Source organism: Cryptomeria japonica, chromosome 3, assembly GCF_030272615.1.
Source record: "Cryptomeria japonica chromosome 3, Sugi_1.0, whole genome shotgun sequence".
Lineage (NCBI taxonomy): Eukaryota > Viridiplantae > Streptophyta > Pinopsida > Cupressales > Cupressaceae > Cryptomeria > Cryptomeria japonica.
Genome location: NC_081407.1, coordinates 193,217,997 through 193,290,085, shown reverse-complemented (window position 1 = coordinate 193,290,085; position 72,089 = coordinate 193,217,997). Strand labels below are relative to the sequence as shown.

At 34.6% G+C, this 72,089-nt stretch overlaps 1 protein-coding gene across 2 annotated transcripts; it reads left to right on the top strand.

Annotated features, from left to right (window-relative positions):
* The first annotated feature begins 37,156 nt into the window (after window positions 1–37,156).
* On the top strand, window positions 37,157–41,898 carry LOC131035057 (protein NSP-INTERACTING KINASE 2). 2 transcript variants are annotated; one of them, XM_057966677.2, is made up of 11 exons: window positions 37,157–38,041; window positions 38,195–38,327; window positions 38,467–38,538; window positions 38,873–39,016; window positions 39,105–39,176; window positions 39,273–39,332; window positions 39,464–39,558; window positions 39,644–39,781; window positions 39,909–40,250; window positions 40,465–40,856; window positions 41,008–41,898. In XM_057966677.2, the coding sequence occupies exons 1-11, from the start codon at window positions 37,921–37,923 to the stop codon at window positions 41,323–41,325; spliced, it is 1,887 nt and encodes a 628-aa protein (XP_057822660.2). In that variant the 5' UTR covers window positions 37,157–37,920; the 3' UTR covers window positions 41,326–41,898. The 2 variants fall into 2 exon arrangements, with proteins under 2 accessions (XP_057822660.2, XP_057822659.2); XM_057966676.2 differs by having other exon boundaries at window positions 39,632–39,781.
* The last annotated feature ends 30,191 nt before the right edge of the window (window positions 41,899–72,089 follow it).

The following is a 72,089-nucleotide window of genomic DNA, read 5'->3' as shown; positions in this document are numbered from 1 at the left end:
TACAAAGCGTGGAAATTATACTCAAGCATTCAAGCATTCAAGCATTCCTTCTAAGTCTCCATTCAAGGCTAAGTGTTGCATTCAAGACTAGGATTCAACCATTGAAGAGGAGATCATATACTACATGCTACAACATACAACATACAACATCTAAACCTTCGCACATAAGGATACAAACATCCTTAGAACAAGGTATTAGTACTTGTTTTACAGTCATTTACATTTACAGCTCTTGCTCATTTCTTGGTTAATTCCAAAACCGGGGTTTGACCTAAAGGCAAACCCCTAATCCCTAACCCCCCAATCATCTTCTCTTTTCTGTGTGTAGGTTGCAGGTACGCGGCTGAAATTGAAGATCTAGAATCCTTGTGCAGAGACGAACAGATCCCCCTTCGTTTCGCAGATTTTTCGGAGGACCGTGGCGCCGGGCGCCATCGTCCCGACGACTTTTGCTCAAATTTGCAGGACAGCGCCGTATCGACATTTTACTGCTAATTCCAGGTCTGCAGCTTCATCCTATAACCCGAACTCAGTTTATAAGCGAATCTTTATGACTTTCTATGCATTCCTAGCTTAATTTCCTTAACAACATTCTTTACAAAAGAGGGTAGCCTTGCTTTCCTAACCCTTGAAATTCATTTAGCATCCAATCTTACATTGTGTGGGATTGGATCTTATGAGTTTCAACCCCTCTTTTGAATGTAAAGTCTCTCCCCTAAGTGAAAAACCATCGAATCCTAGCGAACCTCCCTTCTCTCTCCTCGGAGTCGGAAGAGGGGAGAGCAACTAGGGTTCGATCGCGATTTTTCCGCTTTACAAGTATCTTGATGTTGGTTATCTTGTTCGAGTGTTTCTTGTGAATCATTGTTTGCTATATCTCTTGAGCTAATGGCATGAATAGTGTAGTCGTATGAGACCTTTGTGTAGTTAGTTGTATTGTCTTGGGTACCTGATGTGGTAGATTTCCCCTTGTCATGCTTAACAAAAGGATCCTTAAAAATCGTATGATTTGTGTTTGCTAAGGTTATTTTGGTATCAATTGTGATGTCCCCTTGGTCTATCATATATTGGACCAAGTTTTTCAATTTATAGCAACTTGCCATTTTGTGACCTTTAGTCCTATGATAATCGCAGAAATCATTATCATTCCACCATGTGGGTTTGAAAGGACCTGGTTCATACACACTTACCTCAGGTAAAGTGATCATGTTTGTCTGTATTAACTTTTTGAGCACTGACTCAATAGGTTCTCCTAGAGGTGTGTAATTTATTCTTGGAGCATTTACCCTAGGGTATCTTGTGTTCATGTTCTGTGTAGCGTTTACATTTGCTAAGGTTGCGTTATTCCCTATATGTGGATTAGATGACAGACTCATTCCCAAAGATAAAACAGGTTGAGTTTTGTTTATCATTCTGGCATCTACAATATCATCATTGGTCACATTTTTGTTTTTCGACCAAAACTTAGATTTGTCATTGTTGTTGGTATTGCCATACTTAATAAGACCTTGTTCTACTAGTCCCTTTTCACATTTGAGAGCTTTTTCCGTGATTTGTTTGAATGTGGTTAAACATTGCATTTGTATCAGATATTTAATCTTAGGAATCAAATTATGTGTGAACATATCCACTTGCTCTATTTCTGGGATAACTGTCTTACACCTCCTATAGAGATCCCTCCATCATTTTATGAAGGATGCAAATGTTTCATTCTCATATTATTTAGCGGCACACAAGTCCATCAAAGTAACTGAGGTGTCAATGTTGTGCGAGAAGTTTGCAATAAATTGTTCTACTAATTCTCCCCATGATGCGATGGTTGGTGGTAAATGTGAAAACCATTCTAAAGTCGGACCTCCCAGACTTTTAGGAAATAATCTCATTAGATAAGTATCTTTTGAGGCAACCTCTATACATGCCATAAAAAAATCTCTGATATGATCTCTAGGATCACCCTTCCCTCGATATCTATCAAATTTGGGCGTTTCAAAATGTTGTGGGAAAGGCAGCATGTATAATGTGTGATCGAATGGATAAGGACGTAAGTCTTGCATTGTGTAGCTCTTTTTATCGTTACCAGTTTGCATGGTCATCATTTATTGTTGTAAATTTTGTATTTTTTGTGTCAGAATATCTGTTTGTGTCAAAGGTGTACCTTGTGTTTGTGTATGTCCCACAAAAGGATTTGTGGTTGCATAACTAGGAGGTTGTTGGAAGGTACTGAGATTATAACCTTGTGTGTTGTGCGTTCCACTAGGTATTGTGAAATAGCTAATATGTGAACCCATGTTTGGTTGAGTTGTACTTGTTGTATTGGCAATACCTAGATTTGCATTTTGTTGACTATATGTGGATCCCATAGAATAGGAAACTGGAGGTTGGGTTGCACTTGTTTCTTGTGTTTGAATAGGTGTGGAGACACTTGATATTATCGATATGCTCTGTGATGGTATACTAGCATTGATTGCAGAAGATGACACACTTGTTTAAAAGTTTGCATTTGTGTTGACAGTTGTCTGGATAGGTACGTTTTGAGGAAAACTGGAGGTTGTTGCTTGTATTTGTGTCAAGGGTGGTGTTTGACTGTTATCTTGACCTAAAGTTTTTCCTGGTGGTAAAATATTTCTGACATCAAAATCCTCAACTAGTTTTGCCCCATTTTGTATTAACAAGGAAAGATACTTGTCCCTATCGCTATGTATAAGTGCATCTAGGATCATGAGGACATGTGGGTCTTGCTGAGCGGACTCAATTTATTCATTTGTCAAATGTTGTTGTAATTTGTTTATGGTGGATATTGTTTGTGTACTTGAGTGTTGACCTATTGACATGTCTAAATTCCAAGTAGGGTTTACAAACTGTGTGTTATTCGGGTGCATTATTCCTTTCGCTTTCTGCGACCTTGTGACGGGCATCTAAAATTTCTTATATGAGGGTGTTTCTATGCAAGATGATGACTTAACCCTAGAATGTAGATGTAAATGCAAGGTATGCAAGACTATACTAGACTCTCTATTGAGGATTTTGACGTGAGACCTTTTGAGCATTCCTAGATTTCTCTAATGCAAGTCTTTCCATTTGTTGACGAAGTTGTTCAACCTCAATCTCTCTATCAATTATACGGGAAATCATAGACTCAATGTTTATCTCATGTATGACTCCTATATATTGAGGTGCGCTTCTTCTTAAATCCTAATCTAAGTTAGCTAGGCCATCAATGATTTCTTGTTGACCGCCGTTTGGAACTAGATTAGGTTGCTCGAAGGGGAGCAAACCATCACCTGGGAGACCCATGAAGGCACATGCTATGAATGTATAACTGACAATGGACTTAGATGTATATGAGATCTAGGTGAAGATGTATATGATAATGTAGGACTATGTAACTAACATGGATGATAATGCAAAAGACTTAGGATGATGATGAGGACGTGATTGGGACTATGCAACAAATGTAGGATAAAAATGAGGATGTAAGTGGGACTTATGCAAAAGACATAGGACGATAATGAAGATGTAAGTGGGACTATGCAAAGGATGTAGGACGATAATGAGGATGTAATTAGGGCTATGCAAAAGACTATGTAAAAGACTGCCTAGGGTCACAAGTATGTAAGGACTTTTTGAGAATCGGTTTCAAAATGGACTTTATTTTCTATAACTTTGTGTGTAGGACAATGTTTTGTAGTTTTCCAAATCTGAGAACAATTGCTGGTAGGTATGTATAGCTGACTGACTCAATTTTCATACAATCTCAAAAAATTCAGAGATACGTGGGATAGGGCCTTAAATAGCCCAAGGGACTGACTCAATATTGGTCTAGCATAATGATACATAAAAAAGCACAGAATACAATCTTAGGTTGGATAGTGGACACCATTCAGTGAGGCCCTCGCAGCGAAATACCGAAACAAGATGGATAGATAGAGAGTCTGGCAGCACTGGCTCCACTCCACGACACACACTTCTCGGGCATGCCAGTCTCCCTTACCTCGAAGATCTAAAGATCTTATCACCGAGAGATTTCTGTCTCATAATGTAAGGTACATGAGGGGTATCTATGGGGTACGATCCACACTCTCGGAACCACTGAATGTAGGATTTTTGGCAACTAAATTGGTTTATAGTATTAGGTTTTGAGGGGTCCCGATCCAATGATGGATTCTTGGAGAAAGCCACTTAAGGCTTTAGTTGAGCTTATCAATGCAAGGAAGGCCCCCACATACATCGAATTCACTCAACACTCTAGCCGCTTGACCAGTATATTTATATAGCGGCTCGAAAAACCCGCTCGAGAGTACGCTGGGAGAGATGATATCCCCAACGCATCCCAATTCGAAGTACCTCTGTGGGGTGATGAAATCCCCAGTCAAAGATACCCTTCACTATGAAGAATAAAAGAAAATTTGGATGTCGTTGTCACCTTCCTTCTTTCTCCCAAGAGCCCGATGGCGGGTAGAAAGTCAGTTAGTGCAATAGTAGGTCCACCCTAGACACAATAAAAAGTTCCTTACCTTAAGAAAAAGAAAAATGATTTAATCTAATGCAGCCTGATTCATGTTCATTTTATAGCCCAAATTTAGTTGTTAGATATGCATGTGCATTTCTATTTTAAACACCAAATCCAAGTATGAAGGCATACATGTCAATTTTAACCATTTGTTGATTTTAAGCACCAAAAACCAAGTGTAAGATACATGCATGTCAATTTTAGCCCATGTTCATTTTAAGCACCAAAAACCAAGTGTAAGATTATCCATGCATGTCAATTTTAGCCTTGTTCATTTTAAGCACCAACAACAAAGTGTGAGATTATCCATGCATGTCAATTTTAACTGTTGTTGATTTTAAGCACTAAAATTGAAGTGTGAAGTGTGCATGCAAAAATTCTAATCTAATCCTCTCTGCGAATCCGCCACAGGCTGCAAACAGAAGATTAGTAGTAAAAAAACAAACTAATAGAAAACAAAAACTCAAAACTTGACAAAGGCCATTGCGTGATTTTACCTGTGTGATTGTGTGATACTTACAGACCAAATGCATAAATCTGACAGACTGAATGCGTAAACCTGACAAACCGAATGCGTTACAATATCTGGTTGATTACCTAGCACTAACAGGTCGATTGCGTGACAGAAGGCAGACAACAACAAAAGTTAAAAACTAAAAAAAATAACAGAACTAAACCCGATCAGGAACCTACAAAACCAATTGTGAAACCCTAGCCAAATCCCTCATCATCCATTCAATATTAATTAGATCATATTTAACTATATAAGAAAGAAATAGGCTATTATATCTATCTAAGGCCAGTTGCTCTTCCGAATTCTGTATCAATTTTTCTACCTGGAGAACCTTTTGGTAGTGTTTAGCTTCTCTTCTTTGTTGTTTCCTCCTTCTTGCACCATAAATCATGAACTGTACTTTTCTTGCCATAAATTGTATTAATTAAATCATAAAATAAAAGCAAGTTGATCCCGGATTAACCAAATTTGAGGCAGAATTAAACAAAACAAATAATAGACGGAAGAAAAAATTAAACAACAAAGCTTCCTGTGAATGTGTGATGCAGAAAAGGCGATTCCATGATTTGGACAGAGTGATTGTGTGACTCTATCTGAACGAATGCATGATCCCAAAGGGTCGAATGCGTGATCCTATCTATGCAATTTCATGACGATGTAAGATCGATTGTGTGACGAAAAAATCTTTTCTCAAAATTCGTGCAACCTGCAAAAAAAAAAATCCACACAATTTGCAAAAATCACATAGAAAAAATTAAGAAGGTTAAATTACTGTTAGTTCATGTCGGGTTCACCAAAATGTGTACATGTAAAATTCATCTTAAAAACAAGTAATCAATTAGAAGCAAGAGGGAAATCACGAATCCCTATCTAACCACAGAATTTAACAAATAAGACAATGGAATAACACAATCAAGCAAATAGGAATTAAAATAATCAAATCAAATCAAAACTCCCTATTCCGTGACTGCGTATTGCTTCCATTGCTCTTCTCTTCTTTGTGGTATGATGGCTCTCAGATATTGCTTTGGTAACCTGCAAGTGACACAAAGATTCGAAGTTCGTGATTATTGAAAATGGAGATTGGATGCTCAATTTATAGATTTTGGAGAAGATTGATTGAAAAGTGTAACAGATTGATCAAGAGGTGGAACTCAAGTGAGCTCACATGAAAATTGATAGTTGAACTGCTGATTGTAGGTGTGAAACTCAATAGATTGAATAGATTAGTTGAGTCAACTGATTGAGAAAAATCTGATTCAAGGAAGAAAAAGAATGATTGGTGGAAATAAAGAAGATGACACAAAGAGCTTAATTTAGAAAAACCTAACTGAAAGATGGAAATATTAGTTGAAGAGATAAATGATTTAATTAATTAATTGATTGAATTAATTAATTTAGCATGTGTTTGCACTTTGACTTAGATTTTGAATTTAATCTTTGCATGAGATTTTCATTCAAATAATTGAATTTATTAATTCAATTTAGCATTTGAATATATTTAGAACTTGACTTTGATTTTCAATTTGATTTTTGAAATCATGCACATGTATTTGAATTTGGAAGAAATTAGAGAAATATGAAATTAAATTAAATTAGTATTTGAAGAACTAGAAGAATTAATTAGTTAATTAAATAATTTAACGAAACTATTTAATTATTTTAGAAATAGAATTTAATTAAATAATAAAGATTATTTAATTTGAAGGATTAAATCATAATTAATTAAATAATAAATATTTAATTAATATTTAGAAGAGGGTTAATGATTGAATGATGATTAGAGATAGAAATTGAATAATTAGTAATTAAATAATAAAGATCATTTAAATTGGGGAATTAATCAGAATTAATTAAATAATAAATATTTAATTAATATTAGAAAATGATCAAATGATGATAGAATAGGAAAATAGAATAATTAGTAAGATTATGAGGAAATACGAATTTAGAAGAATAAGATTAATTAACTTAATTAAATAATTAAAGAATTATTTAATCAATTAGAGGAATAATTAGTACATGATCAATGAGACATTTTTAGGTGTCTATAGAAACCATTGAATGAAGTGGGTGTTTTTATGGTTTCTGAGTTTATGCTGGTCATATGGAATGTTTTTGGTCCATTGTTGGATTCTTGAAGTGATTTGAGGGGTGAGATTGAGAAAGCCCTTGTTTGTAGTCCTAAAAAGGAGGGTTTTGTGTTTGGGAGTGTAAATCTTCATGGCACTGTCTAAAACCTTGAAAATATGTTGATTTTCATCCTTTAGTAAGACTTTTTGTGTGTGTTTGAGGTTTGGTGATGAGTTTTTGTGGTAGTTTCTTTGTAAAAGTGGGCTAATTAGCCTGGTTTCATGCATAGCAGGGTGTTGGTTGGTACAGTTGGTCCAAAGTACCTATACCTGATTTTTGGATATGTTGTATAACTCCAAAATGGGTGTCTGAATATATAATTTTTTGGGCAATTTTTTTGGAATATTCTGAGTTAAGTTGCAAATACCCGTTTGGTAGGGCTAGTAGGAATAAGCCTTATAGAGCAGTCCAGGTGTAATGAAGTTAGAACCCTGAGTTTTATGAGTGAAAAACCTTTTTTCAAGTTAATGTGGGTGTGGTGAGACCCTTGGATGTGTTGGATAATCCTTTGGAGTTGGAATCCATAGTTGAGTGCATTGAACAAAGCCTAGTGAAGGTTGAGTATCAATCAAAGTGAGTAGATTCTTAACCTAGTTTGGAAAGAGGTTGATGTTATCCCTCTAGAGTTGGTTAGGACCAATATCCTCTACATCATATCCTCTTGGAGGTAGACGTATTTAATAAAATATCTCTTCCTCTTTCTCCTTAAAAGGATTTCCTTTACACTTGTTGCAAGATATCTCTTTTACAACTATCTTTTCCTTGCTTATAAGAGTTATAACTCTTTAGATTGTATTTATGTCCATTGTTTCCTAAATATCTCCTTTGTGTTGAAGGTGTATATCCTTGTTTCTATCTTCCTTAGGACATCAACATACCTCTATGTTGACATCTTTGGGGGAAGTGGGGGGGAGGAGCATACATAACGCCTTCTTTGTACTATATTTGTGATTTTGCATGTCTTATATAGGGTGTACATTCTTGAAACTAGGCCTAACTCTTAGACAAGATGTTTCATTCTTAAAACTAGACACACCATTTTTTATGTCTTATATGACGTATACATTCTCAAAACCAGACCTAACTCTTATACGAGATGTTCCCAAAACCAGGCATATTTATTTTTCAATTGCATGTCTTATACAAGTTGTTGCATTCTCAAAACCAGACCTAACTCTTAGACGAGATGCTTAACTCCTGAAACTAGATGATGACATATCTAGTAGGGTGAGTTTATTAGCATAATACAACTTGGTAGACCCTTTAGCTCTTCCTTTTTTGAGATGAGTGGAACTAGCATAACACAAATTGCTAGACTATTCTAACTCTTAGGTTCTCTACATGAATCACACAACATAACTGTAGCGTTGTAAATTGTACGCACTTGCTAGGGTGGTACAATTTCACACCTAGTTTAGCACCCGCCTTGGTGCATTTTACATTTTGCATTGCATTTCTCCTTTAGCACTTAATTAATCAAATTAATTAGGTCTAAGGTCCTATTTCATCGTCCTCTACATCATAAAGTTGGGCCCTTTCGTTAAAGTGTGCCCTTTTCATTTTATTCCTCCAATACATCACTCAATCAAAAACCCTAATTAAGTCCTATTTTGAACTTGGGGGCTTGGTTTCGGGGGTCAAAACATCTCGAAATCACCTGTAACTTCGGGATTCTCTCTAAAATCATCATATCCGATGGCCCTGAAAATTTGGTGAAAAGTTGTCGGGACCGTGGCGCTCGGAGTGCACATGGTCCTGGACATTTTTCCCAAAATTTTAGGAGCATAATCCAATCATAAAATAAAGCTTAACCCCAAGAAATTGGCGGGATATTCAATCTCTAGGTCGGCCAAAAGACGAAATTATGACCTAGGGTTTCATACATAAGAGCTCTCTTTCTTCATTTGAAAGGATCCGAATTTTGTTTTCAGGAACCTCATATGCAGCGAAAGAGCAGATCTTTGAAGACTTCAACAACATTCAACATCCCTCTATCAAGCATTTATCAATTTCATTCATCCATTTAGGGCTTGGAAGGCATTGAAGAACAATAGGATATTACCGACTGAAGATTGGCTTGTACCCCTCCCTTGAGGGTTGGGTATGATTTCATGTTGTTTTCATGTCTTCGCATAAGCTTCAATATATCATTTATTCATGCTTTAGATCACTTTGCATCTTGATTTAGAGCATTTACATTATCATTTACAAGCAATTAGGGTTTACTTTCTAGGTTGCTCTAGTTTGCTTACTTGCATTTTAGGATCTTGCACACACAATACATTTTACAATACAACTTGGCTATTCGTGGAGGTGGAAATCACCGAAGCAGGGGTCTGACTAAGGCAAAACCCTATATAGCCGCCCATATACCCTTTTCAGATATAAGTGCAGGTTTCGAGACTCGGACGACGCCGCAGGTTACAGATCCGGGAAAAGCAGGTCGAGACAACACTCCACTCCAAATTGCACAGCAAAAGACCTGGACAGGGGCGTGGGGCACCCTAGTCCTGCCAGGACAGGGGCACTGGGTGCCCTGGTCCCTGGGACAGAGGCGCTGGGCGCCCTGGTCCTCCTGACAGACAGCATTTCCGACAGTTTCCAGAGTGCAAGACAGCAGTTTCAGGTGTAGTTTCCGACACGGTATCAGGACAGTGGTGCCCGCACCCCCGTCCTGAACATTTTCAATCAGATTTTAACTCTAGGTACGCATCTGTATTCTTGTTTTGTCCTTGTGTTTACAGTTGTTCATTGTTTAATCTCAATTCTGTAATCTTGTTATTAGTTCATACATTCATTTTGGGATTAGGACTTGAACTTGCATCATTTTATCTTTTGATTTCAACAAAGGAATAGAAATCCTAATAGGTAGCCCGTGGCTCTCTCTTTCACAAAAAGAAGTAGCCAATTGTGTGATACCTCTAGGCTCTTTCGTATTCCGTAATGTGTGTCAAAAGGTAGGATTAGGGCATGTTAACCTAGTCTCGCTTTTTCCCCTACACATTTTGGTGAACCCGACGTGAAGCTATCATTGCTTCCTCTTGCATTGCATTTGTTAGATCTAGATCTAGATTTAGTGTGTTTTCATTTCATTAAAAAGAAAAGAAAAGAAAAAAAAAAAAGTGTGTTTCTTTGCATTGTGTGTTTAAATTTTATGCAACCTTTATTTCAAAATGTCAGATTTTTATTTGCAAAATGTTCATGCTTTTGATGATTATTATGAGTATAGCCAAGATGAATTAGATGAAGCTTTAGATGAGTTTTTGAACCCTAAAGAGGCCAAACCTTCATTTTACCAAAAACTCATAAACCTTGTTACTATGCCATTTAGATGTGATGAGAAAGATAAGTCGAATGGTTCCTCTCAAGGGTACATTCCTATCAACTCTTCCACTGAATCTAGTAACATGGTTGTGTTCAATAATCCCCTCTATGAGGAGATGTCTCCTTTTGAATCAAAAGATAAACCTTTTAATCGATATGATCATGCTGTGTTGGATGATGCTCTTGATGACTTTGTGGCTTTATCAAAATCTTTAAACAAGAACAAGACTTCTAAATTGGTTAACATGATAAACTTGAATGAGTATAACAAGCCTCTTTTTGAAGTCCAAGGTGCTTATCCTTCTCCCACCTTTCAAGTTCCTAAATCACCTCTTCTTACTATCCAAGGAGGGTATGATCATGATTCCTTTCATACTCCGAATAAACCAATCATCACTGTGCAAGGAAGAAAACCTATAAGTCCTTATAGTTATGCCAAGCAATTAACTAGAGAGAGTTATCACGCAGTTGCCCATACTTATCACACCAGAAATAATAGGCAGCCTAATCCTCCTCTTGTTATTCCAGTTTCTCTTCCTAATCCTCAACCAATTCTTCCACAAGCTCCCCGTATTTCGCAAGTTATGGGTAAGGAATATGATCTCATAGAACAACTTAAAGCTACCCCTGCTAAGATATCCCTCTGGGATTTGATTCAAACTTCTTCCGCTCATCATGAAATGTTACAAGATGCCTTGAAAGATTTGAATGTTCCTCCACCGAATACATCTAGTAATATAGCATCTTTGGTTAACTCTGTGATGAATCCTAAAGCTCAAATTGTGTTTACCCAAGATGAGTTGCCTACTAGTGAAATTCAACAACAATATGATCCCTTGATGATTGTGGTTATCATGAAAGACACTGCTATAAGACGAACACTAGTAGATAATGGCTCTGGCCTTAATGTGTGTAGCATTAATCTATTGCATAAAATGAATGTGGATACATCTCTCATTGAGCCTGACTCTCGTCCCATTCAAGGCTTTGACAATGTGGCTAAGACTTCATTAGGTATTATCACCTTACCTCTCACAGTAGGACCTGTTACTTTGCCTACTCCTATCCATGTTATGTCGGGAAATTTAGCATACAACTTGTTATTAGGGAGGCCTTGGATTCACAGTATGCAAGCTATCCCCTCTACATTGCATAGACAAGTTAAATTCATCTATAACAATAAGACATATACCTTGATAGGTGATACTAATTTCCAAGCTTGTTTACAAACATCTACTTCCAAAGGGGGTTCTTCTAAGCCGTCTTCGTCTAGTGATGACTCTTTGAACAAGATACCTATCGATGAATCCTCACTCTCTGATGATCAAAATTCTTTGGATGAGTCTGGAGCTCCTGAAGAAGATTCTTCTCAACTTGAATCTGCACATGAGAAGGATTTTGATCCTGAGAAGGTTCTCGCAGAAGACGATTGGGGATCTCTTGATTTCAATCCCACCTTTGTAGGTGAATATAAGGTTCCTTCTAGAGAGCTTAAGGTTGAAAAGAAGGAAGAAGCTAAAAATCAGTCAATCTTACCTGAACCTATGAGTAATAATTTTGTGGCCGCTTCTCAAACTTCTTCTCCTCACACCTCTAATTCTGAAGAGTTTGATTCTTCGTCTTATGAAAAACCACCTTCTCTGTTTGAAATGGCTGATCGTTATGGTCGTGGTTTTCGCATTTTTGCTAAGCATGGGTATCATGGAAATGGTTGTGGCACTCACGAACAAGGGATAAAGGTTCCTCTAGAGAATAACTTTCACAATTATGCCTTTGGACTTGGCTATAATCCCTGCAAGCGCACTAAAGCTTCTAAAAGACCATGTATTAGTGTTAATGCTATTTCTACATCTCTATCACTGCAACACCCTGAGTACATTGATGGGGATCCTTCATGTGACTGTGCTTTGGATATCTTCCCTACCGATGATGCTTTAGCTGAGTTCTTGGGAGCCTATGACACTCTTCCTCGTTATCATCACAATAGGGGACTCCCTTATTGTTTGAACACTGAAGCCTATTTTGGAAAAGAGATTGATAATGATGAGATTGTGAAAGAATTCCCTCAGTTAAAGGATACTCCTCAACAAAGTAATCTTCTCATAAGTGACACCACTGATGTTAAGATGGATCCTTGCAATAAAGAGAAAGTTATTAAAATTGGAAAATGTTTGGATGAAGAGGAACAAAAACAATATGAAAATTTATTGCATGAATTCCTCGAGATCTTTGCTTGGACATACTCTGACATGCCTGGTATAGATCCTAAGATTGTCACTCATAACATTGTCTTAGTTCCTGATGCTAAGCCCATGAAACAAAAGATTCGAAAAATGAATCCTAAGGTGGCTCTGCTTGTTAAGGCTGAGATTGAAAAATTATTGGAGGCTGGATTTATCCGCCCTATTGATTATTCCCCGTGGATTTCAAATATTGTCGCTATGGCTAAACCAGATAATAAAATAAGAATGTGTACTGATTTTCGAGATTTAAATAAGGCTTCTTTAAAAGATGATTTCCCTCTTCCAAACATTGACAAGATAGTGGATTCTATGGCAGGACATGCCTTGTTATCCTTCATGGATGGTTTTTCAGGATACAATCAAATTTTCATAAACCCTCAAGATCAATTCAAAACCGCTTTCACCACTCCTTGGGGTACGTTTTGTTGGATAATGATGCCTTTTGGACTTAAAAATGCCGGTGCAACTTATCAACGAGCGATGACCCTTATCTTTCATGATTACATGCATAAGATTTTAGAGGATTATGTTGATGATATTTTAGCCAAATCCATTCTTCACATAGATCATATTAAAATCCTTCGTCAAATCTTTGAAAGAATTCGTAAATATCACATGTGCTTGAATCCCCGAAAATGTGTTTTTGGTGTGGATAGTGGAAAACTATTAGGATTCATAGTTTCGCATCGTGGGGTTGAGGTGGACACTAAGAAAATAGATGCTATTGTCAACATGCCACCTCCTAGAAATGTGTCTCAACTTAAAAGCTTACAAGGAAAGATTCAAGCTATTCGTAGGTTCGTATCTCAACTCGCGGATCGTACCTTTCCTTTTACTCGACTTCTCAAAAAGAATATCACTTTTCAATGGAACGAAGATTGTCAGCAAGCATTTGAAGATTTAAAAGTGTATTTGGCTATTCCTCCTATTCTTCAACCTGTCGAACCTTCTAAACCCTTCCTTCTATATACAGCTGCTTCCTCTCATGCTCTCGCAGCATTGTTAGCACAGCATGATAAAGATGGTAAGGAATGTCCAGTTTATTACATAAGTCGTACCTTACTCGATTATGAAACCCGATATTCTGCGATAGAAAGACAATGCTTGGCCTTGGTGTTTGCGACTCAGAAATTGAGACATTATCTTTTAAATTCAGAAGTCCACGTCATGGTAAAGTTTGATCCTTTGAAGCATCTTTTCTCTAAAACTGATTTATCAGGACGCCTAGCTAAGTGGGTTATGATGTTAACTGAATTTGACCTTAAATTTGTTTCACAAAGAGCAATTAAAGGACAAGCGTTGACCGATCACTTAGTTGAGGCCCCTTCACCTTTCTCCTTCCCTAATTCTGAGTCTTTCCCCGATGACTTCATTTTTTCTATAGAGAAAGATGAAACTTGGGAGTTATACTTTGATGGCTCTAAGTGTCGTACGGGATCGGGGGCAGGTGTGGTTCTGATTTCTCCTACAAGGAAATCCATTCCCTTATCCTATCGTCTAAATTTCTTGTGTACCAATAACATTGCTGAGTATGAGGCTCTTATAGCGGGAATAAAAGCAGCCTTAGCTCTGAATATAAAACACATACATATCTATGGAGATTCGCAATGGATTATAAGACAAGTAACAGGACTGTATCAAGCAAAACAGGACAAATTACACAATATAAAGATCTTGCTATCTCTTTATTACAAAAATTCAATTCTTATACCATGGAACCTGTTCCTCGAAAAGATAATTGACATGTGGACGCAATGGCATGTGTGGCTTCTTTGGTATATTTAGAGGACCCTGTGGTTGATCTTAAATTCATTATTCACAACCTTATTTCTCCAGCTATTGTAGACGATTCTAGCTTGGTAACATGTTGTGACTTTATAGACTCAGATGAATGGTACTCGCATATCGTAAGATATCTGACTGATGGTACCTTTCCTGATTCCGCCAATAGGAACACTAGGGCTAGAATCCGTAAGCTGTCTGCTAGATATATCATTCTTTCTAATGTTCTTTATCGAAGGGGTTATGATGGTATTCTCCTTCGCTGTCTTAACAAATTGGAAATCCCCGTTGCTCTTGAAGAGGCACATTCAGGTGCCTGTGGGGGGCATTTTGGAGGCAAATCCTTGGTTCAGAGATTGCTTCGTATGGGATACTATTGGCAAACTATGCAGAAGGATTCTTTTTCATTTGTTAAGAAATGTCATCAATGTCAACAACACAATAATCTGATTCATGCTCCTGCCCAAGAACTTCGTTCTCAAGTAGCTTCTTGGCCCTTCTCCGCATGGGGTTTGGATCTCATTGGTAAAATCTCTCCTCCTTCATCTCAAGGACACACCTTCATTATAACCGCAACAGATTACTTTACGAAGTGGGTAGAAGCTATTCCCCTTCGCTCTACTACTGCTGAAGTGATTTGTCAATTTCTTCTAGAAAACATCATTTCTCGATTTGGGATACCTTCCACTATAATCTCAGATAATGGGACATCATTTAAGAACAAGGACGTGAAGAAATTCCTCGAGAAGTATCATATCAGACATTGATTTTCTACACCATACTATCCTCAATCAAATGGTCAAGCCGAATCATCCAATAAAATAATTGAACAAATTCTTCGCAAAACCATGAATAAGCATGGTAAGGATTGGAGTAATCAGCTAATCTATGCTCTTTGGGCCTACCAAACGAGTGTACGAATTGCTACAGGAACTACTCCTTATAATCTTGTTTATGGTGCTGATGCTATTATGCCTTTAGAGTTAGAGATTCCATCACTTAGGGTTTCTCTCAAAGGTATAGTAGATGATGACTCTTATAGAGAACAATGACTTCAACAGCTTGAGATGCTTGATGAACAGCGTATAAACGCTCTTGAGCATATTCAAGCGTATCACAAAACTCTACAATGAAGCTATAATGATAAGGTTATTCAATGTTCCTTCTCAGTAGGTGACTTAGTCCTCTATGAGAATCAGCGCAATGTGAATGTCTTACCTACAGAAAAGGGAAAATTTAGTCCTAATTGGCTTGGACCATATATCATTATTGAAGATTATGGATCAGGTGCTTACAAAATAGCAGATGTAGACGGTACGCCTCTTAAAGAACCTATCAATGCTATGCACTTGCGTAGATATTATGCTTAATTCTTCATTCCTTATTTATCTTCTTTTTAGTTCTTCAACATTGGGTAATATGTTAGTATCTCCTAATTAGAGCAAAATAGAACCCTAAACCCTAAACCCTAAACCCTAAACCCTAGATCTCGCCGCGCCCGCTGAAGGTCCTCTGATAGGACTCTCTCTCTCTCCCTCCATATGTCTACCTGTACTCGGAATGGGGAAAACAAGTCCTCATGCTGACCCGCATTCCCCTGAGGCCTATAAGCAATCTGTGAGGAACTAGGGATCTGTGCTATCGTGGAAATGTTTGTCACTGCCTGTTGAATCAGGGAACGCCACTCCTGCACATTAGCTGTAGCAGTAGAACAGATTTTTGTATTAGTACCATTCTATATCATCAAAACATTAATCAATCAATATAAACCTACTATACCTGGATCTCCCTCACGCTAGTAGGGATCATGATATGGTAGCATCTATGACTGGGAACTACTAGGATCCCCTCGCTCGAATAATCTGTGCATGATGGGTGTAGGCTGGCCCGTACTAGACACAGGTCTCCGTATCGCCTCATGTTCCCCCTTTTGGGGAATAAGAGGAGGATCCAGAGCTATGGTATCATCTCCTGAATGGTGGGGAGCTGCATCTGACCCCTCCTCATCATCTCTATCCTCCTCCTCCTCCTCCTCCTCGTCATCCTCATCCTCCTCCTCGTCCGCATCCCCACCTGCATCCTCCTCATCCTCATCTCTATCTGTGTCCTCCTCCTCCTCCTCCTCCTCGGCACTAGGCTGATCTCCTGTGGGTGGATCAGGATCTCCTATCTCCTCATGACCCTCTCCCTCCTCTAGCTCCTCCGACCTGGATCCCTGGTCCTCATCTCGGTCTCCATATCTCCATGGGCCTAGATGGCCTGTCGGGTGATCTGGCGGAAAGATAGGCCCTGGGTATGATCTCATAAACCATGAGATATACCTGCGCTGTGCTCCAGGCTCTGCAAAGTAATCAGTAACCACATCCTGATCAGATCCCTCTGTATCTATAGTCTCGATGTCATCTATCCTCGGTCTCGCTACTGCTCTAGGTCTGGGAAGGACTCGTGAGTGTCGAGTATAGATGGGTACATCGGCTGGAACACACTACTCTAGCTCGAACTGCCTCCGTACTCGATCGAAGTAGAAAGGGACTATGATATGTGAATATCATCCTCGCAGTAGGCGGTTCCTTTGTAAGCATGCTAACTATCTCTCCATCCCATCCCATCTGTGCATCTGTAGATAGGGTCTCCACACTGTCACCTCGGTTGTCAATCTATCAAATATCACTCTCCAATATAACAGATCTCCAAATCTCCACTCGCTGGTAAGTGGATAAGAAAACACCCTAGGTCGCTCGCTAGCCGTACTCATCGGAAAACCGACAGGCCTGGTGCATGTGAAGTGCTCAAATATCCACACCTGCAGAAGTGTGCATGTCATCAAGCTGCAACCCTGTCCAAACACATACTCCTCAAGGTCGTGATAGAGATGTGCAAGCATACTCCGACCCCAAGCATATACTCTCCTGTGTCTCTCCATAGCTTTGATGCACCATGTGAGACCCCCATGCATGTGCGTACATCGCCCATTCGGGCAGACAGCTAGTGCGATGATGGAAATCATAAGGCGTCTCACGAGGGGCACCTCTCCTGTAGGATGTAAGAGCCAGCTGACCATGATGCGACCTCTCGTCTCGCTCGGCATGACTCTCCCTATGCAATATACCTGCTCCCTCTGATGGTCCTCCATAGACCGATCGGTCGCGTATGTCACAGTAGCTCCTCTGATAGGAAGACGAAGTATGCGGTACACATCCTCAAGTGTAACCGTCAGCTCTCCTACTGGAAGATGGAATGTGCATGTGTCAAGATCCCATCGCTCCATCAGTGCCATCAGCATCGCAGGATGGAACCGAATGGCTAGCATGAGGATCGCATACCATAATCCCACGATCGACAATGTGTCTCTCTCTGCTTGAGTCAGCCGGGGAATTTGATCTCGCAAACTGCAAAGAATCTGTCCCGCCGTATGCTCTCTCATGTATGGGAGACCCTGCAACACAAAAATGTAACTATAATCAGTACTCAATCATCAAAATCACTCATGCAAACTGTCGAACATCGTATGCTAACCCTGATATCTCTCGCCAAGTCCTGATTGGGACCATGGTGCCCTGATTGGGACCATGGCGCCCCGTCAGGGACCATGGCACCCTGATTGGGACCATGGCGCCCTATCAGGGACCATGGCGCCCTGAAGGGACCATGGCGCCCTGAGGGGACCATGGCGCCCCATAGGGACCATGGCACCCTGGGTGGGGCCCGGGGTCAGACTTCAGGGCCCGCAAACGATCACAGAAAGTCAAATGCAGAAAATCAAAAGTCAAACGCTCAGTCAACTCACCTTGTCCAGTGGCTCGTCCTCGATCATGGCCTGGCGAAGGATCTCAATCCTCGTGGGACGCTCCGGTCGTCGTGAAGGCATGATGATGGCTATGTGGGCTCCGCTGTAATGAATAGTATTCAGAAATCAACAAAGTGACAAATACAAATGTCACTTTCAAGGTATATACTTTCATTCATTCACCTTTACTTTTGAAACCCTAATTTTCCTCTATCACTCATTTCATCATAACATGAGTTTGGGAGATGCGATTTTTGAGCCGTTTGTTGTGTAGGAATCGTATTTTCATTCCCTTACTCTCGGATGTTCCAAAAAGTGCTTTGATGAAGCCTATTCAATAAACATCCCTCATCAATACTCTCTTACACAATTTGTCGTAAGTAAACATGCTACCCTGTTTCACCTCCCTAATAAGCAAGTCGAAACAAGGGGGGGGGGCATATAGCTACTCACAAATTTCATCACTTTCCTTAGTAAGCATTAGGTGATTTTGTGATCTAACGTGTGTTTTGTAGGGTGCGGTTCCTAACTATGTACTGTAGATACCACTGAGGTCTTCGTCTGACAACTTATGGATATATCCTTTTTCAAATGATGTTTACTTTTCTGTACTTTAGCTTGCATATACACGTAGTACTCATATGACCACTAAAGTGGGGGCTAAATGTAGGGTCGTAAATTGTACGCACTTGCTAGGGTGGTACAATTTCACACCTAGTTTAGCACCCGCCTTGGTGCATTTTACATTTTGCATTGCATTTCTGCTTTAGCACTTAATTAATCAAATTAATTAGGTCTAAGGTCCTATTTCATCGTCCTCTACATCATAAAGTTGGGCCCTTTCGTTAAAGTGTGCCCTTTTCATTTTATTCCTCCAATACATCACTCAATCAAAAACCCTAATTAAGTCCTATTTTGAACTTGGGGGCTTGGTTTCGGGGGTCAAAACATCTCGAAATCACCTGTAACTTCGGGATTATCTCTAAAATCATCATATCCGATGGCCCTGAAAATTTGGTGAAAAGTTGTCGGGACCGTGGCGCCCGGAGTGCACATGGTCCCAGACATTTTTCTCGAAATTTTAGGAGCACAATCCAATCATAAAATAAAGCTTAACCCCAAGAAATTGGCGGGATATTCAATCTCTAGGTCGGCCAAAAGATGAAATTACGACCTAGGGTTTCATACATAAGAGCTCTCTTTCTTCATTTGAAAGGATCCGAATTTTGTTTTTAGGAACCTCATATGCAGTGAAAGAGCAGATCTTTGAAGACTTCAACAACATTCAACATCCCTCTATCAAGCATTTATCAATTTCATTCATCCATTTAGGGTTTGGAAGGCATTGAAGAACAATAGGAGATTACCGACTGAAGATTAGCTTGTACCCCTCCCTTGAGGGTTGGGTATGATTTCATGTTGTTTTCATGTCTTCGCATAAGCTTCAATATATCATTTATTCATGCTTTAGATCACTTTGCATCTTGATTTAGAGCATTTACATTATCATTTACAAGCAATTAGGGTTTACTTTCTAGGTTGCTCTAGTTTGCTTACTTGCATTTTAGGATCTTGCACACACACAAGATCTGCACACACAATACATTTTACAATACAACTTGGCTATTCGTGGAGGTGGAAATCACCGAAGCGGGGGTTTGACTAAGGCAAAGCCCTATATAGCCGCCTATATACCCTTTTCAGATATAAGTGCAGGTTTCAAGACTCGGACGACGCCGCAGGTTACAGATCCAGGAAAAGTAGGTCGAGACAGCACTCCACACCAAATTGCAAAGCAAAAGACCTGGACAGGGGCGTGGGGTGCCCTGGTCCTGCCAGGACAGGGGCGCTGGGCGCCCTGATCCCTGGGACAAAGGCGCTGGGCACCCTGGTCCTCCTGACAGACAGCATTTCCGACAGTTTCCAGAGTGCAAGACAGCAGTTTCAGGTGCAGTTTCCGGCACGGTATCAGGACAGTGGCGCCCACGCCCCCGTCCCGAACATTTTCAATCAGATTTTGACTCCGGGTATGCATCTGCATTCTTGTTTTGTCCTTGTGTTTACAGTTGTTCATTGTTTAATCTCAATTCTGTAATCTTGTTATTAGTTCATACATGCATTTTGGGATTAGGACTTGAACTTGCATCATTTTATCTTTCAATTTCAACAAAGGAATAGAAATCCTAATAGGTAGCCCGTGGCTCTCTCTTTCACAAAAAGAAGTAGCCAATTGTGTGATACCTCTAGGCTCTTTTGTATTCCGTAATGTGTGTCAAAAGGTAGGATTAGGGCATGTTAACCTAGTCTCGCTTTTTCCCCTACACAATAACATAACTTGTTGTCTTGTGAATATTCATGTTTCTATGGATCACCTAACATAACAAGTTATCTTTCTAGCCTATCGATTCCATGACCTCTCTTACTCTTCTTCTTCTCATGGATCACCTAGCATAACACAACTTGCTAGCCTATGGCATCCATGTTATCTCCTTTGTCTTCCCCATGAGCTCATAGATTTTCTATTTGTGGATCATGGTTCATCAGTTGATGCATTCTCTTTCTCTTTTCATGTGACCACTTATGTTCTTTTAATAACATTCTAAGAATGATATTAGCGGTTGAGACGTTTGATTGTCGAGGTCTCTTCAACTAGTTGACTAGGAGCTTTTTATTTTTAGTACTAATCCTCTATATTGTGTGTCTTTTGTCTTTGTTTTCCTTTTTGTCTTTGTCTTGTTTTGTGTGTCTTTGCATGTGATTGTGTGAGTTAATATCCTAAGATTTAGGGCTTGGTTCCTCAGAATTAGCAATGCCTTATCTCCTTGTGCTCTCACTCCTAGTTGCTTCTCTCTCTCTCTCTCTCTCTCTCTCTCTCTCTCTCTCTCTCTCTCTCTCTCTCTCTCTCTCTCTCACACACACACACACACACACACACACACACACACACATCTTTCTACTTTACCGTGAGTATTTGCATAAGCTCATACTCCCATTAAAGTGGGGGCTAAATGTAGCATAGTAAATTGTAACCAGTATAATTTACACCTCGTGTTTGTGCTCCTACTTTAGCAAGTCCTATTTTCATTCCCCCTAAGTCTGTTTTGGCCCCTTTTACTCCAACCTTGATGCCACCTGTTGACACCACCAAGTGGACCCCATCCTAGAGTTTCCTTCCCCCATTTCTTGATTTGTTGGTCTTATTTTTGGAGGAATAAGGCATGGGTGCCTTGGTCTTGGACCAGGGCACCCCAAAACGCTCTGGTCCCGCTTAAGTGGACCCAATTTGAGTGTGGGTAGGCTCTCTCCCTCCCTGGTGGATTTTGGTCTTTATGGATACACTTGATCATTAGAGGTTGACCTAATTGAGAATTTACCTAGTGAAGCCTATATAAAGACATCCTATTAATTCATTTCTACATCTCTCATATACCCTATCATTTGTGCACCTATCAATCATTCATCATCAAGCATTCTCAAGTATTCAAGCAAGCATTTTATCCTTCAAGCATTGTGGAGAAAAGTTACATCAATCTTTATGCAAGCATGTGTGTTTGATGAGGTCTTTCATGTTCATGTGTTTGCAATTTCATTACATCCAATATTTGAGATCATATCTAAAGACCATTACATCATCAATATTTATATTAATTAATGCAAATCTTAGGTATATCTCCTACCATTTACTTCAGTATTTACATTATTCAATTCAAGATTAATTCATAAATTGGGGTTTGACCTAAGGCAAACCACTATCCACAACCTTTTCCTCTTTTTATGTGTGCGGGGAATCAACTCAGGAGTTATACTTAGGGATTCCGATAGAGCTAATGATGATGAGCGGGTTCAGATTTTGACAAAGTGAAAGTCAGAGGACCAAGGCAAATCTCTACTATCTAGTCTTGGAAAACCAACCCAAAATTTTGGGAACATGTTCTAATTCTCATCTTCTGCCTAGACTCTTGTCAGTGGCTTTGTTGGATATTTGTAGCATTTTGTTGTTACTGTTTTGTCCCTTGTCTTGCCCAAATTTCACAATTCACATCCAAATTTCAACTTAAAAGAGTGAGACAACAAACCAATGAATCTAATTATAATTTCTCCCTTTTTCCTATTTAGATTATGGCTATATCTATTGGATTCACCCCTCTTTTAATGTATGGTTCCTTAAGTAAGATTAGTGGTTTTAATATCTTAATTGATGAAACCCAATTTTACACCAACACAGTACCTACTAAATAGCATATTGTAGATATGTTTACTAAGGCTCTAGTAAAGGATACTTTTGAGTATCTTTGGCAAAAGTTAAGGGTTATTGCCCCTCCTTATTCAATATATATGCATTCAAGTGGTGCATCTATCCATGGGAAGATTTAAATTTCATTTTTTATCTCTTAGATTGATGATTTTTCTTCTCTCAGGAGAACAATGTAGTGTGTGTTTGGAGATGGGGTGTTGCAATCATCAGAGTTTAATCCAGCCGAGGGAGATAGATCTATTGTTGTTAGTTTTTCACCCTTTGTCCTTGATGTCAAATTCAGAGAGAGATACTATGAGGGAGAGAAAGATATAAGTGTTGTTTACAATTGGTGGTACAAGTGTTTCCATCAATGACAAAGGGGGAGAATGTTGGAAACTTGAGTTGATAAGTTTTGTTGTCATTGATGTCACCCTATATAGTGTTGTCAATGATGTCACTATGAGTTGTGGATGGTCTAGAAGTGAGTGTTTTAATGTATTTGTGTAGTTTGATGGTGATATTGAGATGTTTCCAGAAGACTGGTGTAGTGAAAGTTTCAATATGCCAGAAACAATATTTATATACAAGATAGAGTTTTTAATGTACTAGTGGAAGAATGCTATGCATTCCTCCCATTTGTAAAGAATATGACCTATGGTTCTAGATATAATGTTTATGATATGTGTATATTGTACTATCAAGTTTTCAAGTCCTTTGTTGCTCTGATGATAAAGTTGGTTGTTATTATTTCTAACAATGAGGTGTCTATAAAAAATGGTCCAGAGAATGATTGAAAGTTCTTGGATATGTGGATTCAAGTGTTGTGGCTTGGAGGACATGTTCATTTGGTTTGTGTAGTATTCTAGTTCAATTTTATAGTGTTGGTTTGATTGGCAAGTGATGTTATGTTGTTCTATTATTAGTGCTATCATTTGTTTTAGTCTATGGTTGACTAAGGTGGTATATTTTATTTGGATCATTCTCTTTTGGCCCAGATATGCATTGGAGGTTGAGTTTTGATGTTGATATGGGTCTCACCATGGCATGTATAGATCTACATTATGTATTTTGCACTAGAGGTTATTTTTGGGTCAACTAGTTGGCATGCTTTATCTACACGTTTTGGTTGATCCTAACTTTTTAGGATGTGTTATCTTGTGCAACTCATTAGAATTATTTTAAAATGATGAGTTGTGATGTGTTTGGGTCCCCTCTATCTCCTTGAGAGGACCGCATTTAGTATTATTGATCAAGATGGCCTAATTTATGTAAATTTGTATATTTTGTTTGTGGCCAACCTAGTTGAGGATTTTAATGAATAATCTTGTATATATAGATGCATGGATGTATGAGTTGAGGTATGTAATGTGTGTGAATTGATGTAAAGTGGATGTGAATGATATGCAAGTAGATTTGGTGCACAAGTCAGTTTGTGAAGAGCTTTGATGATGATATCTTCAATGTGAGTGTTTTGAGATGGTGGTTGATGCCAGATGTGTCTTCCAAGATATTGGTTGCTTGGCACAATGGTTCAAGGATAATTTCATGATCAAGATATATTATTCATTTTATTTAATCTATTCCCTATACTTGCCTAAAGACAACATGTTCCTTTTGGCAACTTGTGTAGTCATTTGTATCTTGCCCTAAGACAATGAGTTTTAGTAATGCATGTCCTTTGTATCTTGCCTTAAGGTTGTGCACCTTAGTCTTTCAAATCCAATTAGGTGTAGTGAGCTCTTTGGCCTTGAGCCTAAAACATTGTAGTGAATTATTCATATTGTAAGTGTGATTCTCACTATGGTTTTTCCCTATTTAAGGTTTTCCATGTAAATGTGGCATTCATGTGTTTATTGTGTTGTGATTTCACATTTCATAATTTCAATAATAAGTTAATTATGGTTTGAAGTTTAAGAAATAAGAAGAAAACTATTTTAAGGCATGAATTGATTCACCCCCTTCTCAGTCCTGTGGTGCGTTCAACATGTCATTAATATCAAAGGAGTTAATAGATCAGTGAGAATTAAATATAATTGTATGTGATCTCATATGTCTAGTAGCTACAAAAAAATTAGTTTTTTCTAATAAGACATGTCTAAGAATTTGAGTTTCAGAAGAACTATGATGAGATATATTTGATAGCTCTCTTAAAGTTATCAGTATGTTTTGATTTTAAAAGTTCCTGATTGTCTATCACATGTGATGTTGTTTGGATGTATCTGTGTTATATTTATAAGATTTGTTGCTAAAAAATAATGTGTGCACTCAATTGTATTGTCATGGTGTTTGGATCCCATTCTGCCACAATTGAGTATTTTATCTTATAGTTTGGAAGCTAAGTAAGACTATACATGAAGTATCATGTTCCAAAGTTTTAGAGGTTGAGCTTTAGCAAGCAAAAAGTTAGAAGTGATAGAGTGTTCACTGTGTTAGTTGGTAGACTTTGACGATGTTCTTGATTGATGCACCAAAAGATTGTAACATGCGCTAGTTGGCGATAGTGTGTGGATGTTCATTGGGGCCAGTAGAGTGTATGTTGGATAAAAAATATCATTCCCCACTCTTGGAGTAACTTGTGGGATTTTGGATTGAGCCTATTGCACGTTTGGTTTAAGGTTTATTCTTGTAGCTAACTTGTGAATAGTATGATTATGTTCTAGGTTGACTTGTGAATGTAATTGTCGTGCCTGTGAAGTGTGATACCTCCAGCTGCAACATAAAACACTTAATAGATCATTACAAGCATGGTTAGCAAATAAGAAGCAAACAAAGATGAACCATGACAAAGTGACCTATCGCCGCCTAAGAGATGTGATTATGGATTTGCTCTCAGATCTGGATAAGCAATCCCAGTGTCTTGACTACACCTAGATGGAGGATTTGAAATGATGATAATATGCAAAGATGAGATTGATTATGCTAGATTGATCCAAGAGACTAATTAGGCTAATGATATGCATGATTAAGCTATGATGATGATGATGCAATTAAGCTAGAAAAGAGATTGATTAAGCTACATGATTCAACAATTATGCCAGAAAATGATCAAATTAAGCTAAATCTAAGATGCAATTGCCTATAACAATAATGCTCAAATGATATGCCTATAGTAATAATGCCTAAATTGATAATGAGATGGGATCCTTTGTGATCCAAAATGGGGGATATTTATAAGATTTCCAAGGCCAAGGGTGAGGTGGCAGGAATCAACGGTCAAGATTGAGTCTGAAGATATCAAGGGTGAAATTGTAGGAGGTTGGAGGAAGAGACACTTGTCATCTCTGTGGTGACAAGTGTTAGGGAGCTTTGCTCATGAAAGGGCAAGTTTCCAAGAAAGGAGACATGTGGCCAAAGTGCCATGTGTCTCAAGGGGAGAATATCCAACCCATAGGAGGTTAGGATAAGGAAGTTAGGACGTGCAAGATAGGATAGGGTTAGGTAAACCCAAGGTTAGATGGAATGGTTGAGGTTAGAGGGATGGTTAGGTTAGGTGGTTAGAAGTTAGGAGGCATGTGGGCAATTTGAATTTAAAAATTCAAATAATAGGAAAAGACTAATTAATTATCAACAACTCATAAATTGATTTGTTTTAATTAATTAGGGGATTAGAAGATGAATGATATCTTGCAAATGAAACTGATTAGGATCGGTTAAGAAGAGGCATCGACCAAGGGATATCTTGGTCGATCATGTCCAAAGGACATGACCGATCAAGGTATCTCTTGATCGGTACCCCTTCATTGGTATATATACACCGATGGAACATTGTGGGAGATGCATAGAAATTCATTAATGAGGAGAAAGCATGAGTACATTTATAATAATACTTTTCTCTTACTTAAGTGGATTTTATCTTCAAATCATAATTTAATGGATATTATATCTTAAATGCATGGATTTTCGAATTCGCAGATTAGCAATAGTGCTGTAAAAATCAATAGTCTTTATGTGATCCAATTACATCAAAAAACGTGCACAATTATTTATGATTATTTTTCTTATGAATAAATTTTTACTACAAATTGCCTATATGGTTGTTGCAATTGTCAACTGAGATCCATTTAATTAATTAAACCAAACTCGGATGATAATACTCATCTTTATTGAAATGGGGAGGGGAAAATTAATTAATTTGAATTAATTAATCAAAGGGGACTATGGAAATGAACCTATTAAATAAATCCTTAGATTTATTAATAAGTAGATGAAAGGGAGAATTTAATCAAATTGCTAATGAATTCAATCAAATTAGGAAGGGGGATTAATTAAATAATTGCTTATTTAATTAAATATCTTCAGACCATTTTTAGGTGTATACAGTGATTATCATTGTAATACATATTTATAGTTGATCTAGGACATTCCTAGTGTGATCGTTGAAGTGAAATGTGAAAGGAGAAGTTTACGTGTGAGTATGTGGGTGATGTTGAGTGGATAGTATCTCAATTATTGTGTGTGGTTTCATTTGAAGATCTAATGCATAGTATGAAGAATTCCTAAAATTGATTAGATCAAGAAGAAGCTGAACATTAAGACTTGAAGGTCCACACTAGCTCTCTTATATTTTGTATGAGATTGGTGTCTCACATGTTGAGTTTGTTGGCAACAACAATGAAGGAAAACTGAGAGGGGGGTGAATCAATTTTCACCAAACTTAAGAAAATTAACCATAATTTTAGATCTGATCATTCACATCAAGAACAAAGATAAACACCACAACAACAATACACATAACACACAAATTTTGACATGAAAAACCCAATTAAGGGAAAAACCACGGTGGGAACCTACCCACAATATGATGATACTCTACAGTAGTATATGCAAATATTATAATGGGGAATGTACATGCATTCAGGCACATTGCTTAGATCTCACTTCTCAAATATAAGAGAGGGCTATAGCCCTTGGAGGAAGAAAGGAAGGCTCACCGCCTTACAAAGATTGGACACCAATATGGATTACATGAACTAAAATAATAACATCTTCAAATGCCTTATCATAGTTCCAGTTAAGCACACTATCTACTTTGCAACTCTCTTCTTCACTTCATCAAACTTCTGAAAGATCAAATACTTGTTTGCACATACAACACCCTCAAAGAATAGAGACATACAACTTACATGATTATGACTCTTATTTATACAAATCATCAACCTTAATTTCAAGGTCGGCTCAACTCATAAGACCTAATTACAAAATTACATCACACGATACATAAATCAATATGTGGACCAATACAATGTTGGTAAAGACATAGCATGGACCTAAATAAAAACCTCAAACATGCAACACCAGCAAATATCTTGCCAAGATCATCCACAACACACAAGAATCATTGGGTTGGCTAGAAGGTTGTATAACACGAAGAATACCACCAGACCAAGAAAATCTTCAATAATGCACACAACGATCAATGTGGACCAACAACATAGATAGAAAATGATCGAGAAACATCAACAAGCAACGTGAATTCCACCTCAACAACCACAACAACTCAGATTACTAGAATCATCATCATCTCTCTACGAGAGCTCAAGAACAACAACATGACTTACTGACAAACTGAAAGATATGCTTGTGAAGTTTCAAATCATGAACCTTTTGGACTAAGGACACACATGAACATCCCAAACACTCTCCAAAATCTGTTCAACATAATGAATGAATTCTGGAGCAATACAAACCAGAAGTCACAACTCTGCAATATAGAACCAACATAAAAATGAGTCATCACACCGGACCTCACAACTTGATCAAATCACTTTCCAGAGAACTGAAACTCATGCTGAATCAATTGAAGATACTTATCTATGAATCCTTAAATCCACATCAACATATCTACAATATACCAACCAAACCAACTCTCTGCAACATTGAAGCACAACAACACAGGAATATGTTGACACCAATGACAACAACACATTCCAACAACTCTAATATCCAACAGATTTGGTGCTCAAATATTGGATTAGGGTATTGGTGTCTGTTGTGTTGTAGGTTGGTGCATGCAAATGTAATTATGGATTGGTGCCTAGTGTAGGTTGGTTCCTATGAATGTAATTGGGGATCAATGTCTCCAATAGGTTGGTGCATGCTTCATTGATGTAAATTTCTTATTATATTCCTATGAGGTTGGATTTGGATAGTAGATCCAAGCAACTATTATCACCATGTTTTTTCCCTTCTATATTTTCATGTAAATTTGGTTTTCATTTGTGTGGATGTATGTTTGTGTTTATCATTTGATAAGTTGCTTCATCATTATAATTTTTTTTGTAAATGTTATGAATGATGATTAGGGTTAGATGCTTGGAGAAGTTATTAATGGTAATTAATATTCAATCAATTTGAAATTGGCATATACTTAGGATATTTCAAGCCTCACTACAAATACCAATCCCAAATCCATGTTCCTGGGAATCTAATGCAACATCTTCCTCACCAATCCTAGTCTTCTCTTTCTAGCAAGCACAATAACCAAGATTGGAAGAGGAGAAGATATCTTGGATACAACTTGGACCCTCTAAGGACACAATCATAAAAATTGGATAAGAAGATTCAAAACCTTTTTTCAAGTTCATTTATTTCAAAAATAAAATTTATTTATGTAAAGTTTATTTGCTAGTAATTAGATCACATAATCTTACCTAAGAACTATAACACTCTATTATTGTTTATTAGTTTAGTTTAAATTCATGATTATTATCTTAGGTAGATTAAGTTTAGATAAATTTATTTTCTTTTCTTGAAAATATAATAAATATAATTAAAAATATCTATCAAAACCACAACAAAAGAATAATATAACTTGCAATTGAAAAAAAATATACATAGAAGTTTTTACTTGCATATATCTAATTAATTCACTAGCCTGAAGGGGAATTGTAGTTGGTTAAGGGCTTTGGGTTCGTCCCATATAGGTCCCAAGATCAATTCTTTCTGCTTTGGGTAAAATGACCTATGTGGTTTGTTTAGGTCGGGCTACCACTTCTTGTGGACTAGTCTCGCCTCAGCTTGCCTCCTCCCCCCCCCCTAAACCTGGAAAAAAAGTAAGACCAGGGCAAGGGTGGCAGAGATCACTGGGCTGAGTCACAAATCTACGTGACATTCTGCAGGGTTGGGGATACCACTGGGTCACCAAAAAAAAAAAAAAATAACATTTCAAATTGGAAAAGCACAAAAAAAGGAAGAAATAGATAGAATTTCTCTTGCATCCATTTCATAATAACACATTTAGTTAGATTCACTCAAAACATTTATAAAAGAAAAATAAACCCTTGATAGCATTTGGATCCATTCAATAAGATAGATCAATAAATCATCAAACAAGGGAAAATGAAACATCACAAATTTGACAAAACAATCAAAAGCTTTGAAAAAAATATTTGTGTTTTCTTTTATCTTGAAATTCAATTTTCATGCCAAATATGGCTATAGATTGAGGAAAATTGGATTGAATTAGTTTTGGATGAAATAAAAGAAATCGTGTCCCTTCTTGGTAATATTCAAGAAAACAATGAACAATGATAGATAAGTGAAGAATATCACATAAGAGGGAGCACCTTTTAGACACAAATTATTATACTTATGAGCACTCTCATCACAATAATATCGCCCCGACAAGATCTACAAGACAACATGCAAATATATCAATAGTTCAACATCGAATCATACAAAATAACCCAACAACCCACCATATGGATCTCTTTCCTTATGAGAAGAATAAACCTAGTGGTGTAATTCATCTCAATGATGAAACTATGAACCACCAAACTTCCAAAGTTCAAGAAGAGGGTAGTTAGTTCAAATTTCCATCACTTGATTGGATTTCTCCATGATAATAAGACTAGATAAGAATCTAGCTGGATCAAGAAAGGGTGTAATAAAATGTAATGATTTGAATTCACATCACACTTTTGGGGTAACATATATTTAGAATACCATAGCTACAACCTCTAAATCCTAGCTCTATTTGGTAGCAAGACAAAATTATCATAACACCTTACTTCAAGATCTAAGCCTCTATAAATAAGTAAAAAGTCAATAGCAGACTTAGTAGGTCAACTGTTTCATCCCTTCTAAGCTAACTAGACAACTCTTAACAATGGTTTATTTGTTCTCTTTTTTACTATTGTGGAATAGAGTGGTTTAGTTAGATGACAAAGCACTTTGCATTATCAAATGCTTAAGTGGAAATCATTATTTAAAAAGGTCATGTAGATCTTTGCAGATTCATGAGGCCACTCTAGAATGATCTAAAAGGACAAAAATTGCCTTAAAAAGAAATCAACTTTTTAAGAGTTAAAATAAAAACAATCTATATGATGCAAGACCTTGTCCCCCACAACTTTAACTTAACTCTCCACTAGTATGAGGTGTAATTTTCTTAAAGATTGGTGATGTCATATTGACTATCATATTTTATGTTTCCCTATGATTTATGTATAAGAGACTTCCTCCCCCATTCAAGAATTATGTTACTAGGAATTCATATCTTTACTCATATCTAATGATGCCAATAATATGAACTTTCATATGGAATGCACAAGCTCCTCCTCAGACTAAAAGTCCATAAAAATTGATTATGGTTGTTAAAATGGCATAAATAATCTTATGCATAATGGTGGGAAAAAGAGGTTTGCTACAAGTTCGTGCCAATGTATAAATTAAGTACCTCTACAATTCCTTTGTACATTAAGTTATTTTTAGGCGCCCCTTATGAATCTCAACCTTATAATTTTAGATATTTAATCAAGTTCTAGGTTCCACTCCAAGAGCTCACTCCTATTTGGGCACTTTAAAAATAGTATGCACTTAAAGATGGTTTTGAGTGATTTTTCTAGCACTACCAATAATATTTTTTTATATAGTATCCCAAAACTTGGAGTATGAGATGGACACTGAGCTATTAGGCAACAAGTTTAGGTATCCATACACTCTTTCAACCAACTTGTTTAATGGAAGGAAATGTGTTAGAGAAAATATTTTACCTCTAGTGTGATCCCACCAAAGAGTTCTATTCTTTAAAACTCAAATGAAATCATACTGTTTGTATATGATACTTCAATTAGAGTGTTAAAGAACGACAAGGACTTGGGAGTGAGATACCCATTTAATCAATCCATTAAGCTATATTCATACTTGTGGAATGTAGATGGTTAGGTTGCACAACAAGGACTTGAGAAAGATGATATGGAGCAAAATATTGTTTGTTGCAATATATAAGAGATTTCACCTTGATGAGAATAAGATTGCACCACATCTATAGAGGTGGTATCGAAAGCACTCAAAAGAACTTTGATGTTTTTATTAAATTCAATATGTTTTATTTCATCTTCTAAACATGATAGAAACTTCCAGAATATATATTTACTTTATTATCTTTTTAAATGGTGACAATTATAATTAACATATTTACCAAAATTAATTTTCATATATATATATATATATATATATTAAACTTGTTATACTATAAAGATATATTCTTTATTTTTCCTTATTAATACTTTTCCCAAAATAATAAATTATAAATCAAATCACTCAACAACTTTTTAACTATCTTAAATGCTAAGGAAAGTTGAGATAACTTATTACTTCAAATGGAAAGGAAAAACACCATGAACCATACTAGTGACCTCATAAAGGAGAGGTAGGAAGAAATGAATAATCCATTTATGTAAAGACTCTCTTCTTTATTACGTTTTACCCCCTTAACATCTTTTAGCTTATGTTGGGATTATTCCTAGCCTATACATCCTCACTTTTCCTACAGCTTTAAACAATAGTTACCTATATTTATAATTGGACGCATGTGGGCAGTGGAGGAGTAGATGAACGATGTTATCACTTGAATAATAAAATAAATTATAAATTTAATAGATTAATGGATATATCTCATTCTTTTGACCAAAAGCAACTACTCACCACAAAGGAAGAGGCACTATAATGACCAAATCATAAGAAGTTGTAATAGCCAACCACAAGTCATATATTTTATCTTGGGCCCTATATTGCTAGAGTGATATGATACATGAAATTAGATTGCCTATACTTTGACAAAAGAAAGTTCCAATCAATCATGCAAATGTGTCATATTTGATTTGATGTTAGTGGAGAAATGTAGAACCAAATAAATTAGATTCCTGTCATCAAAAAATTTGGTAAAAATGTAGGTCCTTATGAGTTGATAGATTAATTAGATATATGAAATGGGTGAATGATATTTAGTTGATTGATATATCACTAACGATATAATAATCAAATTATTATTTTCATAAAACTTATGGTTGGGATTCTCACAGGTACAAACCTAGTTTGAATTGATCAGTCAAACTTTAGACTATGAATAAATTAGAGTTATTTGTTATGACCCTAATCAAATACTCTAAAAGCACAACTAATTATGATGACCATCAGTTCTAGCAAGTGAGGCAAGAGACCTTAACGTAGGGTCATCTCTTTTGAACATAATAAGTATATGAACCATAGCAAGTGAGGCAAAAGATCCTAGTGTGGGGTCATTCCCTTTGAACAACAGAGGCACTCATTCATTATTCAACAAAAATCTCAAAAAGCAGAAGTGATAGGGGAGCAGAGAGGGCATTTTTCTTTGCTTCAGTCACAACCTTATAATGAAGAGAACCTTTATAGTTGGGCACCTAGGAGAGAATATATTCCTAGACAGCAATGAAAGATAAATATTTGAATAGTATTAGTTATACAAGTATTGGTACAAAAAGAATTGAAAAGAGTGGACGTACAAAACTAAAGTAATGGGAAAAAAAGGGAATGTAAGTATTCTCTCGTCCCTATCTTTTTATCAATATCTACACTTTACCATGCAAGATTATTCGATTACTATTTTTTAAAGTAAAAAAGTATGTGTATTGCAAGACAAGCGTGTCTTTATCCAGAGGGAATATAATCTCTTTACCAACTATGGTGGCCCACATAAATTCTTCCCTCGAGGTTACTAACGTTAAAACCGATCACACTTAGAAGTAAGTTTTGACCAGCTTTTACTTTTCCAGCGTTTTGTCATTTGCCTTTCAGACTCACGCCTCTCTACCTCTGAATAGAAAAAATCATGCCACAAGTGTGCTTGCTGCCATGGACAGCTATGTGTAACCTGTAATACTAGGACAATAGGACAATTAAGTTTGTAGTAGTTTGTGTTTTCTGTTTTTATATAGCGGATTATAATGCTATAAAAAGTATATATCTAAATCAGAATTCTTTTTTTAGTTAAATAAATTGTTATAGATATGATATTTAGTGAGGAAGTATATATCTATCAAAGTTCGTCTTTCAGTTGAGATATTGAGAGTAGGGGTTCTAGTCGAGAGTTGAACATGGCGCAATCACAACTAAATTGTCATCAACGTTAGAATCTAGTCAAGGGTTGATGTGGTGAGGAAGTATACATTTAAATTAGAGTTTGTCTTTCAGTTGAGCTGTTGGAGTAGGGGATCTAGTCAAGAGATGAACGTAGCGTAATCATTGCTAAATTGTCATTAATGTGGGAATCTAGTCAAGGGTCGACGTGGTGAGGAAGTATACATCTAAACCAGAGTTTGTCTTTCAATTGAACCATTGGAGTAGGAGATCTAGTCAAAAGATGAACGTGCGCACAATCATAGCTAGATTGTCATCAATGTGGGAATCTAGTTAAGGGTCGATGTGGTGAGGAAGTATACATCTAAATCCAAGTTTGTCTTTCAGTTGAGCTGTTAGAGTAGCAGATCTAGTCAAGAGATGAATGTGGCACAATCATAGCTAAATTGTCATCAATGTGGGAATCTAGTCAAGAGTCGATGTGGTGAGGAAGTATAATCAGAGTTAGATAGGGGATCTAGTCAAGGGTTGAATATGGTCTAATCCCAACTCAAATAGAGCATCCCTCTAAATTAACAGTCACAATTGAGCAAAACTACTCCAACCAAAGTATCGAATCAAGGGTTACACCTAATGGAATTGTAACTACTTTTAACCTTAATGAATGACATAATTAAGAAACATTAGTTTGTAATTACAAATTATACTCAAATTTTATATAAAAAATATTTATAATAAATTTTAAATGTTTTTAAATTAAATTACTTTTTTTTGCATATTAAAAGATATAAACTATAATTTGAATTGTTTTCATTTACAAAATCGAAATCAGTTTTTAATTTTTTAGTGTAAAGAATCTTTGTATTTAACTAGATTTTTTCTTTAATTTATATGTTTTTAAATTTTTTATGTGTTATATTCAAACAATTAAAAAAATTCTTCTAGAATATATATTAAAAATTGACAAGAGAATATTTTAAAATTTTGATCTCTTATAGTAAATAAATTGGTTGTATATTTTAATTTTTAATTTTATAACAGAATATAATTTGAGTTGTTTTCACTATTTTAATTCTTCAATTCATTCTAAATGCCCTTTATTTAAAATTATTGATATTTTTCCATTAAAATGCTTTTACAATCCTTCACTCTATAAATAATATTAAAATTAAATTAAGATATTTTTACTTGATATATTTCAAAAACTAAAAATATGATTTTGTTAAAAAAACTATTTATTTTAATAAATGAAAGGATTGATTACACATTATATTTTTAATCTTTTATAACAAAATATAATTTTAGTTGTTTTATTGACGACAACTCTATCTTTTTTAAATTGAATTTTTGTTGCTAATATTTGAACTCTTTCAATACTAGAAAACTTTAAATTATTAGACAAATTCTTAGTTAAAATATCTTGACAATTATTCCTTCTTAAAATTATATTAAATATTACAAAACATAATATTTTATAATTAAATTAAAATGATTTTATTTAATATTAAAAAAAAATATGACAAATAAATCTTTTAAATTTATTTTTTCAGTAAATATGTTAAATACATACACATTACAATTGTATTCTATTCTATTTTATTGTTTTTTAGTAAATAAATTAATTAGTTACAGATCACAATTCTATTCTATTTTAATTTTTATTAAAAAAAGTATAATTTAAATTGTTCTTATAATAATTTTTTTCAACTTGGTTTATATGAAAATGTCTTTAAATAAATAAAAAATTTCAAATAAAAATGTATCACAATTTTTTTTTGAATTAAAATATAAAAAACAAATACCATTTTAAAATTTGATTAAAATAGTTTATAATTGATATATTTGAAAATTTGAAAATATGACAAAAGAACCTTTTATAGTTACTATTCTCTTAACAAATTTTCAAATTGAATTCAAACACTTCATCATTACATCTACTAAATATAAAATCATGCATAAATATTAAATAATGCATACTTAATACATATTAATAAACTTAATGTTAAATACATAAAAGTAGTAAACTAAATAATATTGAAAAATGTGTAAATGTTTGTGTCAAAACCTTATTAATATAAAATATATAGAAATATTTATAAAAAAAAGATAATAATTTAATATTTATGAAAAAATAATATTGAACTACTCCGCACACACATATAAACAATTAGAGACATAAAAATTTCATTTTTTATATAATTACTTTAAAATTTTTAGATTTGATAGTGAGTATTTTTCCACCAATGTTTCAAATTATATTCTATGATCTATCATCAAGATAGATGATTTCATTTCTTTTCTCATCAACATTTGGATCATATTCTATGATCCATCTTAGAATGAAGATAGTCAAAGACCTATAATCCATCTATAGGGTGAAATTCCGTAATGGATCATAAGTATAATCAGAAATGTTTCTTTAACTATCTATTTTCATCCTCATGATAGATCATAGAGTATGATCTAAAATGTTGCTTTGACTATCTTTAGCCTGATGATGGATCATAAAGACGGTCTCAAATGTTGACAAATATCTTCATCTTGGAATGAATAATACAACACAATATGAAATGTTGATAAAAATAGAAATGAAATCTTAGTCTAAATGATAAATCATAGAATTCCAATCTAGAAACTCCCAAATAATATAACAATAAATCATTTTTTTCATTATTTTAATCTCTATCATATTTATAAAATTAAAATAATAGTAAGTGTAAATGGATCCAAAGAGAGGAAGTCGTTAACCATTAGAAAAAGTAAGGGTATATGTATAAATATGCAGATATGCATACACTAGGAGAGAGCGTGTAACGGAAAATGATATTCCATGAAAAGAAGAGAAGATTTGAAATCCGTCGAAACGTTCAAAATTGCTGTCAAAATCTGAGCCCTACGGACAACCTGGCTGTTTTACACCATCAAAGTTAGGTTAACATAGACAGTTTTTGTATGTTTTTGGCGGTCACTTTTAACACAATGTGTGTAATTTACCATGGGCTTGAGAAATTTCGTGAATCTTTTAGCTGGGTCATTTGGGACAAAAACAGGGGGGGTGTTTTTTAATGTACAGTTTATGTATAGTTGTGAAGGACGTGTGCTTTTTTGTATGCATGTGTGGAGGTGAGGTGGAAGTGATAGGGAATCACAACCAAAAAAAAATAAAGTTGATGGATAAAATAAACCCATTAAAAAAAGTGAAAGAATATAAATATAAAAATAATCCCGGCAAGGATTGAGTGAGTGATGGATGAGTTTCAATTTCACGGTCATGTGGGCTTTGTGGGCTCACTTTTCTAGGGGAAAAAGGAAGAGAAAGGAGGAAAGGGGGGCTCATGTGTTATGCACCCACATCAATTTGAATGCTTAATGGCCATGGAATCACAGATTAATGGGAATATAATGGAGGGCAGTGGGAGTTAGGAGTATTGGAATATCTATATTAAGGAAATGTATACATTATAAATTTGCAGAAGTTCAGCAACAGGAGAATGTTGTATTTGTTTGTGTTGATGTTCTAGTGTTTGTTGGGTTGGGATCTGATGATAATTAATGCATATAAAGCTTAGTGAGGTATATGTGAATAATATATATAAGGGGCTGTGAGAGAAACAAGCATCCTAGAAGTAGTAGGTACAAGACTGCCCTGACAAAAGAATCAGGGGAGTGGGGAGGATTTGCAAATGGAGGGATTATGGTTCAGCTATTTTTTGTTTTTTTAAAGAGTGGTATTGAAAAATGGGCAGAGCATGGCATGATGGGCAGGAGGAGGGAGGAAAGGAGGCTCAAATCTCCTTGCAGGCGTGAAGCACGAGCTGTGTAGAGGAATTTGGGAAATTCAATGCGAGGGATCATCAGTTTTCGAGGAGAAAGAGGAATGTGAGATTTCAATGTTACAAACATTAGTTGTGCTTGAGATTTTGCATTGAGCGAATTCGAGCGTGTGAGGGGGGCCAGGCTTTTCTCATGAATTTTTCATACAAAAATACCATTTTCTCTCTTTCTTGCTATCCTTCTTATCTTGGTTTTTCCCTCCAACTGTGAATAACTACAATGTGGTGGTGGTGTTCTTCGATGGAGAAGAGGAGAAGGTTGAGTATATTCTGGGTGATGATACTTTTGTGTATGAGAACTACCTTCGCAGCACTCACCCCAAAGGGCGTTAACTATGAAGGTATGTATGATTATGCCCTTGTATGGTTTTGTTGGCTTCTGTCGCTGAAGTTTGGATGGTAATAAATTTTTGTCATGGGTTCCTGTTACTTAATTTTGGGTGCTGTACAGTTTTCTGAAATAGGAATATAAATGGTTGTCTTGTGTGTTGCAGTTGTTGCTTTAATGAGAATTAAGAGTATGCTGGTTGACCCACATAATGCATTAGACAATTGGGATTCGACTTCTGTAGACCCTTGTAGTTGGAGTATGATTACATGCTCGGCTGATAACTCTGTCACTGCCTTGTGAGATTCCTTCTCTGCCTTTTTACTTTCAGATCGTTTTTCATTGATGAGTTTATTGTTACGAGTTCATTTCAGAAATGGGTTTTATTACCGTGTGGTATGAACAGGGACTGATTTTCATGAATGTTTTGTGAGACAGAGGAGCCCCCAGCCAGGGCTTAGCAGGCCCATTGTCCGATGGCATTAAAAACCTTACCAATCTTCAGACTGTGTAAGTAAACACACTTTTATCTTCTACCTTTGAGCATGGTGACTAATATGAATAACCGATGCAGAGCATCTGTACATATCTATGCCTCCTTTTTTCTCTGTAAACTGATACAAAAACTTTTCTCCGTCATATACAGCATTTATTCCATTCGGTTGTAAAAACATATCGGTAATGAAAGAGGACTTTTATGTGTGACTGAGAGAACTATTCAACATATTTGTATCCGTTTATACTGGTTTTTATCAAGGAAAAAGCAAGAGATCGCTTTCTGAACTTCATGCCTAAACAATTAAGCTGTGAGACGAATGCGCTAACTTTTTGACATTTTATGCAGGCTTCTGCAAAACAATGCAATATCCGGGCCACTTCCTGAAGAAATAGGGCAGCTGGATAAGCTCAAGACACTAGACCTCTCCAACAATCAACTCAGCGGCGTGATACCTACTTCACTGGGTCAGCTGAAGAATCTCAACTACCTGTGAGTATCACAAAAATCCTCTTATATTTCATGGGTATGTGATAATGGCTAATGATGTTTATCCCTGTATTGATTTGTTACAAAACAGGAGACTGAACAATAATAGTCTTTCTGGACCGTTTCCTACATCACTAGCCAACATCTCTAGCTTATCATTTCTGTATGGCTCTATTCCTTATTCATCTTTTATTTGCCATTTGGGTGCTTCTTTATGCTAGGTTTTGTTTTAGTATTTACTCGCATGCCCCATTTTCAGGGATTTGTCTTACAACAATCTAAGTGGCTCAGTGCCCAGGACTCATGCTCGAACCGTCATGTACATACAATCTTCACTCTTACGATATCTTTGGATCATGTTTCTCATGTGAATGAACTTGTGCATTAAAATATAGCTAATATTTATATTGAAGTCCTGATTGTGGTGTTTGGGTGTTCGAAATTTGGCAGTATCAGAGGAAACCCTTTGCTATGTGGAGGCACAGCGCAGAATTGTCTTGGGGAGTCTCCAGCGCCCACGGTCTTCACTGTGAATTCATCAGAAGGTGAGGTGATTTCTGCTTCTTTCATACTGTCAATCTTTGGCTGTTTTCCTTTAGTTAAATAGTCCTTTTGTAGGTACGGTACCAGCTGGAGATTCTAGGAAACATAAGGTGGCAGTATCTTTCGGTGTAAGTCTGGGCTTCTTATGTGTAATGGCTGTTGGAATTGGGCTTTTCTTGTGGTGGAGACAAAGACACAATCAACAGGTTTTCTTTGATGTCAATGGTGTGTCCAATCTCTTATACACCCAATCTTAAATTTCTCATATTGCTAATTTCTTGTATTAGCTATTCAGGTTATTATATTTAAGCACCAGGGAGGTTTCTCATTCAGATTACATGTGAACTTGCAGAGCAGCACGATCCAGAGGTTTGCTTAGGACATTTGAAGAGATTCCAATTCAAAGAACTCCAGATTGCTACCGATCACTTTAATAGCAAGAATATTCTGGGTTCAGGAGGCTTTGGGAATGTTTACAAGGGTTGCCTACAAGATGGCACTCATGTAGCTGTAAAACGACTGAAGGATGCCAGTGCTGCAGGTGGAGAAGTTCAATTCCAGACAGAAGTGGAAATGATCAGCTTGGCTGTACACAGGAATTTATTGAGACTCTGTGGTTTTTGCATGACCTCCTCAGAAAGACTCTTGGTTTATCCATACATGGTTAATGGGAGCGTGGCCTCTCGTCTGAGAGGTTCAAATCCTTCTCTTATAACCTTCTTTTCTAGGTCTCCAAACATTAAGGGCAGAGCAGAAGGGAGCCAACAGGGCATAAAATCTAGTTCATATGTTTTGTATTTCTCTTTTCCAATATTTTTTTTTAATAGAATTGTCGATTTTGATATAGATTATGATCAGAGTGCAATTTAGTTTTAGAGCAAACTAATTTGGATATTGTAAACTGACAGATCACATTCATGGAAAGCCTGCATTGGATTGGGGTACAAGGAAGAGGATAGCCCTAGGAGCTGCAAGGGGACTTCTATATTTGCACGAGCAGTGTGATCCCAAGATAATTCACCGAGATGTAAAAGCAGCAAACATCCTACTAGATGAGTACTTCGAAGCTGTTGTAGGTGATTTTGGTCTAGCAAAGCTTCTAGACCACAGGGATTCACATGTGACCACAGCTGTTAGGGGTACTGTAGGGCACATTGCTCCAGAATATCTTTCGACAGGGCAATCTTCTGAGAAAACTGATGTATTTGGCTTTGGCATACTATTACTGGAACTTGTTACTGGTCAAAAAGCTTTGGATTTTGGCAAGGCAGCAAACCAGAAAGGAGTGATGCTGGATTGGGTAAGTATATATGGTTTTTTGTTAAGCCACACCACGTTTAGTATGGTAAAGGACTTCAAATTTGCTTTTTCTAAACATATTATCACGATCACAAATAACACCACTAAGAAGTATCCTAAGCTGTAACTGTCTTCTGGTGTACATTGGGCAGGTCAAAAAATTACATCAAGAGAAAAAGTTAGACCTTCTGGTAGACAAAGATCTGAAGACCAATTACGATAGAGTTGAACTTGAGGAAATGGTTCAAGTGGCATTGCTCTGTACTCAATTTCACCCTGGTCACCGCCCTAAGATGTCTGAAGTAGTTAGAATGTTGGAAGGTGATGGATTGGCAGAAAGGTGGGAAGCATCACAGAGGGTTGAAACACCTAGGTATAGGGGGGTAGAATTTATATCGAAGAGATATTCTGACTTTATTGAAGACTCATCATTGGTTTTGCAAGCAATGGAACTTTCAGGTCCCAGATGACATTTTTGTGAGAAGTTATATTGAAAATCTGTAAATGATCACATGTCATGTGGAGTCTTCAATTTTTTCCCAGAGTATCTTGAATTAACTCGGGCAGGACTGGCCATGCAGCTTCCTTACAGTGTACAAGATGCACTGTGGTGCGGTCCTGGCCTGTGGATGTTTTTTTGTAAAATTATTGTAGTATATGTTTTGACCAGATTTCAACAGGTTGCATTTTTCGGACATGGTTTTCCTTAAACAGATCGAGGAATATAAGCATGACTTAGTTGTTACATAACTTTGTAAGGTTTTTGACTTCATCAATCGATATTCAGATTGCCTGCAAATTCCTGAAAGTTTGCTGTGGGTTAGGCAGGCAACATTTAAATGTGCTATATGAAAATTATAAGATTCTCAAGGACAGTTATAAGTAACAAACCAAGTTCCCCGTGAGCTCCTTTTTCTGTGAAGTGCTTGAAGTTTGTTTAACTCCAAAAGTTGAGTGGATGACTAATGTGACCCTGCAAATTGTAAAGCATAATGGTTGAAGTGTAATTTCTTTTAATATACAAGACTTTTCAAGTTTGTCAATGGTGGATCACTTACAAACTGCAGAAATAGCCTATGGATGGCCAAAAAAGAGCATCTTCCAGCACGTTCTTGCATAAAATTCAACCACATCAGATATTATGCGATAGGATTTTTTTGACAAAACTGTGCAGTTGGTTGATTCCATCTTAGCGCTTTTTAATACATGAAATGAATCTTCCAGTAACATCTTAAAATTCTCATTGTTATGCATTATAAAATATTTTATATAGGTTTTAATAGTTGTTACTGCAAACGTTTGAAGCCAAACTTTTAAATGGATGGAAATTTTAATCTACACCTTTGGATGAGACCTGTGGGGAAAACCTCTGAAAGGGTTTGGATTTTTTTTCTGATCTCATTCAAAACAGTTCAAGCACTAGCAGACCTAGACTCCATCGACAGATTTGAAAGTTTTTAATATAACTGATATTGAAAAAACATTGACTACAAATTATAAGTTGCATATCAAAACAATGGGGCTACTTAGTATGTAGTTTAATGCCTAAATTTACATCCTTCAGCCAAAACTATACATGGAAGTATATTGATATTGTAATAGTCGATCTTATGCAACATGAGTTGTGTTTGAGCCACTCGCATCCAACACAGTTCTAATACCAGGATTTCCATGCTAATTTTTTGAAGGGATTTAGTTATAAATGCGAAGTTACATCAATCTTACAAAATGGTTACAGTAGGAACTTTTTCTCAGAGGAATTTGATTGAAGGAAATTGTAGATTCTTAGCTCATATGATAAGTCGTCCTTGAACATCTTCAAATCACTTGCACTAAATGGGCAAAGGTCTTCTTAAAATGTTAGGGCGACATTTAGATTCTCTCAAAATTTCTATGCACAGGATTTTGTAATTAAATTTTTCTTGAGGCATTTGACTAAACGACTGATATTTTTGTCTGATAAGTAAAATGTTAGTTCTTGACTAACATCTTCATATCACTCCACCGGTAACTAAGAAGTAAGGTCTTCTTGAAATGTTCTTACATTTTGATTTCTACATAAGTTCTATTGCTGTCAAAGAAAGGATGTTGCATAACTATTTGCTGCTATTCTATTCATTCAGGTTACTTTGCAGGAGATAAAGTAAAGACCTTTAAAATTACACACGATAGGGTTATAATTTGATGAGATACAATTTAGAATATGACTAAGAGTCAAATAGGGTAAGAAGTCTAGTCTACAGGTATGGACACAGTCCCACTCACTCATTCTAACCTTAAAGAGAGGCCCCCACAAGGAACTCTCACGAAATAAAATTGCAAATAATTGATTAAAGCAAGTGCTTGGGGATCTAGAAAGCTGGAACATGTATTTTGGGAGCTGTTCTTCCAAACTTCTGTTACCAAGAAAATAAATGGATGCATAGTATTTCAGTGTTAAGATTTCTTGAGGATCAAGCACTAAACAACCTCAAATATTTAACAAAGCAGTGAAAATGCTGGTCGCATGATCATACAAAAGAATAATTCACCTAAAATTTCCGATGGTTTGAACGAAACCCAGTATCTCATAATGAATCTTCAGATGAAACACACTGGACAAATAATAAAAAAGAAGAAACCAGAATAATAATAAAAACTGGTGGTCCAAATGCCTCAGTGTACCTTCTTAATCCGTTGAACAGAATATGGTGTCATTTGACACAGAAAGTGACAAAGCAACCTAAAAGAGATGCATTGCAGATAAACTTAGATGTAAGCAAATCTAAATATTGCTCTTCAAAGAAGTTATAGGGGGAAATGTTCACATCATACCTGAACGAGAAAAATCTTTTCAGATAAGTCATATTACTAAACAAGGAACGTTCACAGAATCAAATTCAGAAGTAACAATAGAAAGTCTCATGGATTGTAGAAATCTATTGACATAAAATGCTCAAGATTAGATAATAATTGTTACTATTAATATCTTCGACTAGAAGAAAACAAGGTTCAGACATAAACTCTACATCATATTATAATGGTGAAATTTGCAAACCATGTCATTTTTCATTTAGTTTTGTGCTGCTTCGATACGAAAGTCTTAATATATCAACATGTTAATAAGTGGAATATTTTTATGTTAAGAGGCTCACAATCTTATATCTGTTCATTCTTATATCTTTATTTATCTCCATTAACTTCATTTTCCACAAATTCATTATCTACTTTGAAATTGACACTTTGCGCTTTTATATCATTTTTGAGTGGCATGGGATTGATTTATGGCAATCTCGAGAAATGATCCTAAAAATTCAAGTCATTAAAAATCTAAATTCTAACTTCCTCACCTTTTCACTAGACGTTATGAGCTAACCAAGTATGTGTTTCATGCGACATGTTTCTATGTCATGGTTTCTAAAGACATTCATTGTGCACCAGAGCACATTTGATGCTAGATGACTCTAAGAATCATTGAGAAGAATAAGTAGAGCACACCTCAATTTTGAAAAACAGAAAAAATTGTATCTACAACATTACCAAATAGGCCATCAGCATGTCTGCCAAGAAATTAAACCTAAGGGAACCCATTCATGTATGTGTTGATAAATTCCTCACTGGCATCTATAGACACCACTCTGAACAAGTAAAGGCTATTAATTCTCCTGACAGACTTTCTATCAGATCAGTTCTACACATTAGATCATGTTCACAGAAGTTGAGATCAAACTCTTGGCACTCTGGATAAATCTACAGCATTTTCTGAGGCAGTTCAGGCTTTAAAACATTTATTAGACTGATAACAATTTCTTTTACAGTAACAAATTGATATAGGATGACATCAGTATTATTAATCTATCATCAATCTTAAAACTAAATATAGTTAATCTATTTATTTAATTTCTTAAAAGGTATCCTGGAAATAAAATCTATATATTTAATTCAGTTGGTGTTCAGCAGCAACTTACAGAAAACCAGTTAACAGGAATAAAGAGAGAAATAAACTACAGATTGCTAATGCCTTCTAGACAAAAAATGGCATCCCAAAATGTTAAAAAGGGCTCATATTCAGGCATTGGGGCCTCTGCTTATAAGACTTTAGGACTTCCCTTTTCTTAAGATGCTCCAATTCTGCCAGGAAATCATGGTCAGAAAATTGTCCTTAGATTTGAACTGTAGCACCCCCACAGTTTTACAATACATACAATACAAATTTTCTGTCTTTCATTTTGGCTTTTTCTCTAAATATTTAAAATAGAAGGCTGTAAATGGAATCTGCAATTCTCTTTTTATAGGAGAATATTCCAGAGAAATCCATAAGCCACGTATTCTTAATTGGCCTTTTCCCACCACTTTACATGGCATTTGTCCCCACCATACAGTCGATACCTTTATTCCTTATGTTCCCTCGTGATGGAATCCCTTTATATGGCTCCACCTCGTGTATCTTATTTAGATTTTTTTTGGATTTTATTTCCTAGTAAATTTATAATGTATTATTTTTATTCATAAAATTTTCAATAATTTTTAATTTTTTAACTTTTGTTCTTATTTTTAATATTTTTATATAAATGATTCTTTTTAAATATCTTTGAAATGTCCCATTTTAATAACATTTTTTTATATATTTGTATTTTCTACATATTCATTCAAAATTTCATTTTTTACTACTAGTATATTTGATTTTAAATGAATTTTGTTTAATAAAATTTAATGGAAGATTATAAAAAGAAAACATATATTATATAAATATATGAAGTTAGGATGATTTTATTGATTTATAAGAAAATAAGATAAAATATATTTATTTATTTTTTTTCCCATTTTCAACGTGGTTCAAACACACGAACTTTGGACCTACATGGGACGAACCCAAAGCCTTAGCACAACCATTCTAACAGTTTGAGCTAGCTTGTTTCCCCATTATGTATATTAGTTGTACTTAACTAGAATTACATGTTTGATTTGAGAATATAAATTATGGGTCTAGTATAAATTTAAAAAAATTTAAACATTAAATAAATATATGATGTTAAGATGATTTTATTAATTTATAGAAAATAAAATTAAGATTTTATTTTGAGTGTTAGTTGTACTTAACTTGATTTACACATTGGTTTGAGAATATAAATTATGAGCCTAGTGTAAATTAAAGAAAGTTTAAAAAATTTAAAAATTGTTCAAAGGTGAGGAGGGTGAGCTAAACTAGATACCAATTTAATTTGATATACTCTTTTGGTGGATGCCCACAAATAATTTCCTTTCTCATTTATCTTTTATATTGTCCTCCAAACTATAGACAACTAAATCTCTCTTTTTGAATGAAATTATATCTTTTCACCAATATTATTCCATCTACTTATTACTAAACAAAATAAAATACAATCTCTACATAAATAACAAAAAAATTAAAAATAAAAAGAAATAAATATAATTTTTTTCCCTAAATTTTTATACTTCCAAGCTAAATCCTAATCCCTTCCATTATTTTACTCCCAATATATCTCTCTTTGGTTTGTTCCAATCTTAAATACCTCATGATGAACTAATAAAGTATATTAAATACATGTACATTATAATGATTTTATTGATCTATAATAAAAAAGTTTGAAGGTTTGTTTGTTTGTTTTTTTATTTTTTATTTTTTAGTATTAGTTATTTTTAATTTCATTTACATGTGGTTTGGGAGAACAAATTTTATGTAGTGTAAATCACAAAAGAATTCACTTTTTTTTTTTTAATACTTGAAGACTTAAACTAGATACTAATTTGTTATATGAAATTCTTTTGGTAGATTTCCTTAAATAAAGTCATTTCAGGGTTATCTTAGATATTATCCTCCAAAATATACATCAATTGAATCTTTCTTTTTAATCAATAGTTTATTTTCACCAATATTATTTTGCCTACTTATTACTAAACAAAGTAAAATACAATTTCTACATAAACACCACACATATATACCTACTTTTTGTAATTCCTACCTACCTCCTAATTCCTTCCATTATTTCACTCCCAATACCTTAAAAAAAATATCTACCAATATATCTTTTTTTTTTGGTTTCAATCTTAAATATCTTAAATATCTGGCCATGTACCTATCAACTATATTAAATATATACATATTATAACAATTTTAATTGATCTATAATAATTTTTTTAAATGTATCATGTATAGTGAGTATTAGTAGTTCTTAACTTCATTTACATCTTTGGTTGGAGAAAAAAATAAAATGTATATAATCTAAACCACTAAAAATTTGAAGAAAAAAGTATATGTTTTTCTTTTATGCTAAGCCATATACTTACATGAAACTCTTTTGATGGATGTCTACAATTAAATTATTTTCTTATTTATCTTATATATTGTCCTTTAAAACATATATAATTTCAGTCTCTCTTTTTGAATCAATTTTAAATCTTTTTAACAAATTTATTCCACCTATTTAAACAAAGTGAAATGCAATCTCTACTTAAATAACATAAAAAAATAAAAAAATAAAAATATAACTTTTTATAATTCCAACCCAACTTCCGTCTCTTTTAGTAAAAAAATGTTTAGTTACATATCAATCTGGACATGTTTTCAATAATAGTTTGAAGTAATATATTTTTCAAGGCATATGTATTGCAACTATGTAGTAGAGAGTGCCCACAATTGTTAATAATGAATATGTTCAAAATTTAACATCATATATTTATATAATGCACTCATCTCTATAACTTCAATTCTAAATTTAACAACCCTTAACCTTTGATCTAAGTTTAACCCTAACCTTAATTTTTGTCTTAAATGTCTAGCCTACTTCAAATTCTAGTTGTAACCAATAACCCTAATACTAATATTAACATAAATTTGCATTGTAGCCCTAATACTTAACCTAATTATAACATTATATACAATCCTAATCCTATTTTCCCCTTAACTCTATCCTAGTCCTTAATCTAAAACTCTAGTTACCTTAATTTTAGAAACAGTTTGAACCTCAATTCTAACCTTTGGTGGTAACCCTTATTCTAACACTAACTCTTGTTATAATTCTAATTTTAATCCTAATTATAATTATTAATAATAAATGTAATTACAACATAATCTATAATTGTAATTATTATAAATATTTCTAAATAATTTATAATTAATTTACATTTAAATTTAATTATGACATAAAATAAATTAAGTGATCTTTATATCATTATTACTTAAAATGTATTGGCATGTTTGTAATTATTGTTTTTCATAAGATGGTACAAATGTATAATATGTTGTTTTTGATTAAGGATAAAATAGGTTTTAAGGGGTCCCAAAACCCCACAAGACAGTGTCAAAGGATACAAACAAGGAAAATGAATATCCCAAACACAACTAAATGGGCTAGCACCAGCCAAACACCAATGCAACCACAAACAAACCATGCCAGCCAAACAGACAAAAGATAGCCATTACAAATCAGGCAGGCCTCACCAACAAGACTACAACATCAAACTATAGCTCATAAAAGCAAAGAATGAGGGTTTAACAGGCACCCTCAGCCAACCAGTAGACAAAATCTCCAAGCAGCTAAAAGCTAGCCCAAACCTTAACCAAAAACAACTACAGTCTATACTGGGCCTTTGAAAACTGTCAGCATCCAGCCAGACACGATTCCACAAGATAAACACTAAGAGTTGAACAAAAACATGAGGGTTTTGAAAGGCTCCCCTAACCTTCGATTTGGGTTTTGTAATGGCTCCCAAAACCACTAGGATGAAGCACAACCTTTAACAACAACGCACCTTTCCACCTCAATAGGGCCTGAAAAGATGGAAACCGTCAGCAGAGAGAACAAAGCTTCAGACCACGAACCAAAGTCTAGCAACCAAGAGATGGAACCACACCACTTTGCTGGACAACTGGTTTATAAAAAAGCTCCCAAAACCAAATGTTAAAGAAGAGGCTTGAACCAGTCCAACTCCAAGAACATAAGCTCAACCTAAATCTCCACCTTTATAGGAGAAAAGGGACAAAAACCGAACAACAAGGAGAGAGTAGCAATCAATCATCCAACCTCGAAAAATGAGGCATCCAAATCCCCCAACAGGATCCATCCCCCCGAACTTAGCCTACAACTCTTCCCCTCAGTAGAAGAATGATCCACCTCAATAGGATATACTAAGAAAGGCCGAAAAAAGAAACCCTGAACATATCCAAAAATTAGGTTCAAATAGACCCCCCAAACAAAAAACCCCTGTAGCAGCACAACCCACAACAAGGGCTGAAGATGAGCATCCAAAGCACAATCTGAGGGGAGATAAAAGGCACTAAAAAACCTTAGTAGTGGTAAAGAAGGAACCAGGTTGTCAGAAAAGGCCCTCAAATATATCATCGAAAAAAGCACCCTGGGCTTAGAAAGATTTCACACAACCCTATGAAGAAAAGAGGGACTTGAGAAAAGATATAACAAGACAACCCCAAACCCTTCAAAACCACCCAAAGCTTAGGAAAAACCACAAGCCCTAAGAAGAGCTAGTCCCTGGAGACTCCACCCGGATCCCAGACCTCCCCCACACCCCAAGACAACAAGAAGAGGGAGGAAGGCGTGCAAAAACCACCATCACCGTCCATAGACGTAGCAAAGAGGGCTCATCCACACCCAGTACGGGCCAACTGCTCAACCCCAACCACTTGAAGCAGAGCCCCGTTCTCAAGGGAACCGATAGAATTTAGAACAAAATCTGCGTTAGCCACAACCCCCTCCTGGCACAATACCACAACAAAACCAGGAAACGGTGCAGAGCTCAAAGATAAATGCAGGCCCACAATAGGAAAGGGCTGTCCAAATGTGCCCAACACTGCAAATGCCCCTCCATCCCCAGTCTTCCGAATCAGTCTCCTCCTCTCCTGAGGAAACTCTAGCTCCACAACCACTTCTCTTGCCTTCTCCCATCAGAAAACTTATAATATGTTTGTTATATAATATGTTAAATTATGATAAGATTAAGTACTTTTAAAGTTTACCAAAAAAAAAATGAAAAATATTACAATTAAAAAATAATATGAACTAACTATTATGTGACACATGTTTAATTATTTATTTTTAGTTTGAAATTTCACATCCCCTTCAATATGTGTTTGTAATATTAATTCTTATTATTTAATATTTTTGAAATTATATTTTATAATAATTATTAATTAATTTTATATATTTAAAAAATAATTTATGTATTATTGTAATAATACTTTACAAATCATTATTGCTTACAATTTCATACCTAGTACTCTCTTTGGAAGTTTAGGCTTGTAATGAGAGGAAAGAAATAAAAAAATCTAAATATATTAAAACCCTTAAAACAATACAAGATTAGGAAAAAAATTAAATTTGAATAAAGGGGGAATTTTTATGTCTAGCATAATTGCAATGGCATGATGCATTTTTTATGGCATAGATGGTGGTCAAATTTTTTAAAATAATTACCAAATATTGGTGAATAGATCAACATAGTGGAAAGAGTGAATTTTGTCTAAAATATAGGTAAAATTTGTTAAATCATTGTGAAGAAAAAATATATTTTTAACTAATAAACTTAGACTTTACACTAAAAAAATTTAAAAACATAAAAAATACTTGTATGCAATTAGTTCAAATAAATTTTTTAATAACCAATTAAATGCAAAATATAGAACTTAGTGCAATAACAATATATATATATATGTGTGTGTGTGTGTGTGTGTGTGTTTATATGTATATGTATATGTATATGTAAAATGTATGTATCTTAACGACAAGTACTAATAATATAATTAACCTCTACTTCTAATATTTCTTATAATCGTACTATGATAGTACCTATCCAAATACCGAAAAAAAGTGCTTTAAATTAATCGAAATTTGTTTGAACAAACAACCAAACTTTATCATGCTTGATTTTAAATGAAATTTGTTTAATAAATTTAATGGAAGATTATAAAAAGAAAATATATTAAATATAAGTATGTTTGATGATTTTATTGATTTTATAAGAAAAAAATGAAGGTATTTTTTTAATACTAGTTGTTTTTAATTTTATTTATATGTTTGGTTTGACAAAATAAATTATTTGTCTAGTGTAAATAAAAAATAAGATTTTTTGGTTTGTTTGGGTGGAAAGGGTGAGCTAAAACTAGATACTAGTTTAATTTGACATATGAAACTCTTTTGCTGGATGCTTGCAAATACATTCATTTCTCATTTCTCATTTATATTGTCTTCCAAAATATACACAAGATAAATTTTTCTTTTTAAATCCAATTATATATTTTCACCAATTTTATTCCACATACTTATTCCTAAACAAAGTAAAACACAATCTCTACATAAATATAATTTTTTCCCCAAACTTTAATACTTCCAAGCTAACTCATAACTCCTATTATTTCATTCCCAAACATAAAAAAATATTAATATAATTAATCTATATCTTTAATACACATACGTTGTATCATTCTTAAATACGTAATGATGAACTAATAAAAGATATTAAATAAATGCATTTATAATGATATTTATTGATGTATAATAAAAAAGTTTAAAGGTATTTATTTTATTGAGTATTAATTATTATTAATTTCATTTATTTTGAGAAAATCAATTATATGTATAGTGTAAATCATAAAAGAATTTAATTCAATTTTTTAAATTTTTTTGTCGTAAATAAATTCCATTGTCATATCTTGTATATTGTCTTCTAAAATATACACCAATCAAATCTCCCTTTTTGAATAAACAAGTGCCATGTAATGGTTAGTACTTGTTGTTTAGATTTGTAATAGTAATTGAGTATGCTTTTTTTGCAAATTAGCAAATAGAAGAGATTAATAATTTTGTAACAATAACTTTAATTGAATCCTAACCCTAATTAAGTTGCAATCTTATTTTAACCCTAACTATAATACTAATTGAATGTTAATTATAAATTTAATTGAATCCTAAATTTAACACATAATAATCCCTAACCTAAATTGAACACTAATCTTAACCCTTACTCTAACCCTATTTTAACTCTAATAAAAGTCATGTCTCTTATTCCAATTATAACTTTAATCTTAATCGAATTGTATTCCTAACCTCTTTGAATCCCAACCTTAATTTAACCCTAACCCTAAATTAAAAGTTTTACCTATAAGCCTAGTTGATCCTTAACCCTAACTCCAATTTAAATTTACACCTAACCCTTACCCTAATCAAATCCTTTAAATTTACACCTAACCCTTACCCTAATTAAATCCTTACCCCTAACCATGTTTGAACTATAACCATAATTTAATCTAAACTCAAAAATTTCTTTTTTATAAATTTAATTAAACACTAATTGAATCACAATCCTAACCCTAATTGAACCTTATTGCTTATTAAAACTCTAACACTAAGCTATAAATCTAATCCCAATTGAACTATAATCCTAACCCTATTTGTAATAGCAATTGAATATGTTTTTTTTTAAAACAATTAGCAAATAGAAGAGATTAATAATTTATACTTTATTAATTATAATGAATGAATAGGTAATCGAAGAATGAGAGGCTTAGTAAAGCTATTGATTTTATAAATTTATGTCAATAATATTTAATTTTTTCAAGTAACAATATTATAACTCTTCTAAAATTTAATAATTATTTGAGAATGTGATTAGTGAACAAATCATAAATTATACTTAAATAGTAGTAAAGAAAATTTAAATATTTACTATAGCAAAAGACACAAAAGTGAGAACAATTTTTTTTTGTTTTACATTGTAGTGATATTCATTATATTATTTTTTTCACTAATATTCATTGTATTTTTTTTTTATATTTTGTATTAACTTACATTAATATTTATTCAATGAAATGATCTTCATGTTAAAATTATTAGATTTTTTTTTATTATTCTAATTACTAATATATTATATTGTTGACTTATTATATTATTATAAATATTAATACTTTAATTATAAGAATATTTTTATTTTAAACATTATATTACTATTTTATAATTTTTATGACTATATTAATAATGTTTTATATTATATTATGTTATTATTTTATTGTTGATTTAATCTTGTTATGTTATCAAAATTTAATAGTATTAAATTAGGTGAGCATAATGCTAACCTAACCAACCAAGAGCTATTTATAAATTATAACTACTAAGATAATAAAGGAAAAATTTATTTGTCATGGTAGATACCTTGTAACATATATCAAATAAAAAAAAGTATAGATTTATTAGCAAATTTTTATATTATCAAATTGCATGAGGATAACTAAAATAAAGCTTTAAAAGATATACAAATTTTAAATAATTTGAAAATAAAATAAAAAACGTACTAAATATTATTTTAATGTACCTAAAAATTTGCCTAAAAAAATTCATGCAGAAAGTGGATCAGGGAAATTAGTAATAATATGCAAATTATTTGAGTCAATTAGATTGAATTTCTGTAATTTGAAAACTTAAAAAACATGCATCTTAACTATTTAAAATTGAAAAAAAAAATCAAAGAAAAAATTGGTGGAAAGAAAAAAACATATGAAGAGACTTTTGGTCGTCAAGTAGAGGAGAAAATTTGTCTCTATGAAACAAAATGTCACCTTGACACATTAAAAAAATCTATTGAAGAGACATGACAAATCGAGGAGAGATTTTTTATGTCTCCTCTATGACACAAATTGTATACTTGTAACTTCAAATCGAAGAGACTTTCAAAATCAATAAAACTTTTTGATAAGTCTTGTCGATCAATTGGAGAGTGGGTTAAAAAGGAAGATTATAAAAAATGATCATCAATTAGGTGGCATTACATCACACAAAAATTGATGGGTCTCATCGACTAGTCACAAGGATGGCAATAAACTTCATTGAGGAGACATTTGATATTGAGGAGATAATTTTATTGTCTTCCCGATCAGAGATAAGAATACAAGTGATGGCACCAAACATATACATTGTGATCAAAGAAAAGCTATTCTCGTCTGGCTGATGAGGGTTGTCACATCAGAGGCACAATTCAAAAATTTGAATGCATTAATGGTTGTTCTGCTAATAGTAATGGTTAAATGAGTAGAAATTTACTCACAGACCTGGGTAGAAATTATAAACACAATTGAAGGGCACAAAAGGATATGCAATTTTCAGAGAGCCAAAATAGAGGAAATAAAAGCAAAGGATCCTCTTAATGCAAAGCTGATTAGAAGGGAAAATAAACTATTGAGGAAACATTAGGAGTTTCATGAAGAAATAATCACATACTTTAACTACTTCAATGAGAAGAGGGATGTGGAGCTGCCACCTTTTATGGATGATGAAGGCAGAATAATAGCACAAGAAGAATGGAAGGAAAATCTAGCAGCTATGTTGCTTAAGTGGAGAAAATAAATGATGAAGATAATGTGATAGGCAATACAAAAACCAAAATGAATGATAAGTATTCCTTGGAGTATACCATGAGGCACCTGATTCTAAATGTTAACACCTAGAAAATCCTGAAATACATAGATCACGTCAAAGCTGTTAATCTTTTCATTACATGAAATTCATGAAGACACTAGCAAGGACTAAGCGACATATAAGATGCAAGGTGAATTCTTTTCCAGGCTAACCATAGCCATGTGCATTCATCAGGAGATTGAAGACTATGGATGTAAACTAGCAGATTTGTTTTTCTATGATTTCTTTATATTATTGTTTCAAACAAACTTCTAATTTTATAGTTATCTAGTGATGTGACTTTTGAGGTGGTGGTTTGAAGCTTGTTGCTCTCTATAAAGAGAACCACAACCGCTACTAAAAACAGGGAGATAAAAAAAACATTAATACATTTTTAGAACTTTAAGAACACTTGTTGGTTTTCTTCCTAAAGCTGTGAATGAATACAATTGAGAGCTTTTGAATTTGGTTTCATCTATTATATTGGTTAAATTAACCAAGGTTTTTTGATATCTCTATATGTGGAATTTATGTGTCATATTGATTTGAATACCAAGGGTATCTCAAATTGATTGAAAACATCTTTCTTTATGATTTATTTGCACTTGGTTCTCTCAAGGAGGGATTAAATTCATTCAAATAAGTCAACTATAATTTTCTACATCTATTCTCAAGGTATACCCACCTAGGCCAAGCAAAGCCCGAGGAGCAAGGAATTGCAACCATATTGGTTCATTCCATTCGTTGGCCAAAGATAATTGTCAAACTTGACCATAAATCATTGCATACCCTTAGAGTTTGACAAACTTGCAATTTTAGGAACCAATAAGTCACTCAGTATTTAATGTTTTACACCTAGTGTATTTGATATTTGTAGTAGGTAGTTAGCTAGTTGTTATCTCATACCTCATCACACCTTTTTTATTTATATAGCATGTGTATATATTTTGTATCATCTGAAATTCTTCATTCACTCATTAGTGAAATAGCATCTTTCAGGTTGCTTCTCTATGTGTTGTGAATGTTGTTTGGTTTGCAAGTTGTTGCTCTTGGGGCACACCAACAAAAACAAGAGCAAAACATTATTTATCCAATATAGAGTATCTAGTTTCACAATAAAGAAAGATGTGACTAATATTGCAATGCTTGCCAAAATACCCTAGAGAAACTAACCATCTAATATGCAAGTAGAGATAATTTTTTAAAAAAAAACATCTTCTAATACAACATGTACAATTAACTACTCATATACATTGAACATCCATTAATATGATATACACATATACCCATCAAGAACGTAAACATAAAAGCATAATCATATGAACTTGTTACACAAGTGGAAATACACACAACTCTACAATTAATCTTTCCCTAGGGTATCTCAACGCCATTACTTATAATCATCATTATGAACAAATCAACATAAGTATAAATTAATAACTACTATTATAATACAAAGCATTCTAACTCAACCAACATTTCTCTTTACATGCATACATAAGATACCTTACTAGCCTATCTATCATTAATACATCTATTAATAATGCAAATCCCATTAAACCCTCCTAAGGTTCATTTAAGAGCACCAATCCAAATATACCCAATCCCAATTTGTTATTCAATAAAATCATTTTTTCTAATATTATCTACCACATCCCTAATCCATTCCTAACCACCATAAACAATCACATATTATAATATGCATTTACATAGAACCAATTACATTGTTTCCACCAATGAATCCATATCCAAGATACAACAAGATACATCTATATGTTCTCTTACAAGTACTATGATCATGACCTAATACAATGACTACCATTACATTTACATCAATTTTTTACATCAAAGGGTATAGCCCTCAACTACAAATTCAATTATATCATGAATTATACACATACATATGCCATATGAATCATATAAATCAATCATCTACAAATGTCCATCCATAAGCTAGAGCGATAAGATATCCACATCCACGCAAAAGCATCCAATGAGGCATATCCCAATAGAAGAACGCATCAACCATCCGACCATGTGAAACCATAAGGAACCACCCCTCATGTTAGGAGATGACATAAGATCCCACTCACACTCTAGATCTAGGATTACACCTAAGAACCAAAGGATAACACTCCACACATCACATGGATAAAACAAGGCTCAATAAATCATAAGACCTCCAGAGGCTATTCACAAATCAAGACTCAAGGTGCTAGGACCTACATGTAGAAAAAAGAGTGTCATCACATGCAATCATAACGAGAACCTGGGCACTTATCCTAGTCCAAGATGCTCATGTGGAGCCATCTCAACTTTGAAGCAGTAAGGGAGATTAGCTTACCTGGGTCACCAAGGCCTTCCCAATCCTATCCTGGATTACCACCCCTGGGAAAGGCATTGGGGCCACCATATCAATTTCTTATCTTGATAAGATGAATTACTCCTACTAACCAACCCTTCTAGAATTAATTAATTAAGTTGTCACTTGATTATAAGGTAAATTCCCAATGACATATTCTGGCGATCTAGACCCTGGGTAACCTAGCTGTCTACTCCTTACAACCCTAGTCACTCACTTGGAAGCCCACTCCCCCTAGCATGCACCTAGACCTTAAGGTGGCAACACATACAAACATAATATAACATGACCAAGGGCTCTCTACAACATATAGCCTAGTTGTCCAAGGTTCTCAATCAGATAAATAACATCAAATGCCATCATAGGAGCCTCATACACTATATACAATCACAATATCAAGATCATATCCAATATGAGCCGGGGTAGATAGCATAAATAACACATAAAATCCATTCCAACCAATAAACTGATCCTGGGACAATTCAGGAACCCTGATAATCAAAAGATAACAACCTCTGGGAAGAAACAAAATTGGATAATCAACTCAGAAAACCCAAAAATGATAAAAAACACAAAAGACGAGGCAGTTTAGTGCATTCAAAGGAAATAATAGCGCATTGACTAGTTCTTTTAGCACATCCACCAAATCTTTTAGCGCATCCACCAGTTTTAGTAGCACATAGAACAATTCTTTTAGCGCATATACCAAAACATGAAACAGACTTAGGGACGACCTAGAAAACATTAGGATAAGTCCAAAAGTTGAATTCAATGCTTATACCAAGGGTGGACTATACAAAACAAGGCACAAATGGAACATTAACATAAAATAAACCAAATGATCAACAATAACTATCAATGGGAATTAATACATAAAGATATACTTGTCACAAGCATATATACACCTCCCAGAAACACACAAGGAGCCAAAAAAGTAGACCAGAACAAGTAAGGACTTAAACGGGGTAACAAACCATCCCAGGCACATAATGCAAAATGACAACTCTAATCCACACCTCCAATCCGAAACAATATACATAGCAAGTTGGAGAAATCACATAGAAGCTACAAGGCGTTAATGTCAAAAACTTCAAACAACAAGAAATAATAAATATATACACATATACATTAATACCAACCTTATAGTATAACTTGATAATTATTCCTTTCACATATACTCCCACCTACTCCCACAAACAATCTTTTCTAGAAGACACAACGAAGACAAACTTTCTAGGAAAACCAAAATCATAGAAAGTATGAATGCAACCAACCTAGAAAGATAAAATTGATGGAAAAAAGGGAAAATTGGAGGAGCACAAATCCAATCCAAGCAAAACTTCCAGCCAATCCAAAATCCTTAGTAATGTAGAAAAAAATTCTAAGAACCAACCCCCGACAATGCACAGGAAAACCAATAAATAGAAAATCAAGCCAAAACCATACAAATATGTCAGCCAATCAGAATAATAGACTTAAATATATTCCTTACCAACCCCTATGCAAATACCAAGGTAAGAATATAAAATATTATTTTACTAACTTATCCCAAAATATCCAGCCAAAAGCAAAATAGGGTAGGTAGTATAAATGAATAATCAAATAATCCAATAGGATAAAAGGGATTAAAATGATATAAAAAATCAATTAATTAAATAACCAAAGCACAATAAAATATAATGGCCTAGATAAATAATTAAACCCTAGATTCCAAATAAATAATTAAAGCCACAACAATATAAATGAATAACAAATAATAAATAATAAATAATCCTTAATATAAAATCATTAATAAATAATTCTTAATAAAAATCTCACATTATTATTAAATATTAATATCAACTATTAATTTAATTTATTATTATAAACTATGAGCCAATTAATTAACCAATAATCACAATTCCTCAAAACAACCCAACATAGGGTAACACAAAATACCATAAGACGACTCAACACAAGATACTAGACTCACAAGGATATCAACTTATTAAACCTAGAGTGTAGAATAGGATCTCATGTCACCTCCAATGAACTTGCCATAGGGATGAAGACATACTTAGACCTGTGAAGCCAAGTGGAGTCAATGTCTAGTACTGACAAACCTGTCACTACCAATACACGTACAAAAACATATAAAATAACATATTATCACAAAATAAACAAACAAGTGAAAAGGAATCACAACATCATATCGTGCTCATGAATGATTAGCATGACATTGTCCCTATCACAACCTTAGTAGAAGACAATCACAATCAAACAAGCACTATCATAGTCATCATATCAATTGCAACCATAAAGTTAGGTTAGTATGTAATAAGATACCATCAAATCACCATAAGCAATTATAAACCATACATATAAAATGAATACACATAGATCATCAAATAGTAATCTATCATCATAATAATCTATGAATATCATCATCCACATGAAATCATAATGTCAAGTGCAAATACGATACGTCTATCATCAATAATAAAGCATCCAAATCATAAGTGCGTCCATAAACATCTAATCAAAAGCATCCCAAAATAGTGTAAACTATATCAATATAGTATATTGATGCACAAAAGGAAAGATGAATTAGGGAGGGGCACTACAAATATAGTATGCTGCTCTTTCTTTACCATCATGATCATGGTGAGCTAATAAAGCTAATAAAGTGTGGGATGAAATTGAAGATACAAAAAAAATGTCGCCAATTGTATGCTTTACATCAAAATGGGAGGATTACCAAATAGTTCTTGATGGAATCAAAAGAAGTTTGACGTTCACACATTATTAAAAGCATGCATTTTTATTTAAAAGGCATGTGAAAGAAGGGTACGATCAAAGAAATTAAGATATATTAAAAAATAAAAAAAGAAAAGAACTGGGTACCAAGTAGGGGAGCTCTCGACCTTAGATGCCAATGCATCACACTATTGTCCTTACTTAGTCAACCTAGGACTTTTCAAAATACCCATCTTCAATTCCAAAAATGATTCAACTTGCAAACATGAAGAAAATAAAAATTATTAACAGTCGTGTTAGGGTTTTCCTCAATCAAATCCCCATTTACTGTTTCCTTGATGAAGGGTATTCCCTTACAAATCCAAACACACAACACCAATAGAAAAATAAATAGAGAATGAAAGAAAGAAAACACTTGATTTATATTATTCCAATGAAATGAAACTACAACATTCATAAAATAACATGCTACAACCACATTGGCTTTCTCAATACATAACTACAGGTTAGAGCCACAATTTGCACTACTAGAATTATCATTTGAAACCCACATTTACCTTCTTTATCTAAAATGTTTAACCACCCTAGAAAGTCTAACTCCTATTTGGGCACCATAAATCCCACCATCCATTTTCCCACTCAAGAATACATTTTAAAACTTTGGATTTTGGTAGTACAACTTCTCGAGGTCATAAGTTTTGATCCAACTGTTGGATCTTCAATTATTATATATAATTGGAAAGAACTCAGAAAGATTCACTCTGTAAAATAGAGGTGAAAATTATATTTTTGTTTTTGACCACTTTTTAGGCCCATTTAGAGCCTCTATGTGCCTCAATGACTTTGGGTATTTTAAGAAGATTTTGGAAAATGAAAAATTAATATCTCACACATAAAAAAATGACATTGAAGTTTTTTCTTCACCATTGGCTTCATTTCAACATTTTGGAGCTATAAGTTTTCATGTCCATACATGCACCAATGCCAACTTATTGAGAATAATAACCCTACTATTTTAACCCTTATTGAAATAGAAACAATATTTTTGGGTGATTTAAGATTTCTCTTACACTGTGTCCGTGCTCTTGCATCATTCCACCTCCATGGATAGCTAGAGATAAAGATTAATAAAATGGTAAATGTTTTACTTTTAAAACCCAATGATATTATGAATCTAAAATCAAAGATATAAAGGATTCAAAAATGACATGGTGCTAACCTTGGTCCATTAGGAAGAGCAAAATGAGATATGATAAATCTTGATAGTGGCTAAAATAAGATATAAGATTCAAATATTTAGAGATTTTATTTCATTATTGCATGATAGATGGTATATAGAATAAATAGAATATTACCAATATCCTTGGACTTCCAGGATATTGGGTATTACCAGAAAGAATTTTCACAATTTCGAATCCTCCAAAAGGTTCAAATATGTGGAATTTCTTAGTGAAATATAGAGAGAGCTTGCTGCCAAATCTAACTTGGATTGTGCATGATGGTAGGTCAATAAGATTTTGGGAGGATTCATGGAACAACTATCCGCCTTTGGATAGTATTCCAAATCTGGATGTCATTAAGGAAGTTTTTCAGACCTCTTGGGGACATTTTGTAAGTAACTATTTCCATCCTTCACTGGTTAATGGCTTTTGGAAAGTGAATTGGAAAGACAAACAATATTTCCGCCCCACTTCAACAAAAACAGTTGTTAACTATGGAACTAAGAAATAGATTGATTTTCTTCAAAGGGAAACGAGATAAACTGATTTGGTTTCCTTCTAAATCAGGGGCATATTTAGTAAAGGAGGGTTTTAAACAACTAATATCTCAGGGGATAGACCAACCTTCTAGAAAGTTTTCATTTTGTTGGAAGGGATATGTTTTACAAAAGGCAGGATCATTTGCTTGGTTAGCCTTAAAGAGTAGAATCCTAACTAGTGATAGGTTAGCTCTACTTAAGATTGCTCAGTCCTTTGATTGTGTGTTTTGTAAAAAGTCTATTGAAACAACTAGCCACCTTCTTTTGGGATGTGTAGTGGCACAAGAATGTTGGAAATGGCTACTCAACAAACTAGGGTGGAACTCTCCATTACAATCTACTTTACCAGAAGTTTTTGAATCATGGCCAAAACTCTTTGTAGACTCTTTTTTTGTAGTTAAATGGGATATGGATCCTACTATACTCATTTGGAACATTTGGTGGGAAAGGAACAGGTGCATTTTTCAGGAAGGAATTTCATAGTGTGCAGGACATTCTTATCAAATTAGAATTAACAATTTCACAATCTGTCAATGCTCACACAACTAAATTCAAAAAGTTGGATTCCCCTTTCACCTCATGTGATAATGATCTAATGACAGGTTGGAAACTCCTGCAAATCCCAATTAAAGGAAGTTTGATGGTAAATTCTCAAAAGAGAATCAATAGAAAAGGAATTAGATGGAGACCCCCTTCAAAGAACTTTGTTAAGCTAAATTTTGATGGGGCTATGAAGGGAAACCCTAGAGTGTCTGGAATTGGAAGTGTGCTCAGGGATCAATCGGGACAAGTATTGAGAGAAGGTTATGCAAGAATACCAGATGGCACAAATAACATGGCAGAGGCTAGAGCTTTGCTGTTTGGTATTAACTTAGCCATTGAGGAGCAGGTTAAATACTTAGAAATTAAAGGGGATCCCCTAAATATTATATCGACTTACAAAAGATTCCAAGCTCCCAATTGGAAAATAGATTATATTATTCAGGAAGCTAGAGAGAACATCTCTTGTTTTCAAGGATATAGCATTGTTCACTGTTATAGGGAAGAAAATCAGTTAGTAGACTTATTGGCTAACGTGGGATGTGAATCAAATGAGAAGGATAAATTTCTAGCATGTGTGCAGGTCCAGGAAGACAAGTGTCTCAGATCACAAATGATTTTTGATGTGGGACCCCTTTCCTAATCCGAGTGATTTTCTTAATGTTTGTTTGTTTTGGATGCAGGATTCCCTCAGTCCCCGCAACATTGGATTAATTCAGATTTTGTCCCAAAGCCACAATTTATGAAACTAGATGTTGTTCGAATTCAAACATTCTCTTCAAACTTGCCATGTGGTGTGGGTGGTGGGAAGACTTTCATGCCGAAGGTTAAAAAGCATTTGTATTATGTGGAGTGCGAGCCAAGTCACTACTGATTGTGCTACAAGGACACATCCAACCTATCGGTTCATTTTTGTAGTATGGGAGGGGATCATCCTCACCACAATCAATAATGATGGCATGAAAGTACGAGATGAAATTAGTCTGTCAAAATTTGGAAGCTTGCACACTCCGGGTATCATACAAAACTCTTCACACACGGGAAAAGGCCGATTTTCCCTTCCCTTGGGAAAGCACGAGGTACTACAGGCATGTGGAATTGAACAACAGGACACATGGAATCTCTTTGCTTCATATCCAATCTCTTCATGCTTGCGTAGGATCTCAAACACATAAAATATCTGGGTACCCACACATTTGATAGTTTGGACATCATTTCATGCAACAAATGCAATCTGTTTAAGGCCCTTGCAGAGGACTAACGTGGAGGTTTAAGGACAAGGAATGAATATAGCCCTGATGTTTTACATGAGTTGCAGAAAACACATCGCATCACTTCCTCAACGGTATTCTATATACTGGTCATTCTTAGCACATTTCCTCAGAATTTTAGGTCTGGTTCTCATTTGGCAAAGTCTAGTTTTTTAGCATATTTCATTTGGCGGTTATGGCTCTTCAAATTTACTTGGTGGGAGGTCGTCATGGTCCGAGGTAGAATGCTATCGCTCATCCTTTGAGATTAATTGATACATTGGCAATACCGTCTGCAAATATTGAGTGGGTGGTGAGGACTAATCTTGGTGAAGAATGGATAGCGGCTAATCCGATGGCTACTCCAAACTTGGTTGCTTCCAGGATGACTTCTATGGTGATGGATCTCACCTAGTCATATGATTACACAAAGATAATAATGGGGGCTTTCTTACATCCAACTCTATTTACATGGGAAGAATTGAACACTCAGTTGGATAACTATGATCTGTTTTCAGGGGAGGTGTGGTGGGGAGGTTTTTTAAATAGAGATTACCTCATGTATGATTCAATGCCAAGATCAGTCTTCCTTTCTTTCATTTATGGATTGGGATATGCTTCTCCTCAAGCCTTTTTCCAACGGGTCCAATAGTATGCACATCAAATTGGCGAGCCATTGTTTTCAATTATAGTGGCAAAATTCAATGTTGTTTGGAAAATTTGTGAACATGCTAAAGTTGACCCTCACAGCTACCAATCTTCTTTTCCAATCCCAATGGATGCCACCTCTTCCCAAGAATCAGGAAATGCTAAATGAAGGATTTTGTTGGGGTGGTGGTTCTGTATGTTGTTAGAAGTAGGGTAGTATTGAGAAAGACAACTTCAAACATTGAAGTTTTTTGTTAATCTGCTCATATGTATGTAAGGTGTTAGTATTTTCTATCCAAATCAGGCAAGGATAGGCTATCATATAGCCATTGTTTAGGGTTTTTTTTTTACCTTCATTATAAAGATCCCTTGATCATCCAAAAATGAGGGCTGATCAATCAGGAATGTATCTAGTAGGGTTTAGGTGGTAGTGGCATTTCTTGTTAAAATAGTATATGTATACTTTCCAATTATAATTAATATATTATAGGCCAAGGCCTTTTGCTTAAAATAAAAATAAAAATCCTTGGACTTCCTCTCTCAAGATTTGTATTGGTTTTACAATTTGCAACTAGTGGAGGAATCTTGAGCTATTTCCAATTAAAAGAAATCACTAGAACTTGATTGATTACTATGGAAAGTTATAAATAGCTAGATTGATTTTGATAGATTCCTTAAGATAAAGGATGAGAGCTCTTAGATTTCTTCCCATAATAAAAATTATGCCAAAATGAGATGAATAAAGGGTTTTGTTTGTTTAATCGGGTGGGAATAAGTGTTACTCTTCCATTTGGGCATTATGACACATGCCACCAATGGATTCCATGAAAGATGTGATTCTAAAATTAAAAAAATCTTAAGACGATAGCATGCTAATTGGATGTCCATGCATAATGTTATAGTCCTAAAGTATTCTACTAATTTTTGGATCCTAGGTTGTTAATGGTTCATATTTATCAACCATGTAATTATTCAATATTTAAAAGCGATATATAGAATTTATGAATTTCAAATAGGTTCAAATTGTAAGTTTGAAATTGCAGTAGTATATAATTTTTGACACTGCAATTTTACTTTGGGACTTTTCAAAAATTAATTGTAATTATTTTGGGAAGAAAATGCATACAATAAATGAATGCATATTAGAGGAGCTCGGTGACATAAAACTTCTTTACAAAATCCATTAGTTACAACAACTATGCATTTTAAGTTGCATTAATTTTCTAAATTATTCTAGTCTAACATCTACAAACACATCTAATGTCTACACTCAATCATCTTATGTAGGCATGACAACAATTAGGGATGGGGAATGGAGTTAAACACCATGCATTGAGATCTCTAATCCACCATCGTTTGTTTCTACTTTAGTGTAGTGATATTATTTTAGTCTTCTAGATACACCTCATTGAGATTCTTATATATTCGACATATCATCAATGTTTGTGGAGTTTCCTATATCTAATGCAGAAGACTTATTCAAGAACATGTAATAATTATTTTATGGTAATGATGTCATCACATCTTTAGTGTTTCTAGATGTAGTTCAGATTCTTCCCTCTTCTAGTTCTACTAATTTGATTGGGCATCCATTTCTTGTTTTTGAGGAGAGATCTTTATTGGACATGACAACAAAGTTGCATTTGGAGAAACATATACATTTAGATTCGGATTCCTATTTATCCAAATAATAGTGATATATTTTTACATCATCAATGAATTTATTTTTTTTCCTAAAGGAATACATATGTTTTGTTGCTAGTGGTTTGGATTTTTCTTAAGGAATTAATCATGAGCACACAACCTACTTATTTATGGTGGGATTCATAATCTCATCTTTTCTCTACTTTTGAGTGGATCTATTTTATATATTTGTGAAAAAAGTAGTACTTGGGGGGTTCATGTTGAGTCCTCCTTTCATCCAATACATATACATGCCAAATTATATAATTTTTTTTCTTTTGGAGAGGGGTTTGTTCACACAATGTTTCCTATTTTTCTTTAGTTGTGAGATATCTATATTTCTGTTTATACATGGGTATCTCATTAGGTCTTATAGTTGGGATCCACCCATGCATATACCATTCGTCATTAGTGTGTCTTTACATTTTATCATACATTGTAAGTTGCACATATGGAGGTTTTAGAGAAAAATATAATGAACTATTTAATTATTATTAAGTCCTTGTTCACATCAACACGTTTAAGCTTACGTAAGTCATGAATTTATTTATTCTCAATTCATAGGATTAGGATACATATTTGATCTAATTATATTCAAATACATTGTTTCATCTTTATCTTTATAACAAGTGTTCTATTGTATATTATAATCTTTTTACATCTAATGAGTCCTTGGGCTTCAAAGAAAATTAGTTTTTTTTCTTTTGCATCTAATGAAATACCGGGTTTCAATTTTTCCTTTATAACTTGGGCATACAATATGAAAATTTTAATAAATAAATAAATAAATTTGGGTTTTGATTTTTGTCTAGTGAAATTAGTATTTTAAAAAAAATATTTTTCGTTAGTGAGTTTTATTTTCTATTGAAGTTTGATCGTTTATTTTGGTTTCTGATTGATCATGAGTTTTTTCTAGTAATTAGAATATTTATAATTATTGTTGCATATAAAAGGTACTAAGGATCTCTTCACAAACATCTATGCACTTTTGCTAAATTTAATGCTAAACATTTTTATTTTACCAAGTTTTTTACTTTTTGGTAGATAACTTGGACATATTAGCTCCTAAAGAATTTATTTTTGGATAGGCTTCATTTCATCTCTTTTATTTTTCATTTTTTCCTAGTTGTAATCATGCCTCCAAATCTATGGAAAATCAAATGTGACTATTGTAGGAAGAAAATACACATAATAGATGAATGCATGTTGGGGGTTCATGACGATTTAACACTTCTTAATAACTTTAGCAATTAAAACAACTTTGCATCAGAAGTAGAATTAATTTTCCACATTCTTTTAACCCAACATCTATAGATACATCTAATATTCACATTCAACCATTTTGTGCAGACATAACTTCAGTCAATTAATTGAAATGTAGTTAGATGTCATGCATTGAGATCTCTACTGCACCATCACTTGTTGCTAATTTAGTTCAATAGGACTATTTCAATATTCTAGATCCACACCAATCAAATTTACAATTATCAGAGATATTATCCATGTTTGTGGAGTCTCATGTTGAAGATCTTGAGGAAACATTATAGGTCATGCACCATCTCTTTGATAAAGATGATGTAATCACATCTTCAATGTTTCTTGACACAATTTAGACTATTCCTTGTAGGATATTAATTGCTATGTTGTCATTGATGCTAACATATGTGGAGATTGTTGATGAGGAGATTGTTGGATTTTTTTTTTTGTATTCCAGTGTTGCAGTTTGAATGGATGAGTTGGTTTAGCCTGTGTATTGTAGATGAGATGATGTGGTTTAAAGGGTTTCTAGTATGTTTTTTGTAGACGATTCATTCCCATTTGTAGAGTTTTGCATGATGATTTGATCGAGTTATAAGATCTAGTATTGAGGATGTTATACAATTGTTCGTGTTATTCAGTATTCTGGTTTGTGCTCCGCAAGTCTCTGGGATTGCTATATCTTTGGCTGTGAATGTGTGGAATGTGTTCTGGATGTTGATGTGTGTCCTTAATTATCTTGGTTCATGATTTAGATATCCACAAGTGAATCTTTCAGGTTGATAGTTAGTTATGTTGATGTTCTTGAGCTCTGGTAGAGAAATGATGATGATTCTGGTGATCCGAGTTGTTGTGGTTGTTGTGATGCAATTCATGTTGCTTGTGAATGTATTTTGATCATATTCTATTTATATTGGTGGTCCACATTGATGTGTACATTATTGAAGATTTTCCTTGTCCAATGATGTTCTTCGTGTGATGCGATACTCTTGGTGGTTGTAGCGTGTTGCGGATGATCAAGGCATAATTGTTGAAGGTGTTAATATTTGCGGTATTGATTTGGGTCCAGACTATGTCTTAGCTGACATTATTTTGGTCTACATGTATTATTGTAGCATGTGAGGATATTATTTTGTAACTGGTATTGAGGGTTTGGCCAACCTTGAAATACAGGTTGAAGGGTTTGTGTAAATATATATAATAATCATGTAAGATGTATGTCTACGAGTGTCTGCATTGAATAATCAAGTGAATGATTGAGTTGGATGTACAAACAAGTGATTTGATCTTTCAGAAGTGTGGAGAAAAGAAGTGTTGCAGACCAGATTGTGTGCTTAACCGGAACTGTACTCAAGCATATGGAGATGTTATTTTCATAGTTCATATGATCCTGATTGTAGTTCGAATGTTTTTGTAAGTTAGTGAGCCTTCCCTTAAGGTTGTATCCTTTCTGGGTTTCTTATTTTGAGTAGTGAGCTCTAGGTAGTGTGACTGAATGCATGTGCATTCCCATTGTAATATTCACATTTTCTCCTAACAGGGTATTATCTTATTGTGGGTAGGTTCCCACCGTGGTTTTTCCCTTGACCAGGTTTTCCATGTCAAAATTCTTGGTGTTATGTGTGTTATTGATGTGGTTTTGTTTCATTCTTTAATTGTTAATCATTAGATCTATTTTGTGGTTTAAGTTGTTGAAGTTTTGGTGCAAACTGATTCACGCCCCCCTTAGTTTGTTGTATTGTTGCCAACTTTGCTTCACCTGGTTCTACTTCCATGATTAAGCATACAATTCCTATTTTCGCGGAGAAATATAGGTAAAATATTTATCCAACATGAGGATAAAAAATTTAAACTCAAAGACACATTTGGATTTAGATTTCGTATTAATCTAGATTATGGAAATGACTTTTACAATCACTAGCAAATTAGTTTCTTCCCAAGCAAATAATTTTTTTATATAGTGAGTTATTTTTAGTCTTAATTCTATCATAATTTGTACAAGAGCTATATCTTTGTGAGGAAATTCATAGTCTCATATTTTTGTTGGGATCCTAGGACACTGAGAGGGGGGGTGAATTAGTGTTCTGCTGGTAACGCAAGATTTTATCCTTTTGTACCATACACATATAAACCAGTAAACAAATAAACATATAACTTGAAGCAAATAAACCATCCACATAAATGAACACCATAACACACAAAATTTATACGTGGAAAAACTCAAAGAGGAAAAACCACAGTGGGATTTGTGACCCACAATATCAGTTCACTATCCATATGAAAGGATATTACATATAATGGGGGCCTGCACATGCAGGAAGGCACAATGCCTAGAGCATACTACTCATCACTAAAGAGTCTCACTGACTACAAGCTTCTACAGAATTAAAACAATAAAATTAAACTAAAAAATGCATCTGCTATGCCAAATAGAGTTCCAGTTCTATCTTTGCTCTGCATCGGTTCATAAACCCTGAAAAATACTACCAATATCTCTTCTCCTCCAAGAATGATTTCCAAGATATCTACAAATCATTATATGATATAACATTCACATACAAATGATCTACATACATATACTTCACATTAAATAGTTCTGCTATATTCTCCTATGTCGCATCCTATGTCATATCTTGTGTCATATTCAAAATGACCTAGCAAACTGGCCTATATACCCATTACAAACAATATGCCTTATGTCAGCTTACAATGCTTTTACAAAAGACATTCAATGTTGGCCTTGTCAATAATTACAAAATGATTTACCAAATAAATCTCCCTTGATGTCGGCTTCCTTCAAGTACTGATGCCAGTGCTGGTGTAATCCTAGATACTCCAATGCTGGTGTCTACTGATATATGCCTCCTAATGCTGGTAAATGATTTCCATCTAATATTATTGCCATTAGTGACAAAAAAATAATTTGGATGAGTGTGTATTGCCAACAATCTCCCCCTTTGGCATTGATGGCAACACTCATGTGAAAAATGGATTCCCTATCGGTTCAACTAAAATATGCTCCCCTTGAGCAATACACTCCTTCTGATATCTTGATATCCTTCCCATGTGATCTTGTTTGATTTTTCTGATATTTTTCACATATATACATACTCCCCCTTTGGCATCAATGCCAAAGATCGGCGAAAAAATTGAAAGAATTCAGAACAAAAGAATAAATGAATACTGCTAATTTCACTAGAGCTTGACCAACTTCAAAATTTCGGGGTAAGCCTTATTCAACAACTAAAGATATGTATCCTAGCTGGTTTTGAAAGTTTCAGAAATGGATGCTAGTCCACTTAGTAAGTGGGCAAGTGTTTCCTTCTCTTTGACATTTGGCAATGTGGGTTTAGCAATCATGTCCATGCACTCTCTCTTATGAACACCCAATGAATCTAATCTGGGACTCACCAGTCCTCTAAGACTTCTTTCTCTCCTAATGACTTTATCTCTCTCCTTCTCAAAAGAAAAAAAGTGGTTCTCCAAGGACAAAATTTGTCCATCAACTGATGTGGTTAGTGCGATTAATCCATCAAAAGAGTTTGCAATGCTAGCTACTTTATCATGTAACTCCTTTAATATGCTATCTACATTTTCTATAAGAATTCCTATGTTACAACAGGCCCTGTAGATATTTGTACCTTGATTCAAACAATTCTCAATAAGAATGAGTTTGGCCTCAATTTTCTTTTTTGTTTCTATGATCTAGTCAAAGGCTGCTCTTTTAGCTGTAGTGAATCTTTCTAAAGCCTGCCAGTCTGCAATCTGCCTCAGAGATTGAAAATTGTTAGAAATATGTTTTGTTAGAGTCTTGAGCTTGCCGAAAGGGCTTGCTCCATCTTCAATCTGACAATCAGGTAACAATCCGTGCAATACTGTAACTGTTTGATCAATTATTCCCTTGTCTGCAGTACCCTCCTTCAATAATTTCTAAGTTGCCATCATCATCAACTCAATTGGACTCATCTCAGCAACAGATTTCTTCTCAACTTGAGAAGTGTCAATTGCCAAAACTTTTATCAGGGAATCGGTTTTAACTGGCAGTATAGACTCAGTTTCCTTTACTTTATCCTCTACGACCTCTTTTGCACTGGTGGCTTCGCTACTTGGTGCAGTGTCAATTACTGTTGGTGGAGTATTATCCACATTATTTATAGCATCCTATATATTTCCTTGCTCAAAAATAGTTTCAATCGGTATGGACTGTACACTCTCCTTTGTTGCCGATTGTGTCTGTATGTCTATAGTTACTTCCAGTTTAGTCAAAATAGGAGTTGAACTATCCAAAATACCTTTCCCTTTTGTTTTATCTGGAATGGTGGAAGATGTAGCCTTAACAAATTCTTCATGAGATGTGAGAAAATATGGATTCTTCTAGAAGAATTTGGTCCAACCCTTACTGGTCTCATTTATTACCTCATTTACTCTGCCCATCATAAGACTTATCTATCGGGGTTTACTACTGAAAAATTGTCTTATTTGCAACATCTATGCCTCTTTTCATTTCCTTATTGCGTATAGAACCACACATTTCCAAAAGTGCTACTTCCTTAATCTCCCTATCCCTCTTGACAATGTCAAGTTTTCTAGCATCAAGTTTATTATACAAAGATAGAGGTATCTCCTTTAAAATTTCTACTAAGGCTTTCTTATATATATCCATGTATAACAAAATTGACTCTTCAATCTCATTTTGCTCATCATCCTCTAAATCTTCATAATACTTAGATACATTTTTCAACATTCCATCCTTTGTATTTTCATCAATTAATTCAGCACAAGTCTTTTTAGTCTTACCGGTTTTAGTATCATCACTCTTCTTCTTTTTGCTTGTGGTTGCCAGTGTAGATGTGAGTGGTTTCCTCTTTTGTATAGGCTTCCTTGCTGGAGGTGGTGGTGCAGTAGGTTTAGTTGCCTTTCTGACAAGTCTCCTCCTAGGCTTTTCCTTCTTCTGCTCTACCGGTGGATTATCCACTTTCTTCCTTTGTACCCTTCTAAAAGCTAGAGGTTCATTGTCCTCAGGGTTAGAATGAGAAGTGATGGTAGAAATGTAAGCTTTAGGCTTCTTCACCTCTGCAGTACTAGCCACTGCTGGTTCTGTTGCCGGTTTGGATCCAGAACCCAATTGAGTGTCTATCTTATGAATTACATCCTGTACATATGCAGATATCTTTTCTATTTTCTTCTCTCTTCTCTTCCTATTAAAATCAGTTTTGACTTCAAGGGCCTTTTCTTTTGCTGTATCAAAATGCTTAGTTTTGTCATCCAATGGGGCATCTAGCAGCATTTTTGCATAGATTCAAAAATGCTATCATCCACTTCATATCCAAGCTCAATAATCCAGATTTTCCTAGGTTAAACTACCTCCATAAGGGTTTCATTGGTTTTCACCATAAAACAGATATCAATGGAGTACTTCTCCACAATTTTCTTTGATATTCTCTCCCTCTGCCTCATGTTTTCTTGGAATGTTTTTAGATAACCACAAAGTTTCTCATCTCTGCCGGTACCAAGACTGGTGATTGCTTCCTTGATCTGCATACCTATCGGTATGTCATGAGCCCAACGCTTCTTACCAAGAACAGGTAGCTCATTCAGG

Excerpts from the sequence above, each read along its gene's own strand:
- LOC131035057 (XM_057966676.2), top strand. The coding sequence starts at position 37,921 with ATGTGGTGGTGGTGTTCTTCGATGGAGAAGAGGAGAAGGTTGAGTATA. Across the intron at positions 38,042-38,194 it reads AAAGGGCGTTAACTATGAAG|TTGTTGCTTTAATGAGAATT; the intron begins GTATGTATGATT and ends TGTGTGTTGCAG. Across the intron at positions 39,177-39,272 it reads ATCTCTAGCTTATCATTTCT|GGATTTGTCTTACAACAATC; the intron begins GTATGGCTCTAT and ends CCCCATTTTCAG.